Source organism: Symphalangus syndactylus, chromosome 10 (genome assembly GCF_028878055.3).
Source record: "Symphalangus syndactylus isolate Jambi chromosome 10, NHGRI_mSymSyn1-v2.1_pri, whole genome shotgun sequence".
NCBI classification, from domain to species: domain Eukaryota; kingdom Metazoa; phylum Chordata; class Mammalia; order Primates; family Hylobatidae; genus Symphalangus; species Symphalangus syndactylus.
The window spans coordinates 122,993,842-123,062,613 of NC_072432.2; the positions used below are offsets into that span (position 1 = coordinate 122,993,842).

The 68,772-nt window shown below is 42.3% G+C and overlaps 1 protein-coding gene, 1 long non-coding RNA gene and 1 other non-coding gene across 3 annotated transcripts; 1 reads left to right on the plus strand and 2 right to left on the minus strand.

The window, feature by feature from the left end:
- Positions 1-12,467: 12,467 nt before the first annotated feature.
- Positions 12,468-21,781, plus strand: LOC129492296 (uncharacterized). Its single transcript, XR_008660778.2, has 3 exons — positions 12,468-12,570; positions 16,028-16,101; positions 21,516-21,781. It is a non-coding gene; the product is annotated as an uncharacterized lncRNA (long non-coding RNA).
- Positions 19,477-19,580, minus strand: LOC129492371 (U6 spliceosomal RNA). The gene has a single exon (XR_008660832.2). It is a non-coding gene; the product is annotated as a U6 spliceosomal RNA (small nuclear RNA).
- Positions 21,782-37,927: 16,146 nt separating the features above from the next.
- On the minus strand, positions 37,928-58,979 carry SARAF (store-operated calcium entry associated regulatory factor). Its single transcript, XM_055295871.2, has 6 exons — positions 58,610-58,979; positions 48,614-48,792; positions 44,424-44,841; positions 41,586-41,727; positions 40,805-40,956; positions 37,928-38,743 (listed from the first exon to the last, which is right to left on the minus strand). Exons 1-6 carry the CDS (start codon positions 58,710-58,712, stop codon positions 38,718-38,720), a joined length of 1,020 nt encoding a protein of 339 aa, XP_055151846.2. The 5' UTR covers positions 58,713-58,979; the 3' UTR covers positions 37,928-38,717.
- Positions 58,980-68,772: the final 9,793 nt, after the last annotated feature.

The following is a 68,772-nucleotide window of genomic DNA, read 5'->3' on the forward strand; positions in this document are numbered from 1 at the left end:
TTACCCAGTCTCGGATATGTCTTTATCAGCAGCATGAAAACAAACTAATACAGATAAATCATTCTTTTTGTTTGCTGATTTGTGCCCTTCTGTTGCCGCTCTCTCTCTCCAGCATCTGGTTATGAGGCTTTGAGGCTGAGTAAGAAGTCAAAGAACAGACCTCAAATTGTGCTCACAATTCCTTTTTCTTTGCCCCTTTGACTCCCTGGCTTTGAAATAAACATGAACACATGGCTTTTTCTTCCCTAAGCATGAATTATTTGCCAAGAGGTAGGTCTGCCCTCACAGTATGAACTCCCAAAGGCCTCACTCAAGTGTCCTCCAACATTTCCCCATCTGTTTGACATTGAGAGTGGACAGAAGTTGAATTTCCAGGCTGAGGCTTTTATCAGATGAGAAAAATCCAGCTAGCCACCAGTGAGCCAACCATTCACTTCTAACTGTACCTTCTTCTGGAAGTCTCCTCTTTCAGCCAAAGTTGTTTGTTCTTTGGGTGAAATTCCCTGGAAGGTAATGATTAGTGAGTCTTTCCTCAAATCAAGGGAATAAATCACAGAAAAAGAAAATGCTCAATCAAAATGCTATCTTATATGTTCTCCTCTTTCCTGTCACAGTAGAGGAAATATTTTTATACTTTCAGGCCCTACTAGAAAGATAATCAGTACACAGACTTTAAAACAGTCAGAAAATATCATATTCTGAAAATTAAGCTAACAAACATTAACACAAAATGGGTGACATTCATTATCAACTAAAGTACCCCAATCTTATCATTGAAAATATTTCTTGCTAGCCCCATGGAAGGACACCACCTAAAGAAAACTGAAGTATTCATCACATACTAATGATGTGCCTATGTCACTGGTTGAGCTGTAGTCTGCTAACCATCTAGAAAAGGGATGAAACGTTTCAAAAGTGTGCATCTTATTTTCAAAGAATAGACATTCCTTTCTAGATTGTGATCTGCCTAATAAGGAAAAGCTATCATGGATCACTGACAGATCCCCCAAATCATTCAAATCCACACTCTGACTTTGCAGACTAAGCAAACATCTGGCATTAATTTAGTTTCATTAGAGAGACAATATACCATAGAATTCAATTACCGAATGACGTCAGTGAAAATGGCACTGTAGAGACATTGAAAAGTCCCTCTCTCCACAAAAGCAACGAATAAACTGGCAAAATTTGTGGTAATCAACTTCCTCAGAATTCTGGAATCTAATCAGCTTATACTAACCAAAGGACTGCTTAGTCAACCAAAAAATAAATAAATAAATAAATAAATAAATAAATAAATAAGCTAAATCTTGGGAAGAGAGCTTTGTAACGTTTTAACTTACCCCGGACCCATTTTCTACTCCCCAGCTTGGTGATGGCCTTGAAAACAACAGCCCACATGCCCAGTACAGGTACCTTGTAGTGGAGGGAACGGAATGGATCTCATTCACAACCACAATGGGTTGTGGTTGGTTGTTTTGACCTCTCTGGTGGTTCCCTGAGGGACTGCCTCAAAGAGCTTGCCTTCATTTCACATAATTCAGCTGCCTGAGTGATGGGGATGGAGGGTGATTGTTAAAAACACTTAAAAGCATATGTATTGTCTGATGCCACCTGGGGCAAGAAATAAAAGCTGGAATAAACAACAGATAAACTGAAAATCTTAGATGGAAAGATTGAAGAATGAAATGTTTTGGAGAATAAGGGCTTTGTAAAGCTCCCACATACTTCTAGGAATCTAGAAGACCACACACAGGCCCAGAGTGGGACACACACTCAGCAAAGACCTGAGAAAACTCTAGTGAAGTGGGAGAGTTCCCTGATCCCCCTCACAGGATGTGCAACAGGTAGATGGCTCACAAGGGGTTTGAGCCCCACTGCTCAAACCCCTAGCAGGATGGGGAGCATGCAGACAGGCAGGTGCAGAGGCCACAGCAAGTGCTTTAGGCTCTGGCCCCACGGTAGTGTCTAGGGGTAGGTTCCTGCAACCCCAGTGTTACAAAGCTCTTTCAGCTTTGCTGTCCACAGACAGCTTTAGTGTTAACCAGCTCAATGGACCCTCTGCCTTTTTGCAAGGTCAGAGGGCCAGTGTGACACTTTTCTGTATCCCAGGCTCTTGCTCAGTGTCCTAGAAAAGTCTGGTCATACATGGGCTTGAAGGATGAAAGTGAGGTGTCATTGAGTGGTGGAGGTGGCTTTCAGTGGGATGGATGGGGAGCTAGAAAGGGGAATGGAGTGGGAAGGTGATCTTCCCCTGGAGTCAGGCCACCCAGCGTTCAGATGTTCCTCCACTTCTCCCTTTCTCTGCTGCATCATTCCACCATCCATCTCTCTGTTGATCTGCTGGCTTGCTGGTTGGCTTCTGGAACCTGGGGTTCAGGGTTTATATGGGTGCAGGATAGGGGGCATGGCAGGCCAAAAGGAAACTTTTTGGGCATGAAAACAGGAATGCCTGTCCTCTTTTAGGACCACAGGTCTTCAGGCTTGAAGGTGGGGCCTTTGCTGGGGAACCGCCCTCTTCTACCCAGTATTTCCCTATCTCCTGTCCATATCACTAAGCTTTGAGAAAGCTCTTTGCTGATCATCAGGCTCTGCATAGGAGGAAATGAAAGCTAAAACAGAGTTGTAAATCATCTGACTAGAAGTTGAAGGCATGCCCCAATACACACACAGAGCCCATCTCCAAAGACTGGGAGATTTTTGTTCTGGTTCCAGGCATTTAAGGAAATCTCTGTAAAATCACTGGCTGACCACTAAGCTAGCAATAAAGAGATTTCAGTAGCCACACATGACAAAGAAAACAGACTTTATATATTTAATTCTGAAAAGTCACTAAGCAAACCATAGCTGCTACAATAACAGCAACAAAATGCCCTAGGTAATTAGCAGAGTTGCCACATTACAGTATTTAAAATGTCCTGTTTTCAACAAAACATTACAAGCCATGAAAAGAATAACAAAGTATATGGCCCAAATTATAGGAAATAATTCTATTTAACTTATTCCTTCTGTACTGATTCTTAAAGTACAGAAGTACAGTTTTTTAAATTATTATTTCAATAGGTTTTTGTGAAACAGGTGGTGTTTGGTTACATGGATTAGTTCTTTACTGGTAATTTCTGAGATTTTGGTGCACCCATCACCCAAGCAGGGGTGATGTATGTGTATATATATTATATATACATACATATATACATAATATATATGTATATTTAGGTTATATATATGCACATACACAAATTGTGTACATATATAAACTGTGTATATATACTATATATATACACACACACATATATATACACACACCCATATATATATACACACAAACACACACATATATTCAAGAACCTCAAAAAATTTCAAACAGGTTAAACCCAAAGGGATTCATACAAGGCATACTACAATCAACTGTCAAAAGCCTAAGACAAAGAGAGAATCATGAGGGCAGCAAAAGAAGCAACTTGTGAGGTAGAAGAGATTCCTCAATAAAACTAAGAGCTAGTATCTCATCAGAAATCATGGAGGTTAGGAGACAGTGGGATGACATATTAAAAGTGCTGAAATATAAATTAAAAGTGCTATTAACCAAAACTTCTATATCTGACAAAACTATCTTTCAAAACTAAAGAAGAAATTAAGACAGTCCCAGATAAAAAAAAACTGAGAGAATCCGTTGCTAGTAGACCTAACCTACAAGAAATGCTGAAAGGAGTCCTTCAGCAGAAATGAGAAGGAACACAAGTAATGCAAATCCACCCAAAGAAATAATGAACATCTGTAAATATTTACCTAACAACATAGGTAAATATGTCAGTATATTATAAAAGAAATGAGAAGGAATAAAAAATGTACACTAGAAGATATCTATTAAATACAAAAGAAGGCAATAATGGAGGAATTGAGGGAAAAAACAATGTGACATATAGAAAACAATAGCAAAGTGCAGAAGCCTTTCCTTATCAGTAATTAATTAGCATAAATTAACTCAGAGATTAAATAATCTAACCATATGCTGTCTACAAAATACTCACTTTAAATCCAAAGACAAATAGGTTGAGGCCAGGCATGATGGCTCATGCTTATAATCCCAGCACTTTAGGAGGCCAAGGTGGGTGAATCACTTGAGGCCAGGAGTTGGGCAACATGGCAAAACCCTGTCTCTACTAAAAAGTACAAAGACCCCATCTCGAAACACACATACACACACATACACACACATACACACACACACACACAAATAGGTTGAAAGTAAAAGAATAGGAAGAGACTTTCCAAGCAAATATTAGCCAAAAAAGAACTTGAGTGGTTATATTAATACCAAACAAAATAGACAGTAAGATAAAAATGTTTACAAAAGACAATAATGGATATTATACAATCATAATTCTATAATGATATACAATATTGATTATATACAATCAAGAAGATAAAACAATTATAAACATATGTACCTAAAAACAGAGACCCAAAATATATAAGGCAAAAATTGACAGAATGGAAGGGAGAGATTATTCGATAATAATCATTACAAACTTCACTACTCCACTTTCAGTAGTGGGTAGAACAACTAGAAAAAAGATCAACAAGGAAATAAAAGAGTTGAACAACACTATAAGCAAACTAGACCTAACAAACTCTGTAGAGCTCTATTATAGAACACTCTACCCAACAGTAGACACTCTTCTCATACCCAGCATTCTTCTCAAGTGTATATGGACCAACTCCAGAATAGATTATATTTAAACCACAAAACAAATCTCAAAGACTTTTCGAAAACTGAAATCACACAAAGTTTCTTCTCCAACCACACAGAATGAAATTAGAAATCAATAGCAGGAGGAAATCTGGAAAATTGACAAATAACGTGAAAATTAAACAACACACTCTTAAACAACCAACAGGTGAAAGAGAAAGTAACAAAAGGAATTAGAAAATACTTTGAGATGAATAAGAATAAAAACACAACATACAAAAGTTTTTGGATGCAGTGAAAGCAGTGCTCAAAGAAAATGTATAACTCTAAACACTTACATTTAAAAATAAAAAAAAGATGTCAAATCAATTACCTAACCTCCTATTTTAAGAAACTAGGAAGAGAAAAGCAAACTAAACTCAGGAATCAGAAGAAAGGAAACAATAAAGATTAGACAGAGATAAATGAAATATAGAAAAACAACAGAAAAAATCAACAAAACAAAAAGTTAGGTTTTTTAAAAAGACAAGCAAAATTAACAAACATTTAGCCAGCACTTTGGGAGGCCGAGGTGCATGGATCACCTGAGGTCGGGAGTTCGAGACCAGCCTGACCCCATCTCTCCTAAAAATACAAAAAAAAAAATTAGCCAGGCATGGTGGCGCATGCCTGTAATCCCAGCTACTCGGGAGGTTGAGGCAGGAGAATCGCTTGAACCCAGGAGGTGGAAGTTGCAGTGAGCCAAGATAGCACCATTGCACTCCAGCCTGAGCAACAAGAGCGAAACTCCATCTCAAACAAAAAAGAAAAAAAGAAAGAGACAAATTCCTACACAAAGTACAAAAGCTGACTCAAGAAGAAGCAGAAAATTTTAATAGACCCATAGCAAGTAATGACATTGAATCAGTAATCAAAACATTTTCAGCAAAGAAAATTCCAAGACCCAATGACTTCACTGGGGAATACTCCCAAATGCCTAAAGAAGAATTAACAATCTTCTCAAACTCTTCCAAAAAATAGAAGAGAACACTTATTAACTCTTTATATGAAGCCAGTATCACCCTGATGCCAAAGCCAGGTAAAGACACTAGAAGAAAACAAAACTACACATCAATATATCTCATGAATATTGACGAGAAAATTCTCAACAAAATACTACCAAATTGAATCTAGTAGCATAGTAAAAGGATTATATACCATGACCAAGTTGGATTTATTCCAGGAATGCAAGGATGATTCAACATATGGAAATAAATCCATGTAATACACCACATTAATAGAACAAAGGAGAGAAAAACATGAAAACCTCTTCATGCATAAAAAGTATTTGACAAAAGCCAACATTCTTTCATTGAAAAAAAATTTTAACAAACTAGGACTATAAGGGAACTTCCTCAACCTGATCAAGGGCAGCTATTAAAAACCCACAGCTAATATCACACTTACTGATGAAATAGTGAAGGTTTTTTTCCCTGAGATCTGGAAAATGACACAGATGTCCACTCTCACCACTTCTGTTTAACATTGTGCTGGAAGTTCCAGCCCAGGCAATTAAGCAAGTAAAACAATTAAAGGCATCCAAATCTGAAAAGAAGAAGTAAACCTTTTTCGGATGACCTGATCTTATACATATATATAGAGAGAGAAAACCCTAAGGAATACACAATAAAATTTTTAGAGATGATAAATGAATTCAGCAAAGTAACAGAATATAAGAACAATACACAAAAATCAGTTGTGCTTCAAGACAACAGCAATGAACACTCTGAAAAGGAAATTAAGAAAATGACTCCACTTACAATATCATCCAAAATAATAAAATATCCAGGAATAAATGTAACCAAGGAGGGCAAAGACTTATACACTGAAAACCACAAAACATTGCTGAAAAAAATTTAAAGAAGACCTAAATAAATAGAAAAGCATTTCACTATCATAGATTGGAAGACAATATTATTAAGATGGCAATTGTATTAGGCCATTCTTAGATTGCTATAAAGAAATAGCTAAGACTGCGTAATTTGTAAAGAAAAGAGGTTTAATTGGCTCATGGTTCTGCAGGCTGTACAGGAAGCACAGTGCTGCACATCTGCTCAGCTTCTGGGGAGGCTCAGGGAGCTTTTACTCATGGCAGAAGGTGAAGCAAGAGCAGGCACATCACATGGCAAGAGCAAGAGCAACAGTGTGTGGGGGAAGATGTCACACAGTTTTAAACAGTCAGATCTTTCAAGTACTCACTCACTACTACAAGGACAACACCAAGGGGGTAGCACTAAGCCAGTCATGAAGAGTCCACTCCCATGATCCAGTCACCTTCCACCCGGCCCCACCTCCAACACTGGGGATTACAATTCAACATGAGATTCTGGGGGAACAACATCCAAACTATATCAGCAACGTTCCCCAAATTGATCTACATATTGATCCAATCTCTGTCAAATTCTGTCATTTTGGCAGAAATAAGCTAATTCTAAAATTCATAGGGAATTGATAAAGATGGAGAATAGCCTAAAACAAAGATGGAAAAGGAAGAACAAAGTAGGAAAACACACAGTTCCCAATTTCAAAACTTACAACAAAGCTACAGTAATCACAACAGTGTGGTATTGGCATAAGGATAGACAGATAAATCAATAGACTAGAAATGAGAGTCCAGAAATAAATTCTTACATCTATGGCTAATTGGTTTTCAACAAGTTTGTCAAGGCCATTAAATGAGGAATCATCTCTTCAACAAATGGTGTTGAGACAACTGGAAATTCACATGCAAAAGAATGAAATCAAACCCCTTATGTAAAATTTTATGTAAAAATTTGAAATTGTAAATTTCATATGTAATGAAAACAATTTGTAAAAATTTGAAATATGTAAAAATTTGTAAAATTTTTGAAATTTTACAATATGTAAAAATTTGAAATTGATCAAAGACCTAAACGTAAGAATAAAAATGATAAAACTTTTAGAATAAAACATAAGTATATGTCTTCTTGACCTTGAACTAGTTTTCTTAAATGTGACATCCAAAGCACAAGCAACAAAAGAAAAAACAGACAAATTGAACTTCAAAATAACAGGCTTTTGCACATCAAGGAAACTATCAAGAAAGTGGAAATGATAACCTACAGAACGGAAGAAAATATTTGCAAACATATATCTGGTAAAGGCCTAGTATGCAGAACAGATAAAGAATTTTTCCCCTTCCTCGCCCCTCCCCCAGCCTCCATTCCCTCCCTGGGTCGCTTCGCGGAACGACTAGGAGCACGGCGGCGGCAGCACTTTCCGCGGCAGGAGCTGGAACTGGGCTCTGGTGCGCGCCCAGTTGGGCCGCCCAAGCCGCAGGGACTGGTTGGTTGAGAGAGAGAGGGACGGAATCCCGGGCTGCCCAACTGCATGTTCAGCCCGCTCGCTCCTGCAGGGCAGACCTTCCGCTCTCTGCGTGCGGAGCCGAGTCCCGGGCCGGTGAGGCGGGGTTCCACTAAGACCGCTACCGGCCCCTCGGCGCTGACGGGACCGCGAGAGGCTCACCCTCAGAAGGCAGCCCCGCCGAAGGCAGACGCGGCCCGGACTTGGTCCTGCGCAGCGGGCGCGGAGCAGCGCAGCAGGAGGAAGCGAGAGGTGCTGCCCTCCCCGCGGAGTTGGAAGCGCCTTAGCTGGGTCCAAAATGCCCAAGAAGACGCCGACGCCCATCCAGCTGACCCCGGCCCCCTATGGCTCCAGCAGTCGTTAACGGGACCAGCTCTGCGGAAACCAACGTGGAGGTCTTGCAGAAGAAGCTGGAAGAGCTAGAACTTAATGAGCAGCAGCGAAAGCGCCTTGAGGCCTTTCTTACCCAGAAACAGAAGGTAATGAGAGGTGACAGCGTGCTGGCAGTCCTCACAGCCCTCCCTCGCTCGGCGCCTCCTCTGCCTGGGCTCCCACTTTGGCGGCACTTGAGGAGCCCTTCAGCCCACCGCTGCACTGTGGGAGCCCCTTTCTGGGCTGGCCAAGGCCAGAGCCGGCTCCCTCAGCTTGCAGGGAGGTGTGGAGGGAGAGGCGCGAGCGGGAACCGGGGCTGCGCGCGGCGCTTGCGGGCCAGGTGGAGTTCCGGGTGGGCGTGGTCTTGGCGGGCCCCGCACTCGGAGAAGCCGGCCGGCCCTGCAGGCCCCGGGCAATGAGGGGCTTAGCACCCGGGCCAGCGGCTGCGGAGGGTGTACTGGGTCCCCCCAGCAGTGCCAGCCCACCGGCGCTGTGCTCGATTTCTCAGCGGGCCTTAGCTGCCTTCCCGCGGGGCAGGGCTCGGAACCTGCAGCCTGCCTTGCCTACGCCTCCCACCCCCTCCATGGGCTCCTGTGCGGCCCGAGCCTCCCCAACGAGCGCCACCCCCTGCTCCATGGCGCCCAGTCCCATCGACCACCCAAGGGCTGAGGAGTGCGAGCGCACGGCCCGGGACTGGCAGGGAGCTCCACCTGCAGCCCCAGTGGGGGATCCACTGGGTGAAGCCAGCTGGGCTCCTGAGTCTGGTGGGGACGTGGAGAACCTTTATGTCTAGCTCAGGGATTGTAAATACACCAATGGGCACTCTGTATCTAGCTCATATGGAATGAACAGCCGACCTCCCATGGCAGTTTTTGAGTTGTTGGATTACATAGTCAACGAGCCTCCTCCAAAACTGCCCAGTGGAGTGTTCAGTCTGGAATTTCAAGATTTTGTGAATAAATGCCTAATTTAAAAACCCGTAGAGAGAGCAGATTTGAAGCAACTCATGGTTCATGCTTTTATCAAGAGATCTGATGCTGAGGAAGTGGATTTTGCAATTTGGCTCTGCTTTACCATCGGGCTTAACCAGCGCAGCACACCAACCCATGCTGCTGTCATCTAAGTGTTTGGGAAGCAGCAAAGAGTGAGTCCCCTGCCCAGTGGTTTGCCATGTCACTTTTGGGCCTCCTTCCCATGCCTGTCTCTGTTCAGATGTGCATTTCACCTGTGACAAAGGATGAAGAACACAGCATGTGCCAAGATTCTACTCTTGTCATTTTTAATATTACTGTCTTTATTCTTGTTACTATTATTGTTCCCCTAAGTGGATTGGCCTTGTGCTTGGGGCTATTTGTGTGTATGTTGATGATCAAAACCCGTGCCAGGCTGAATTACAGTGAAATTTTGGTGACTGTGGGTAGTCATTCTTACAATTGCACTGCTGTTCTTGCTCCATGACTGGCTGTCTGCCTGTGTTTTCGGGATTCTTTCACATTTGGTGGTACTTTATTCTTGCAGGGCATACTTTCTCTCTGAGTAGGAGGGAGCTTTGTGAAATCCTTCACAGGCAGTGCATGTGAAGCATGCTTTGCTGCTATGAAAATGAGCATCAGAAAGTGTACATCATGTTATTTTATTATTATTATTTGCTTTTCATGTAGAATTCAGCAGTTTACATCCAAATCTAGCCAGAGCCCTTCACTGCCGTGATAGCTGGGGCTTCACCAGTCTGTCTACTGTGATGATCTGTAGACTTCTGGTTGTATTTCTACATTTATTTTCAGTATACTGTGTGGGATACTTAGTGGTATGTCTCTTTAAGTTTTGATTAATGTTTCTTAAATGTTGAAATTATTTTCAATGTCACAAATTGATCAAGGCATTAAAATGTCAGATTTATCTTTCCCCATATCCAAGTACCGGGCCTGTTGTAAACAACACGTATAGTGCCTAATACTGTGTGAAAATCCTTTTAACCATTTTAACCTAGATGTTTAACAAATCTGATCTCTTATTCTAATAAATATACTATGAAGTTTAAAAAAAAGGATGAAAGCTAAAAAAAAAGAAAAGAAAAAGAATTCTTACAATTCAAAAAGGTGAGGACTTGCGTAGATATGTTGTTGCTGAAAGTGTGAATGGTGCAGCCACTGTAGGAAACAGTTTGGTTGTTCCTCGAAAAGCTAAACATGGAACTACCACACAACCGAGCAGTTCCACCCCTAGGCATGTATCTCAGAGAACTGAACACAAATGTTCGAATAAAAACCACACACAAATGTTCACAGCAGCATTATTCACCATAGCCAAAAGGTAGAAACAACCCAAATATTCATCAACTGATGAATGGATAAACAAAATGTGGTATATCCATACCACAGATTACTATTCAGCCATTAAAGTGTACAGAGTGTGTTACCTGCTACAACAAGACAAAGCTTGAAAACAAAGAAAAGAAGCCAGACACGAAAGGCTTGTCATATTACATGATTCTATTTATATGAAATGTCCAAAGTATGGAAGTCCACAGACACAGAAAACCGATTAGTGATCACCAGGGGCTGGTAGGAAGGGTAAAAAGGAAGTGACTGCTTAATAAATATGGGGTTTCTTTTTGGAGTATTGAAAATGTTCTATTTTTTTTTTGGTAGAGATGGAGTCTCCCTATGTTACCCAAAATTAGCCATCCATAGTGGTGCATGCCTGTGGTCCCAGCTAGTCAGGAGGCTAAGGCTTGAGCCTGGGAGGTCAAGGCGGAAGTGAGCCTTCACACCACTGCATTGCAGCCTGGGTGACAGATCCTGTCTTAAAAAAGAAAGAAGAGAGATAAAAGAAAGAAAAAGAAACAGAGAAAAAAGAAAGAGAGAGAAAGACAGAGAAAGAAAGAAAGAAAGAAAGAAAGAAAGAAAGAAAGAAAGAAAGAAAGAAAGAAAAAGAAAGAAAGAAAGGGAAAGAAAGAAAGAGAAACGAAGGAAGGAAGGAGGGACGGAGGGAGGGAATGGAGAGGGAAAGAAAAAAAAGGAAGGAAGGAAAGAAAAGAAAAAGGAAGGAAGATAAAAAAGAAAAAGGAAAGAAAGAAAAAGAAAGAAAGAAAAAAGAAAAAGAAGAGAGAGGGAGGGAGGGAAGGAAAGAGAGAAGTGGGGGGAAGTGAGGGGAGGGGAGAGAGGAAGGAAAGAGAGGGAAGGAAGGAAGCAAGGAAAGAAATGTTCTAGAATTAGATAATAGTTGCAGTAGCACCAACCTGTGTATGTACTAGAAGCCATAAATCAGCATACTTTAAAATGGTTAAAATGGGGAATTTATGTTATGTGAATTTTACTTCAATTTAAGGTGTGTCTGTGTACCATCGGATTATGTTATTCAACATAAGAATAACAGTCCATAGACCAGATTTAACACCCAGCTCCAACCAAATCCAAATCCAACCATTTGAATGAGGGCAAAAATTTTAGCCTCTGAGTCTCAGTTTTGTATATAAAAATGGGGATGATAATAATGCCTGCCTTATAGAGTCCTTAGGATTAAATGAGCTAACGAAAGTGAATATATCATGAGCCCTAGAATATAATAAATTCTCAACAAATACATAAACAGATGCACAGAAAATAGATAGCTATGGCTGGGTGCAGTGGCTCATGCCTAGAATCCCAGCACTTTGGGAGGCCGAGGTGGGAGGATCACTTGAGTCCAGGTGTTTGAGATCAGCTTGGGCAACATAGTGAGACCCTGTCTCTATAAAATAATAATAATAATAATAATAATAATAATAATAATAATAAAATGGCATCAGCAGTGCCTGGGCAAGTTATTTGTTGCAAGGAAAGACAAGTGTCGTGAGTTTCCACTTTGCATAATGTGTTCACCAAAATTACAGCTTCACGTACGTAACTTCCAGTCTCTTTGCCCATACAGATATTTCCAAAACCAACTTAAATCTCATCTCAATTAAGCCTTTCCAGTCATCCAAGCTGAAGATACCTCCTCTTCCACTGAGCTTCTCAGAAAAAGAAAAAAGAAATGAAGCAAAAAAAAAAAAGGTACCGCCAGGTGCAATGGCTCATGCCTGTAATCCGAGCATTTTGGGAAGCCAAGGCAGGAGGATCACTTGAGCCCAGCAGTTCAAGACCAACCTGGGCAACAAGGTAAGACGTTGTCCATGTAAAAAATAAACAAATATTTAAAAACTAAAAGGCACTAATTTAAAAACCTCTGTCTCCTACCATAACCTCTTTCCTTTGACATCACTTTCTCCATTTCCTCCCATATTTCTTTGACCTCATCAACATCCCAAAAACAGTGACATTTCTACTTTTTTTTACCCAGCACGTTCCTTCTCATCAAGCTGCAATTCCATAGTCTAGCAATGCATTTGCTGTCTTACAAATACCTTCAGCTCCTTGACCTTCTCCTTCCAAAGCAGAACCTGAACTCTGCACAGATCCAATATCCACCTTACCTCCTCTATGCCTTGAACTTGAAACATTAGTTATTACTGGAGAAAAACACCCATTTAGGCAGAATGGTAACAGGTCAAATTAATAGTGACCAACCTCAAATTTGCACTCAACCATGCCCAGAAATTTTCTTAAATTTCCTCTACTAAACCCTTCTCCCATTCTCCATTAGGATTTCGTAACTCTCCACTCCACTAAAACTCTGACTTCCTGTTCCATGTAGCCTCAATTGATCATTCTTCACACTTCGTGAAGAATACAGAACCCATCAAGTACCAAATCATCCCTCGTATTTTAACCACCAGTTCTCCATTTGCAACCACAGTCTTCTTTTTCTTTCTATTACATAGAAATGCCTTTCCCATAATGAAAGTCATACTTCTCCATCTCTGCTCTTTTCACTCAGGGCCTTGCCGCACACCAAGGTGTGAATATGGTGATCTGGGGGTTTTCTTTTAACTTTTACATAAGTGATTATGGGCCAGGCGTGGTGGCTCATGCCTGTAATCCCAGCACTTTGGGAGGCTGAGGTGGGAGGATCACTTGAGTCCAGGAGTTTGAGACCAGCCTGGGCAACAAAGTGAGACCCCCATCTCTAAAAATAAATAAATACAATAATAATAAAGAAAAGAAGCTACCATGGATTACTTACATAATTTTTAAGGAAGAAATTAAGAGGGAAGTGTAATCCATTGTCATCAGAAGGTTCTGGCATCCTTGGAGAGGCTCTAACACTACATTGTCATTTCGGGTCAACATTCAGCCACCCATTTGGTTTTGGGGTAGGAATAGAAACTAAATTCTGCAGCTGGGCGCAGTGGCTCACACCTGTAATCCCAGCACCTTGGGAGGCCAAGGCAGGCAGATCATGAGGTCAGAAGATCGAGACCATCCTGGCCAACATGGTGAAACCCCGTCTCTACTAAAAATACAAAAATGAGCCAGGTGTGGTGGCACACGCCTATAGTCCCAGCTACTCAGGAGGCTGGGGCAGGGGGATTTCTTGAACCCGGGAGGCGGAGGTTGCGGTGAGCCAAGATCACGCCATTGCACTCCAGCCTGGCAACGGAGCAAGACTCTGTCTCAAAAAAAAAAAAAAAAATTCTGCCCACCAGAGAAACTGAGTAAACAAGTCTCATAGAGATCATAGGAAGTGCTACAGAATGTGGTAACTATCTCTTGTAAAATAACAGGCCATATATCTCAAGCCTCTCCCATAGCCGACTTAATTGTTGCTAATTTTCTAATGTACCTAAATCACGAAAGTGAAATCAGAGGGATTACCTAATGAGTGATCTGTTCAGAGAGGAGTGAATTCAAAAGGCATCAGCAGCGTTGGAGAGCCTCCGGTGTGGGGAAGGCTCACCTCCGCAGGGCCACTTTTTCTTGTCAGTAAATCACACAGTCAAATTACAGGAGAAAGTGACAGGAATTCGGCTAAATTCCAACTCCTGGCCTCAGAAGGTTATTCATCAACCCTGCAGCAGCAGCTCTCTGTCTGGCAGGGGAGGTTTCCTCTAATTATGTATCGCTCCCTGCGGGCCACCCGGCAGGACCTTTATTTTCTTCACAGTTATTAATCAGCTATCCAGTGTTAACAAGAAGATCAGATCCAGAAGTATGCAAATCCACCCTCAATTCTTTCTCCTAATCACTCAGCAGGCCACCTTAGGAACTCGCTAATGAGCTGACCATCTAAAAGCCTCCTGCTAACTACCAAGTCTCCTATTCTTAATGATCACTTCCAAAATGGGATATTTTTGTTTCAAATACATAGGCCTATTCAATACCCGGAAATATATAACTTTTCAGCAATTTTCTGGCAAAACATGTAAATTAGGCAATGCTAAAACTGACTAAATTATAATAAAACCCAAGAAATGTCCAATGGGAAATTCAAATTCAACACCTGGGGACCTTCCTAACCCCAGAGACCCAGAGTCCCAATCTTTGTTACTTTTTTTTTTTGAGCAGTGTCGCACTCTGTCGCCCAGGCTGGAGTGCAGTGGGGTGATCTTGGCTCACTGCAACCTTGCTGATACCACTCCAATGACTGGAGGAACACCAGGGTCCTCGGTCTCGTGCTGGTTTAGATAAAACAAAACAGACACACGTGGAGTGGTTCTAAGGATCGAAAAGTTTCATAGGCAAGAAACAAGGAAGAAGAAAACAGCTCCCCTGTATAGAGACAGAGGGAGGGGTATTCAAACAAAGAAAACTCCGTGTGCGGCGGAAAAGTGGCTGCTTATATGAGGCCGGAGGAGGTGGTGTCTGATTTCCATAGGGCCCGCTAGGTGTGTCCTTTACGTAACCCAAGAAAAACCTGGCCCTCCCACCTTAGCCCCGTAACATGATGTTCTGAACACATGGTGTTATCTGGAGATGGCCATGACAATTGCTACACCTGGTGACAAGGAAAAGACGGCAGGAATCGCCATACTGAGTGAACCCAGTTTCTAATGGCCGGCATTTGCATATTGAAGCTTGCTGGCCCAACCCTTCAAGCCACCATTTCTGTTAGAAAAGAGATAGTTCAGGGATTGTTTCTTATTACAGGAAAATTTCCACCGAAAACCTTTGCCCTTACTGTCTGCCTAAAAATTATTTCTTAATAACTCCTCTATCTTCACCTCCTGGGTTCAAGTGATTCATTCTCCTGCCTCAGCCTCCTGAGTAGCTGAGATTACAGGTGGCCACCACCATGCCTGGCTAATTTTTGTATTTTTAGTAGAGATGGGGTTTCAACCATGTTGGCCAAGCTGGTCTCGAACTCCTGACCTCAGGTGATCCTCCTGCCTCAGCCTGCCACAGTGCTGACAGGTGTGAGCCACTGCACCCAGCCCCAATCTGTGTTTCTATTATCAAAGTCTCATCCTTTGAATGTGTCTTCCTCTAACAACTTCAAAACAGCATCCCTGTTCTGAAGTATTACATTGAGCCTTACAAAACTACCAATCTAATAATTTTTTATCTACAAACATGGCGATTTTGTGGTTCAACTTAATATACTGGCCCACAGAGGCTTTTGGAAAGAGATTGAGTTTTTTAAAGCATACAAATAAAGAATTATAATAATAACTGTAATAACTAACATTATTGAATCATTCATTTAATCCTCACAACATTTAACACTCTCATTTCACAGATGTGAAAAATGAGCATAAAGAAGTTGAGTAAGGCCAGGCACAGTGGCTCATGCCTGTAATCCCAGAGGCCAAGGTGAGAGGATCGCTTGAGGCCAGGAGTTCAAGACCAGCCTGGGCAACATAGTGAGATGTCTCTATAAAAACTTTTTTTTTTTTAACTTTTTAATAATTAGTGCACTCCTGTAGTACCACCTACTTGGGAAGCTGAGTAGGGGATCACTTGAGCCTGGGAGACTGAGGCTGCAATGAGCCAAGAATGCACTCCTGCACTTCAGCCTCAGTGACAGAGCAAGACCCTGTCTCCAAAAAAAAAAAAAGTTGAGTACTCTTCTCAAGGTCACAGACTGGCAAAGGCTAGATTCAACACAGGCTTCTCTGTGATACACAGGCATTAACCACTGTGCTATATTTCCTGAAAAGTTTCTGTTGATAATGAAGGGACTCCCTCTGACCCCATATACTTTTCTAGGCATTGAAACTTTTACTTCTTCCACTGAGATCCCATAAGAGATAAAGTTACACATAGGCACTAAGGGTGAGTCTACTGTGAGCAAAACAAGTATTGTGTGGGTGCACACATAGGCACATGCAGCATGCTCCTGTGGAAGTGTGTGCCATGTATGGAAATTAGGCTATGACCGTATGGTATGGACAACGACCTTTGATAGATTAGAATACTGAAGATTTCTAATTTTATGAACAGGACAGACTCAATATTTTGAAAACTCTCCCATTAACAAAGAGGAATGCCAGATATAACATCCATTTGAATGCATAGCAACCAGCTGTGGTGGCTCATGCCTATAATCTCGGCATTTAGGGGGGCTTAGGCAGGTGAATCACTTGAGGTCAGTAGTTCGAGACCAGCTTGGCCAACATGGTGAAACCCCATCTCTACTAAAACTACAAAAATTAGCCAGGCATGGTGGTGCATGCCTGTAATCCCAGCTAATCGGGAAGCTGAGGCAAGAGAATCGCTTGAACCTGGGAGGCAGACGTTGCAGTGAGCCAAGATTGTACCACTGCACTCCAGCCTGGGTGACAGAGTGAGACTCTGTGGAAAAAAAAAGTAAAAACATATAAATGCATAGTTAAGCTTACAAGAAAGTAAGAGAAATCCCCAGAGCTCAGCAATGAAGATTTGGTTTCTGAAAACCAGAGCATTATGCGAGTGAGCTGATGCGGCAACTAACCTGGATTGGTCGGGTTTATCTCCATCTTGACGAATGTTAGGAATTTGGTTTTAACATGCACCCAGTGATAAAGTAAAAGTAAAAGAGACTTGAGACTGCCAAGTAGGAAGCTGAAGTAAGACCCACCCATCCTCCCTCCCCTGACTCCACTACAGCACAGGAAGAGTGGACTAGAAAAATATCTCTCTACCAGCATAACGAAATGACGTAGAAGTTTGTCTCTTCTGGCCTACCTAGATTCTGAATAGAAAAAAAAAAAAAAATTGAGTTTCCTCATTGGAAAGTCAATTATGGGTCAATGCCATGTGAGGGCCCAGGAACCCCCAAGCCAAAAAATTAACACATAAATAGATCCTAGGATAGCTACCTCACTGGAGCACCTGGCAGAAGAAAACCACACAGGAGGGACACACTCACCACTATTCCTACAAATAGAGCCCTGCTGAAGATGAACTCATAACATACAATCACACAACTCAGTACTTAATAATCCATCATGAGCAAGAGCCAGCAGAAGTAACAAGCATGTGACAAAGTTCATTAGACTCTCAGAGCTTCAGGTGGCTGAATAATCAAATGAAGATGATAAAACAATTAAAGACATAAAGGAGAAAAGTAGACATAGAAGACTGTGTAGAAAGGAAAAAAAAAGTCTGAAATGAAAAATGGAATCACTGAAACAGAAAACCCATTAGTCAAATTTGGCATCAGCTTAGACACAGCTGAAAAGAGAAGAGTAGACTATGATAGGGCTCAGGAAATTGCCCAGAAGGCAAAAGAAATAAAACACGGAAAGGGTTCAAGAGAGTTTAAGAGACACAGAAGAGAGAATGAGAAGATAAATATATATCTAATTGGAATTCCTGCAGAAACAAAGAGATGTGAGAGAGGTAATATTCAAAGAACAAATGGCTGAGAATTTTCTAGAATTAATGAAAAACATGAATCCTCAGATTCAGGAAGTATATACAAAAAGTACCAAGCAGGAAATACAGAAATAAATCTATACCTTGTCACATTATAATAAACAGCAAAACACCAAGACAACAAGAAAATTTTAAACACCAAAAAAAAAGTAGATTACCTACAAAGGAATGACAAACAGCAGACTTAACAACAACAGAAACCAAAAACACAATATCTTCAAAGTGAAAAATTATAATTATCATCTAGGATTCTCTGCAGATAAAGAAGATAAACTATCACTAAAGAATGAGGGCAAACTAAAGACATTTTAAAGCAAACAAAGAATAAGAGAGTTGACGTCTGTCAAACTTTGGCTGAGAGGAATCCTAAAAGACATAATTTAGGAAGAAGGAGAAGAGGGCTGAGTGCAATGTCTCATGCCTATAATCCCAGCACCTTGAGAAGCCAGGGCAGGAGGATTGCTTGAGGCCAGGAGTTCCAGACCAGCCTGGGCAACACAGCAAGACCCTGTCTCTACAAAAATATTTAAAAATTACCCTGGCATGGCAGCATGCACCTGTAGTCCCAGCTACTCAGGAGGCTGAGATGGGAGGATGGCTTCAGCCCAGGAATTCCGGGCTATAGTGAGCCATGATCACACCACTGAACTCCAATTTGGGCACCAGAGAGAGATCCTGTCTCTAAAATGCAAGGGAACAGAGAGAGAGGGAGGGAGGGAGGGAGGCCAGAGGAAAGGAATAAGATGCAAATGTGTCAAATATGGGTAAATCTAAGTAAGCATTGGTCATATAAAACAATAAAAAGTAACAAATTTGTGGAAGAAACAAAACATTGTGAAACTAGAATATTAGCTATGAATAACCTATTATGGGGACTGTTTCAAGAATAAAGATTATTTTCTAGTTCTAGAGGAGGCTGGTGATGCTGATCAATTTCAGACTTTCTTAAATCAAGATGCAAGTTAAATGTAAGAAATAGAAATTGAATGCATGATGTCGTTAGTTAAAAAGAAAAATGTGAATTTAAAAAAACACACTTAAATCAAGACAAAAAAAGGAGCAAAGAAAAAGCATAGTAAATAGAAAGCACAAAAGAGGACAGGAAGAAATCTAAACATGTAAGTAATTGCAATAAATGCAAATGGATAAAATTCATTATTAATAGAGCATCAGCCTTTCAAAATGCATGTATGGCTGGGTATGGTGGCTCACGCCTGTAATCCCAGCACTTTGGGAGGCCAAGACGGGTCAATCACTTGAGGTCAGGAATTCGAGACCAGCCTAGACAACATGGTGAAACTCCATGTCTACTACTACCACTATGTGTATATACATATATATATCTTCAAAAATTTGCATGCCATCCTTCCACAGACACCATGCTAATCTTCTCTGTATCATTCCAATTTTTAGTATATGTGCTGCCAAAGCAATCGCAACAATAGAAATTTATTTCTCAGAGTTCTAGAGGCTGGGAAGTCCAAGATCACAGTGCCAGCCAAATTGATTCCTGGTGAGGGTGCTCCTGCTGGTTTGCAGACAGCTGTAAAGCTCTGGTGTCTCTTCCTCTTCTTATAAGGACATCAGCCCTATTGGATTGGGGCCCCATTCTTATGACCTCATCTAATCTTATTACCTCCTCATAGGCACTGTCTCCAAGCATAGCCACACTGAAGGACAGAGCTTTAACATATGAATTTGCAGGGAGAAATAATTCAAGCCATGCCAGACCCCCTATTCTGGAGGCAGAGAATGTTCCTAGTTTAGGGCCTAGTTTTACATCCTGGGAATGGTTTCCTAATCCATTATTCCTCACAGTTCTGGGCTTCTTCTGGCTCTGTTCTCCAAGAGTTCCTATCTACGCAACTGCTTGGTAGAGTGCAATATCTAGTAAGGTGGAAGGTGCCTATAGCCTGTGATCCATAAATTTCAATTCTAGGAAGTAGGCCCACAAGTTACTAATATTGTGACCTTGAGCAAATAACCTCTCTCTGTGACTTAACTTCCTTCTGTGCCTCAGTTTCCCATCTGTAAAATGGAGAAATAATATTGAGTTCCTCATAGTCCTATTATGAGAATTAAATCAATCGGTACTTGTCAAGTGTTTAGAACAGTGCCTGGCAGTTAATATGCACTATTTTTGAAATAATCTCAACATAGATCTATTTATTTTTTAAAATACTATCCAACAGTAAGAGAATAAATACAATAATTGGGTTAAAGCCATAGAGAAATATTATGAAGCAGTTGAAAGGAATGACCCAGAGGAATGAACATAACTTTATAAACTTATGTAAAGTTGTAATATATTCAAACTATTCTTCACTTAATTGTGCATTTGTCTGTAATTAAAGTTTTTTAATATTCATAGGAATGATGAACTCCAAAATTAGAATAGTGGTTACCTCTGGGAAAAGAAAAAAACTAATGAGATTGGGGAGTGATACACAGTGCCTACAACTATACCTAGTGACTTAGATTCTTCAAAAATAGGGATCTGATATGGCTGGGCATGGTGGCTCACATCTGTAATCCCAGCACTTTGGGAGGCCAAGGCGAGCGGGTCACTTGAGGTCAGGAGTTCGAGACCAGCCTGGCCAACATTATGAAACCCGTCTCTACTAAAAATGCAAAACTTAGCCGGGCATGGTGGCACACGCCTGTAATCCCAGCTACTTGGGAGTCTCAGGCAGGAGAATCACTGGAACCCAGGAGGCAGAGGTAGCAGTGAACCAAGATCACACCACTGCACTCCAGCCTGGGTGATAAGAGCGAGACTCCGTCTCAAAAAATAAAATAAATAAAACAAGAATAGGGATCTGATATGGCTGGGCACAGTGGCTCATACCTGTGCTTCCTCCAAATTATGACCCTGTAAGGCTCTGTTTTAGGATAAGCACAGGAGGAAGAGCAGAACACAGAAAGGAAGTTATTAAAGATGCCTTCCTGTGGTATACTAAGTGTCCATGTGAAGGATATCAAAATCCCAGCACTTTGGGAGGCCAAGGCGGGTCAATCACTTGAGGTCAGGAATTCGAGACCAGCCTAGACAACATGATGAAACTCCATCTCTACTAAAAATACAAAAGTTAGCTGGAGTGGTGGCTTGCCTGCAATCCCAGCTATTCTAGAGGCTGAGGCACGAGAATTGCTTGAGCTCGGGAGGCGGAGGTTGCAAAAACTCTGTCTCAAAAAAAAAAAAAATAGGAATCTGAAATAGCTATAAGATAGCAGGATATTTGAAATACTGTTCTCCATGATCTTCTCATATTTGATGTATTTTGTAACAAATTTTAAAATTAATAAGTATTCACAAGAAAATATATAATTGAGCACTGAGGCTGAATTTCCTGTTTTGGTCTCTGCAGATGCCTGACACACAGAAGAGAGCACTTGGAGTCCAGATGACCCACCCTTGTTCTACTCTTTCCAAAATTTCCATCGTAACTGATGTCACTAGGTCAAGAAAACATCCCAGCAACTGAGCTGGGGAGGAAATTGAAAAGAATGTACTTAAGGGAGGTGGATATAGTGTAAAGTAGGACAGAGATTCTCAACCCTGTTTCCTCTACAGCATACCCGAGAAATGAAAGTCACATCTGCAACTTACTCCCAAGAGTAAGCAGGTATGTTTTTAAAGAGCTAAGATTAGCTAGGCCAGGCACGGTGGCTCACGCCTGTAATCCCAGCACTTTGGGAAGTGAAGGCGGGTGGATCACGGGGTCAGGAGATTAAGACCATCCTGGCTAACACGGTGAAACCCTGTCTCTACTAAAAATATAAAGAATTAGCCAGTCGTGGTGGCGGGCGCCTGTAGCCCCAGCTACTCAGGAGGCTGAGGCAGGAGAATGGCGTCAATCCGGGAGGCGGAGCTTGCAGTGAGCCGAGGTTGCGCCACTGCACTCCAGTGTGGGCGACAGAGCGAGACTACGTCTCATAAAAAAAAAAAAAAAAAAAAAAAAAAAAAAGCTAAGATTAGCTATGGGTTATGCACCGCGTCATCATCTGCTGTCTACCAGCTATAAGTCCACCTCTTTCTCTTCCTCATATCAGGAGGGAACAAAACCCCTGACCTAAGGTTTGAAAACAGTAAGTCATTGATGTTGGACATCTGACCTCCTGACCAAACTAGACCAGGGAACCAGGCTTGCCTAGCCTAGGGCCTGGTTGTGGATACTGGTGATACCGTCGGTCTGGATACCCTCTGCTGTTTCCTTATTATTTCTTCTCATTCTCTCCCACAAAAGCAGTTTTTAGAGTAAATCATGAACCCAGAGGAGGAAAGCATGGGAATAGGGCAAGTTAGGACCCATGAGAATAGACTGAGGGATTGAAAGAGGATACCACATTCACTGCTGGAACCAGTCACTAACAGCGGTTGTTAGTGGGGAAGAGAGGGGCGTGGCCAGGAGAGTTTACTATTCCATCTTCCCTCTCCCTTTCTCTCTCTCAATCTCTCTCTCTGTTTTCTTTTTTTTTTTTTCCGAGGTGGAGTCTCTCTCTGTCACCCAGGCTGGAGTGCAGTGGCACCATCTCGGCTCACTGCAACCTCCGCCTCCGGGGTTCCAGCGATTCTGCTGTCTCAGCCTCCCTAGTAGCTGGGACTACAGCCTCCCGCCACCATGCCTGGCTAATTTTTGTATTTTTAGTAGAGATGGGGATTCACCATGTTGGCCAGGCTGGTCTCCAACTCCTGACCTCAGGTGATCCACCCGCCTCAGCCTCCCAAAGTGCTGGGATTGCAGGCATGAGTCGCCCACCCCGCCTCCTCTCCCTTTCTCCATCTCCTGTGCTATGCTATCAGTCCTAGCCATCTAAATTGCCTGAGAGCCTGACCTACCATAGTATGAGAGAAGAAGAAAAAATGTGACTCAAGGCAGGAAGAAGAGAGAAGGAAACAGGAATAGAAGGTGGTAGAGACAGAAGAGAAGGTCCCCTGGCTGTGGACCTTGCCCCTGAGGCCACAAATATATGTAAGGGACATAGTAACCTGGGGAAATGGAGAAAGGGGACTATCAGATGGGCCAAAGCTAGTTTAGCGTAGGAAATTTACATAATTTTTTTCAAAACACTAACGAAAGCTACTTATACAAACGAAGATTGAAATTCATACTTTTCATGATGCTCATACAGTCTTTTAAGTAAAGGCAAAAGAGATGTTCTATTTTTAAATAGCTTCTTCTCTTGGGATTCAAAATTTTAGTCAATGGGCGTTTCTGATGCAACCTGCACTTGCTGAAGGTAAGTAGTTAGTAAAGGAAGGTGTTCATTAATTTGAAGAAATCTGGCCATTTAATATCTTAGCACTTACTCCAATGGACCCTGGTCTTAATTTGAAAACACACACACCCCTCACATTCTTTTTCCCTAAGAAAAAGAGGTTTCCGTCCAGGCGTGGAGGCTCATGCCTGTGTAATCCCAGAACTTTGGGAGGCTGAGGTAGGTGGATCATGAGGTCAGGAGTTCAAGACCAGCCTGGCCAACATGGTGAAACCCCATCTGTACTAAAAATACAAAAATTAGCCAAGCACGGTGGCAGGTGCCTGTAATCCCAGCTACTCGGGAGGCTGAGGCAGGAGAATTGCCTGAACCTGGGAGGCCAAGGTTGCAGTGAGCCAAGATTGCACCCCTGCACTCCAGCCTGGGGGCCAGAGCAAAACTCCGTCTCAAAAAAAAAAAAAAAAAGAAAAGAAAAAGAGGTTTCCATAACTTTGAAATCAAAATAACCATCAAACCTCTCCATCCTTTGACTATTTTTCTTGTTTTCTTCGTTTGTTTGTTTTTGTTTTTGAAACAGAGCCCCACTCTGTCATCCAGGTTGGAGTACAGTGTTGTGATCTCAGCTCACTGCAACCTTCGCCTCCCAGATTCAAGTGATTCTCCTTGCCTCAAACTCCTGAGTAGCTGGCATTACAGGTGTGTGCCAGCATGCCCGGCTAACTTTTGTATTTTTAGTAAAGACAGGTTTCATCATGTTGGCCAGGCTGGTCTCGAACTCCTGACCTTAAATGATCTGCCTGCCTTGGCTTCCCAAAGTGCTGAGATTACAGGCGTGAGCCACCGTGCCCGGCCTATTCTTCTTTCTTATGACCAGGTTTACAGGGTAAGGCAAGAAAGGGAAGCAATGAGATAAAACCATTTATCACCTTTCACTTGATGATTTCTGGAAGCTGTTGTTGGAACGGCAATGTCCCAGAATCACAGACACTTAATGATGGAAGTCATCTGAAAAGCATCCTTGCCTGTTGCTCCGCCACACGGGCATTTTCCCTATAGAAAATGACATCAGATCCTTTCATTTCCATGAAGTCCAATAACTAACTAATAATTGTGAGTTATTTAAAATATCAAGTTAGGCAGTACTGAACTAATAATAAGAACACATATGCAATGAGGAATCTGACTCCACTTTTTGATGCTTGACTGCTGACAGCTTTTAAGCCTCCATCTGCCTCTACAGGGATGATAACAGCATATATTTAAAATAATTGGTCAGGCACAGTGGTTCATGCCTCTAATCCCAGCACTTTAGGAGGTCGAGGCAAGAGGATCACTTGAGGCCAGAAGTTTGAGACCAGCCTGGGCAACATAGTGGGACCCATCTCTACCAAAAATAAAAAAAAATATTAGCTGGGTGTGGTAGCACACACCTGTAATCCCAGCTACTCTGGAGGCTGAGGTGGGAGGATCGCTTGAGCCCAAAAGTTCAGGGCTGCAGCAAGCTATGAACTCACCACTGCACTCCAGCCTGGGTGACAGAGCAAGACCAATTAATAAATTACTTATTAATGTAATTACTTATTAATTAATAATTGGGAGGTTGAGGTGGGTGGATCACTTGAGGTCAGGAGCTTGAGACCAGCCTGGCCAACATGGTGAAACCCTGTCTCTACTAAAAATACAAAAGTTAGCCGGACATGGTGGCCATGGACGTGGTGGACGACACTGCCATTCCAACACCAGCTTCCAGAAATCATCAAATGAAAGGTGATAATAAGTAATAAGTAATTAAATAAGAAAAGAAAATAATTGACTTACCATTATGTTTACCATCATGCTTATGCATCCAACCGTAAAGACAGTACAGTAAACAATATTCCCAATCTACTTATTGTCATGATGCTTTATGAGGTCCTGGATTCAAAAGACTTCATTCTCCCAGTAAGACATCCTACTTGCAAAGACTTTCCTAAATATCGTGCTTTGGGGTTTTTTGTTTTTGTTTTTGTTTTTTATTGAAATAGAGTCTCACTCTGTTGCCCAAGCTGGAGTGCAGTGGCGTGATCTCGGTTCATTGCAACCTCTGCCTTCCAGGTTCAAGGAATTCTCCTTCCTCAGCCTCCTGAGTAGCTGGGATTACAGGCGCCTACCACCACGTCTGGCTAATTTTTGTATTTTTAGTAGAGACAGGGTTTCACCATGTTGGCCAGGCTGGTCTCGAACTCCTGACCTCAAATGATCCGCCCACCTCAACCTCCCAAAGTGCTGGGATTACAGGTGTGAGTCACCATGCCCAGCCTAAATATCATGGTTTTGAATAAGCACAGTGTCAATTTCTCTAATTTGTGTCATCATTCCACATATAGGGTGGGCTATTGTATAAGGTGAAGAAAATTGATGTGTGATCAATTGCTTATTCATTAAATATGTGTTGAATATTTAGTATGAGACAGGCACTGTTCTGAACAATATGGACATAGTATAGAATAAGATAGACAAAAATCCCTGTCCTTGTGGAATTTATATTCTAGAAAGAGGGGGTAGCAAAAGTAATATAAAGTAAATTATATAGTAAGTCAGAAGATACGGGTTATAGGAGAAAATAGAACAGAATAAGGGAAATCCAAAGTCCTAGGGCAGAAATGGAGAAGTGAAATTATCATTAGAGTGGTTTGGTTTCCTTACTGCTGTTCACCAAATACATATGGTTTTTGATCTCCAGGCTTATACTAGGATTGTACTTCCCTATCATATTAAAGTTAAGTACAGCCACAGGACTTGTTTTGGCCATGGAATGTGAGCAGAAATGATGTGTGTGATTTCTGGACAGAAGCTTTAAGTACAGTGTGTGATTCTCCACATGAGTCTCCCACTGCTGCATGCCATAGGAAGCTTCACTTGGCCAGAATTCCTGAATAACATCATGAGCCAAAGCCCCTGCCAACCTGTGTTGAACACTTGGTGTGACCTACATATGATTAAGCTAATGAGATTTTGGTCTTGTTTGTTACTGCAGCCTAACCCAACCTATCCCAACTGATGCAAGTTGCCAGGGTAGACCCCACTAAGACAACAAATGATAGTGGCTTGAACCTGAGTGACAATAGCAGAAGAGATGAGAAGTCATCAGAATCTGAAAATATTTTGCTGTATGGAAAAGAGTTAAGTCCTATATGATTGAAAATGTGAGACCAGTTACAGCAGACTACATTGATTCTAATAGTATGTCACAGACATCTTGTGTAAAAAGGGGAAATATACTTGTGTAAAAAGGGGAAGTGTTCTAGGGGCAATCTTTTATGGTCTGGTGACAATCGGAGGAAATAAATAATCTATCTAGCAGGTTTACAACAGCATAAGCAACCTACTAAATATTAGGAGATTTTACTGTCCGCGATGAGATTTCCAATTGTGTAGTGGAGCATTATTGCCCTCTAGTGATAAAAGAGAAAATGTACTTAGAGAAAAGGAAAGTGACAACCAATGCTTCTGGGAAATATGCAGTTTGAAATTTGGGGTTCTCTTTGGGCCATGACTGGTTGCTTTCCAGCAACTTTTGACTGGTAGACACCATGAGCAATTGTATATCTGAGAAGATAAAATCTGGCATTGCTCTTCAAAGTTCTCCATAATTTTCAAACAAGTGAGAATCCTGAATCCCTGTTGCTTAAGGTGCCATGATTATTGTAAGTATAAGAATTAGTAGTGTGCCGGGCGCGGTGGCTCACGCCTGTAATCCCAGCACTTTGGGAGGCCGAGGCGGGCGGATCACGAGGTCAGGAGATCGAGACCATCCTGGCTAACACGGTGAAACCCCGTCTCTACTAAAAATACAAAAAATTAGCCGGGCGAGGTGGCAGGCGCCTGTAGTCCCAGCTACGTGGGAGGCTGAGGCAGGAGAATGGCGGAACCCCGGGGGGCGGAGCCTGCAGTGAGCCGAGATCGCGCCACTGCACTCCAGCCTGGGTGAAAGAGCGAGACTCCGTCTCAAAAAAATAAAATAAAATAAAAATACAAAAAAAAAAAAAAAGAATTAGTAGTGATATCTACTACACAAATATTTTATTGTCTTCCATAAAAGATAGGGACAAGTAAGGAGATGGAGATTAATGCGTGTAACTGATAATTCCTGAACTTGGTGTTTTTTGTTTTGCTTTGTTTTTTTAACCAGTTGCACAAATGAGGAATGGTGAGAGACTTCCTGTTAGTAATTCAGTGAAACAGTAGTTAATGAAATAGAGTGGCATTTTTTGGTCACTTTCATAAGCTCAATATGAAGTAGTAGAGAGATGTAGCTTCCCAAAAGGCTGCAATCATGAAATGTTTATCCAAAAGGAAGTAATATATCCATTAAACTTCATATAATTATGCTGGCACAACGAGTATAATTTATTTAATCAAGATACAAATATTGTTGCATCTCTTATTTTACTTAACTAAACCAAGCAGAATCCCAATACTTTGGATAAGTTGGAGGTATAATTTCTTTCAAGGGACTTCTTTTCTCCTGCCCACTTATTCAAGAATCCCAGGATGTTGTCCAGAGTGGATGAACATATTTCTGAAATGCCTTCTGGAGAGCAATCCAGAGGATCCAATCCATCACTAGGAGACTTAACTTTCCGCTACCATTGTTGTTGCCACATTATGATTACTGGTCTTCCCCAGTCTGGTATATTCTTTTCCACTGTTCTTTTCTGTCCATATTCCTATGCAGGCCACAGTGGTGTCCTCCTCCTTCACTTCCCAGGTAATAGCTCTCCAGGTTAAACCCACATATGCAGTCATTCTTCCCAACACACGCATTGTGCCCTTGTGGATCCAGGACAATTCCAGTTCCAGACATAGCCACAAGCTAACCCGGAACCCACTTTTCCCCAAGACTATGTAGAATCGGGTAATAAGCCAGAATCCCCGGTCTTCACTCATCCTTCTCTCCCCTAAGAGCTGCCTCTAACCATCCAAAAGGTACTGTTTATGAGGAAGTCCAAAAGAGATGTGTGAGAGATATTGCATACTCTTCCAGTAGCCACCTGGGTTTCCATGAAAATTTACTTCCGCTTAAGCAACCTTTCATCTCTGCATAGTTAAAACAGCAGCCTTCATCAAGCCCTTTTTAAAAGGCTTTGTTGTACATTTCCCCAAGAGCAATAGATGCCTGCTTACCCTATCTTTACTTATGAACCACAAAGAACAAAGAAGATCCGCTTCGGAATGACTCACTTTATCCTCCCATGCAGGACGATCAAAGGCCAAGTTTAAATGGCAGCTTCTCTGACATCCATATCTTAATTACAGTCTGGGTGCCACATTTAAGCATAAATCTTATTCTAGAAATATATCTTATAAATCTAAACACATGTACATTAAAGATCTAAACTATAATAAAGACTCTGACTCCAGTGTTTGGAGCAGCTACAACATAAACTCATGTACAAAAGATACGTTCGGATGTTCATTATTGCATTGTTGAAAATAGGGAAAAAAATTGAAAATGTGGTAAATGTATATTGATATGGATAAAGGAATGGTCAGATTAAATTATAATATATCCATATGATGGAATACTATGCAGCTGTGAAAAGAATAGATTTATTCTTTGTGAAAAAATTCTGGACATTGTGTATAATTTCTATAATAACAACCAAAAAATGTTAACAGAGATTCTTTCTAGGTAGAGAGACCACACTGAGAGGATGAAAGGAAGGGGGCTCTGGGGAGTTGGGCAGATATAGACTTTTTTCTTTTTGGAGACAGGGTCTTGCTCTGTCTTGACTGACACGGTCATAGCTCATTGCAGCCTCAGACTCCTGGGCTCAAGTGATCCTCCTACCTCAGCCCCCGGAGTAGCTGAGATTACAGGCATGTGCCACCATGCCTAGCCAGATACAGACTCTTTCTTTTCTCTTTATATCCTTCTAAACTGTTTGAATGTTTTACAAATAACTTGCATTGCTCTTCTTTTTTCAATTATGAAATATGCATATTATTTTAACTTATATATAGTTGTGAATGATTTATCTATATAACTTAATTAAATATAATTAACTTGATAAATACTCATAATTTTGAATATTTTAATGTAAGGAAGAAATGTGTCTTTTCTCCTTTAATAAGGGAAGATTGTACTGGGGATTTAAAAAACAAAAAACAACAACAACAAAAACATGATCAAACCTAGATAGATGACCAGATGGTGGAGGATCCAAAAGCTGGGTAAAGTAAGAAATGATTGAGAGTGTTTTGGATTTTTAACTTGAATAAAAAATAGAGCTGTCTTCAAATATCTACAGTAAGAGAATTCCACTTTTAGGTTTGTGAGGGCAAGATGATTTGAACCAATCCTACCACACACGGAAACTAACAAAACTGAGCAAAATATGAAAAGACATCTTCCTGAAGGTGTCACAGAGCTAGCAAAATCATGAAGATTTACTATTCCTGGATCCAGGAAAGACAGGAACTCCTATAAATTATGTGGGCATTATTCCCATTCTGCCCTTCATCCACTATAAAATGATTTACTTGAAAACAATATGAAACATTGTGATGCACAATAAGGCATTCTGTAAATCTACATATGGTTTCAACAACAGCTTTTCGCGTGGGAAGGGCCAATCCAAACCCAGAGTAAATGTCTACTCCAGTGACAACAAATCATTGCCCCTTTCATGATAGAAGTGGTCTCATGTAATCAACATGCCACCAGATGGCGGGCTGATTTCCCCAGGGAATTGAACCATATTCAGGGTTCAGTGTTGGCCTCTGCTGTTGGGAGATAGGGCACTCAGCGGCGGTTGTAACCTGATCGGTTTTGGTGAATGGAAGACCTTTTTGCTGAATCGATGGATAACCTTCATCCCTACCACCTTAGCCACTTTGTTTAAGAGCCAATGAAACAGGAATAGGGCTTGCTAAAAAAAAAAAAAAAGAGGCTGAATAATAGCCACAGAAAATGTCATCTTGTGAACTGACTTAAGATTCAGTGTTCTGTTGGGAACATGAACTACTGATCCTAATACTCTGAGTGGATGGTTTCCTGAGGGATGATGGCTTCCTGCTTGGATGTGATGATGCCTATAGTAAGCGAGGTGGAGATGCCAGAATTTCTGTGATATTCTACTACTCAGGTAGTTGTAAGCATGTATATTAGCTGTATGGTACCATGATTTTTTTAGTATGTGACCTATTTCCTCCCAAGGCAAGTGCTATAATTCCAAGAGGGTTATCATTCTTTTGCTGTGTGGATTATTTCCTCCCAAAGCAGGGACTGTCTTTCCCTGTCAAGGTTGAGATCTGACTCTAGTTATTGGCCTGGAGGCAGAGATGTGGCAGGACTCAGTCTTAAGAAAAAATGCTATCTTCCAAGGCATCTGCTTCAGGTGAGGCTGTTACATGGTCTCTAGACAAGGAAGGCTAATCCCCTTCAGCAAGAAGGAAGTAGCTGCTATGCCAGAAAGAAAGACTTAGGAAGATGTCGATGTTCAAGGTCTTCTGATTCCTGTGAACAGTCCAATTCCAAAATTCCATCCTGTACAACTTTCACAACGAATTGTCTTAACACAAGTCCTCTAGAAAGCAGAACTCAAGCAAATAAAAAGAAAAACATTTCTGGCACTTGGACAGAAGCATGTCCAAAGACACAAGGGTGAGGGAAAAAAGTGAGACAAATAAAGATGTGATGCAATGGCATGCAACGGATTGTGGCACTGCTTCACAATGAGCTACAGACACACAGTAGGTCGCTTTGCAGGCAGGTTCACCCTGCACAAAGGACTTCTCCAGAAGAGTTGCAAAAAGAAAACACACCTTGCAGTAATCCCTGAAAAGATAGGAATTTATTTTCCATTCGTCATTGTTCATTCCATTGAGCTAATTCCCTAAAGTTCTGAGTTGCACCATCTGGGCTCCTGGCAGCCACACAAGAAACCATATCCCACACTTTGCAATGTGGTGTCTTATTCAAATCTCAAAGTGGAGGGGTGACCTGGTGTGGGTGTGACACCAACTACGTGAAAGAAGAAGGCAGTCAAGAGCCTCTGAGGTGTACAAGTGGTGCTGATATCGTGGATTTGGAAGTTCCAGTGTGCAAGGAAGGAATGCTTCCACTAGGAAACACTGTCATGATGAATTGGAAACCTGAGACTGTCCTTGGAGTTTGGGCTCCTCATGCTACTGAACAAATGGACAAAGTAAGGGGCCATTCTAACGGGTAATTCATCCTACTTTTCAAGGAAAAATTAGGTTGCTGGCCGGGCACGGTGGCTCATGCCTGTAATCTCAGCACTTTGGGAGGCCGAGACAGGCGGATCACTTGAGCTCAGGTGTTCGTGACCAGCCTGGCCAACATGGTGAAACCCCGTCTCTACTAAAAATACAAAAATTAGCCAGGCATGGTGATGGGCACCTGTAATCCTAGCTACCCTGGAGGCTGAGGCAGGTGAATCACTTGAACCCAGGAGGCGGAGTTTGCAGTGAGCCAAGATCACACCACTGCACTAAAGCCTGGGCAACAGAGCAAGACTATGTCTGAAAAAAGAAAAAAAATGAATATTAAAATGACACTTGAGCTTGCCCAATAACCTGGACCTATCACAGAGCCTTCTTTTGTTCTAGGCTCCTGTTAAAACTAGCAGCTTTGGGATCGGTCAGTAAATGGACTAGAGTTGCATACCGCATAAGGAATATGTTGCCCGCAAGATCCACTAGGTGTTGCATCATTTTTTTCATCTGGAGCCAGATGTAACGATTTATCCTTGGCCTTAGAAAAGATATTTCACCATGTCCCATACTACTGGACGCCTAGAAATTTCCGAGGTAGAAAGCCCCTGAATCTTTGTCAAATGTTTCCCACCCTCTAACATACAAATGCCTTACCAATACATCTACAGTAGTTGCTACTTTTTGGTAGTTGCTACTTCTTGCTCATCAGGTCCAATCAGCTTAATATAATAAATGTCATGGACCAGTGTGAAGTCTTGTGGAAGGGAAAGGTAACCAAGGTCCTTGCAGACTAAATTATGACATAGGACTGAAAAGTGAAGGTGTATTGCTGGCCCTGCCAGCTGAAAGCAAGCTGCTTCTGATGGTGTGTACTAACAGGTATGGAGGAAAAGCATTTGCCAGAGCACTTTTGTTTCAAGTACCAGATGTGTTCATGTACCCAAGCGATGAAACTACATCTGCAACAGCAGTTGCAATTGGAATCACCATCTGGGTAAGTTTATGACAATCTACTATTACTCTCTATCCATTTTCTGCACAGGCCAAACAGGCGAGTTGAATGGGAATGTGGTAGGAAGCACCAGCCCTATATCCTTCAAGTCCTTGATGGTGGCATTAATCTCTGTAATCCCTCCAGAAAGGTAGAACTTACTGTCACAGTTCTAGAGGCTGTGAGTCTGAGATCCAGGTGGTAGCAGGGCCATGCTCCCTCTGTATGTGCTGAGGAAGGATCTGTTCTAGGCCTGACTCTTAGCTTCTGGTGGTTTGCTGGCAATCTTTGGCATATATTGGCTTTTGGCAAAACTTCAGACCTTACGTGATGATTTCTGTGGGTGTGTCTGTGTCCAAATTTCCTCATTTTATAATGACATGAATCATTGATGTTGACTCTACTCCAGTATAACCTCATCGTAATTTCACCTGCAGTAACCCTGATATGGTTTGGATGTTTGTCCCCTCCAAATCCCACATTGAAATGTGATTCCCAATGTTGCAGGTGGGGCCTGGTGGGAGGTGTTTGGAGCATACAGGAGGATCCCTCATGAATGGTTTAGCACCATCCCCCTGGTGATGAATGAGTTCTTGCTCAGTTAGTTCACACAATATCTGGTTGTTTAAAAGTCTGGGACCTGGCCAGGTGTGGTGGCTCACACCTGTAATCCCAGCACTTTGGGAGGCCAAGGCAGGAGGATCACTTGAGGCCAGGAGTTCAGCCAACATGGTGAAACCCTGCCTCTACTAAAAAAAAAATACAAAAATTAGCCAGGCGTGGTGGCACACACCTGTAATCCCAGGTACTCAGGAGGCTGATGCAGGAGAATCACTTGAACCCAGGAGGTAGAGGCAAGGTGAGGCAGTGTGCCAAGATCACGCCACTGCACTCCAGCCTGGGTGACAGAGCGAGACTGTCTCAAAAAAATCAATCAATCAATCTGGGACCTCCCTCCCTCGCTCTCTCTTGTTGCCACTCTCATCATGTGATGCACCTGTTCCCTGCACCTTCCACCATGATGGGAAGCTTCCCAAGGCATCACCAGGAGCAGATGCCAGCACCATGCTTCCTGTACAGCATGCAATGTGAGTCAATTAAACCTCTTTTCTTTTTTTTTTTTTTTGAGACGGAGTCTCGCTCTGTCGCCCAGGCTGGAGTGCAGTGGCGCAATCTCGGCTCACTGCAAGCTCCGCCTCCTGGGTTCACACCATTCTCCTGCCTCAGCCTCTCCGAGTAGCTGGGACTACAGGCGCCCGCCACCACGCCCAGCTAATTTTTTGTATTTTTAGTAGAGACAGGGTTTCATCGTGGTCTCGATCTCCTGACCTCGTGATCCGCCCGCCTCGGCCTCCCAAAGTGCTGGGATTACAAGCGTGAGCCACCGCGCCCGGCCTAAACCTCTTTTCTTTATAAACTATCTGGTCTCCGGTATCTTTATAGCAACACAAATGGACTAACATAGACTCTATTTCCAAATAAGATCATATTCTGAGGCACAGAGCTCAGGCACTTTCTGTGTCCCTCCATTTCACCCCATTTCCTCACTCCAACTCTCCCTAGTCGCCTTCATCTCTAACTTGGATGTTCTTCCAATTGGGATTCCCCACAAGTCCTCTCAGCCCCTTTAATCCAGTGTCCATATCACAGCCACTATTGGTTTATCATTTTTGTAGGTAGAGGTAGTTCTAGTGACTTCCACTTGGCCTATGCCACCATAACAGCCTTCATTCCACAGGTCAGGGACCCAATGTAGAGATTCTGCTAGTTGCTGAGTATGTCTATTCTAATTCTGCATTCTAAAACGCAGGTTCCATTCCTGTGTAATAATCACAGGATCATTCGAGGGACCCATGGGACTCACTGTGAAATTGACCTGAGCTAAAACTCTATAAGTTCTTACTCTGACTGGTGGACCACAGTAATGTTTTGAGCCTCCTGGAATTAGCATCAATTCAGTGTCCAGTAATCCCTAAACTGTCTGATTATTTTCCCTTTCCCCAGTGCAGTTACCCCAGTAAATAGCCATGGGTCCATTGAGGGAAGACTGGGAAAAAAATAAACAATATAAACCTGGCAATGTGGTAGGGTTCTTCCTCAAAGGGAACCCAGCCTCTCCTTCATTGAAGAGATTCTGGACCTATAAACTAGCTCAAGTCTAGGAAATGATTCAGAGGCTATGACTCAATTGTGGTGACTTAAGATAGACTTCTGTTGGCTGAGCACGGTGGCTCACGCCTATAATCCCGGCACTTTGGGAGACCGAGACGGGGGGATCATCTGAGGTCAGGAGTTTGAGACCAGCCTGGCCAACTTGGTGAAACCCGGTCTCTACTAAAAATACAAAAATTAGCCGGGCATGGTGGCAGGCGCCTGTAATCCCAGCTACTTGGGAGGGTGAGGCAGGAGAATTGCTTGAACCCAAGAGGCAGAGGTTGCAGTGAGCCGAGATGGTGCCCCTGCGCTCCCCAGCCTGGGTGACAGAGAGAGATTTGGTCTCAAAAAAAAAAAAAAAAGACTGTTTACTCAGCCTAGAACTCTTCCACTTACATAAATCAAATAAGAATTTAGTAGACTGCCATCTATTTCTTCCATAGGTACACAATGATCAACCAGCCAATGCCATAGGTCTCTTGAGTCAGAAAATTCTTGTTAATTTTTGTTTTATAAAATTTTTGTAGAGATAGAGTCTCACTATATTGCCCAGGCTGGTCTCAAACTCCTGGCCTCAAGCAATCCTCCTGACTCTGCCTCCCAAAGTTCTGGGATTACAGGCATGTGCCAGTGTTCCTGGCCTGAGTCCAACAATTCTGATGGCTGCTTTGACTCTGCTGTCCATTACAGCATAACCATGCCATGCTATCTTTGGTGATTGTCACCATTTGGCCCCTGCTACCCTGGGATCAAATTAACCCCACTGCCTCTAGGGGTCCCAGTTTGATGCTAGCAGTTCCCACTGTACATTCTGACCTACAAAGAAGAGAAACCAAATTTGTGGGCCTCCTTCTCAAAAATCTATTTCTCACAATCATGGTCAAAGTGTGTTCTCTTGACTCCTCCAGGGTGGGTGGGTGGGGCTTATATGATAAATCCACCCTAACATTCCAATCTCCCTGAGCCTTTGAATCCCTTCCTCCACAGTACACTGAGGCAGTTCTGGCATTTTGACTTTAATGTAGGCCATCTTCGAGTCCATGTTCAGCAAACCAACTAAACTGTTAAGAGTCCTTTCTAACCCCTCAAATATTGAATCCAGAATCTCTGCTTAGTAGGCCAATATCAATAAAGTTGTCCTGACTCAACTTTATAGTCCTACCACCATATCCTACACTCTAAGATCCATTCCCACATATATTCCCCAGATTTCTGTCTGTATAGACTGGGAAAACCATGGAGTCCTTTTGGTATGCAGGGTACCTCCTCATGGATCATAATTTGTACCTCACTCTTTGGTGCCAACTGGAACTTGAGTCTAGTTATACATCTAGGAGCAAAGCAGGTAGCAAGGGCAGGCCCTGAGGAAGATGAGTGATGCCTGGTAAGGAATACCTCTGAAGAGACCATTACAGATCCTTCAGGCAAAGTAGGATTAACCTTCTCAGACAGAAGTAGAAGGGCTGCTTCTACTGGCAAGAAATAACTATGCAGAATTTAGGGGTTCCATTTCACTGGCTTCATCAGGATCCTTTCATATGTCCCCATTCCACTTTTCAGGATCCCACTGCTTCTCAATCAATGCTCTCACCTTATTTTTTAAGAGACAAGGTCTCGCCCTGTTGTCCAGGCTGGAATGCAACGGCAAAATCACAGCTCACTGTAGCCTTGATCTCCCGAGCTCAAGTGATCCTCCCACCTCAGCCTCTGGAGTAGCCAGGACTACAGGCGCATACCACCATGCCCAGCTAATTAAAATAATAATAATCTGTAGAGATGAAATCTTGCTATGTTGCCCAGGCTGGTCTCAAACTCCTGGACTTAAGCAATCCTCCTGCCTTAGACTACTATCTTATTATTCTGAGTTTGACATTTGGGGAAGTGATACATGTGAACCTTTTCCATAAACAACAAAGGGCCGGGAGTAGTGGTTCATGCCTGTAATCCCAGCACTTGGGGAGGCCATGGTGGGAGGACTGTTTGAGGCCAGGAGTTCGAAACTAGCCTGAGCAACATAGTGAAACACCATCTCTACCAAAAAAAAAAAAAAAAATTTTTTTTAATGACAAGGAAGTACAAATACACAACAGATAAAAGAGGAACACTCACTCAAGTGGGCCTTGAAACCTATACTCTGCCTCTTTTCCTCCCTTCCCTCCAGGGACCCTCTGAAAGAACCTCATAAGAACACCACTAGGGCTCCCCAGAGTAGCCTGAAAGCCACCAATTAGTCAACTCTTTTTTTTTAAAGCTATCACCTACAGGAAGAATAGTCAACTCTCTTTACATTACTCATTATTTTCTTACAATCCCAATGATCTGCAGTACTATGTTCAAAAACAATCTGAGTAAGCCAGGCGCGGTGGCTCACACCTGTAATCCCAGCACTTTGGGAGGCTGAGGCAGGCGGAACACCTGAGGTCAGGAGTTCGAGACCAGCCTGGCCAACATAGTGAAACCCCATCTCTACTAAAAATACAAAAAATTAGCTGGGCTTGGTGACAGGAGCCTGTAATCCCAGCTACTCAGGAGGCTGAGGCAGGAGAATTGCTTGAACCCGGGAGGCGGAGGTTGCAGTGAGCTGAGATCATGCCACTGTACTCCAGCCTGGTGACAGAGCAAGACTCTGTCTCAAAAAAAAAAAAAAAAAAAAAAGCAACAAACTACATTGTCTTTTACTCCGTATCCTTCTACTAAGGAGAAATGGGGTAAGGATTTAGTGGAATATACATAAAGTAAAGCTGTGTTTCTTCTATCAGTTAAAATTTCTACTGTTTTACTGATGAAAAGAGGATAGTTCTATTACGCAATAGTCTTAATAAGGGTTTGTTTTAAATTGGTTCCTATTGGTTGGTGAAAAGTAACTGCAGTTTTAAATGGCAAAAATCATTAAACACATAGGATATAAAACGGGGCTTTGAGGTTATGAAGCTTAACTAAGTGTAACCATGCAATCTCTGATGGGTTGGGAGCCTTGGAGATTTAATTATTTTCTTCAAAAGCTATTTTTTGGCAGAGGCTTCCACACCATTTCTAAATTACTTTTTGAAAACATTTACCAAAAGACTAAGGTATGACTACCACATAAAATTATTGTTTAGGGAGACAGAACTTCTGCATGAACTTTCCCCTTTGGGAAAAAGGGTTTAAAAAAACAGAAAGTAACATTTATTTGTGCCTAGGCTAATAGAATGAGACTAAACCCCTTGTTTGTTTTTATTGATTCTTTTTAAGATTGAAACAGACTATTACAACAATATTTGAGATTCCACAGAGAACTGCATGCTTTTGTTATTAAAAGTCTTTTGTTGAAAAATTTGACCTTTACCTCTTATGAACTGAATACAGAGGTTTAAAGCATTTTTGCCAGCACAGTTATTCACAACAACCTTCCAGATGCTTATTTTCTACCTTTTCCTATAGAAGGTAATATTCACTTACCAGAAGGCCATCACCACCACTGAATGATTCAAAGCTTCAGAGCCCAAAAGTGATCAAAACTCACAAATTAGCATAATTAGTCCAAAGTTTGATTTAAATGTCTGAAGAACAGCAAACATCAAATAATATACCAAATAGAATATCATAGTCTCTATGAGGTAATAACTCATCAGCTACAACCACTTAAGACTGAAATTTTCTGTACTTAGTTTCTATTAGTACGACACCTTCATTCTTAATGCTTCTTAGGGCATCACAGGTTTTAGAAATTAATGTATTTTTAGCATTCCACAGTAATGATCACTTTCAAAAACTGCAATATGTATCTGCATGTTACACTGACATACAACACGTAAGTATTTTGTCACACATCAACTTTTAGCCTCAAATAATAGAATACAAAAAGCTATACGGGACAAAACACCACAGAACTTTTGAATATCCCCTTTTCCCAATTGTTAACAGGTAGCGCTTTTTCTAAAGAGAAAGTGACGAAAAATCCAACATTTCTGCATCCAATGTTTGACTCCAACTTTCTACTTTATCGTCTCCTGGTACCACCATATCCTAGAATGAGAGGGGTAAAATTTACATTAGTTTTTAAAAATGCATTAGAATTGCTTATAAAATTACAAGTCATAGATGTTTATTGTTAGCAAATGAATGAGATAGGAGGAAAGGAGAGTGAGCCACTAGGTGGAACTGGGCTGAGCAGGACAGTGCATCGCCTCCTACAGCAACTTTCCCAATCATTGAGCTTACTACACTCACACATGGTTGCTGGGAATGACAGGACCCCAAAAAAGAGGATACATTCTATAGTGGAGCCACCATGGTACAGGTAATACTCAAAGTCTAAGCCAAAAAGACAGAGGCCAGTGGCGCATAAGCCATGCCCTGCTACCTCTCACAACTCCAGTGGTAAGAGACGTAATGTGGGGAGGGTTATGGACTTTAGATGGTTAAGCATTACTTAAGACACTGTGTACACACACACAGGCTACCGGATGACAAGTCTTCCTATCTAGAAAGTCTCTCAGTTATTTTCAGGTTTACATTATTTGGTTTTTATGATTTTCTTTCATATAATTCCCATACATTTCTAGTTCATAGTCATGATTTTTTGCAAGTCTTCTTTCCATCGAGAATGAATTTTTTTCTGTCTTGATGTCTTACCTAGCCGTATATATATTTATTTATTTTTTTTTTTTTTTTATTTTGAAACAGAGTTTTGCTCTTGTTGCCCAGGCTGGAGTCTAATGGCGCAATCTTGGCTCACTGCAACCTCTGCCTCCCGGATTCAAGCGATTCTCCTGCCTCAGCCTCCCAAATAGCTGGGATTACCAGCATGTGCCACTACACCCAGCTAATTTTTGTATTTTTAGCAGAGACGGGGTTTCACCATGTTGGGCAGGCCGGTCTCGAACTCCTGACCTCAGGTGATCCACCTATCTCGGCTTCCCAAAGTGCTGGGATTACAGGTGTGAGCCACCGTGCCTGGCCTTACCTAGTCATATTTTTATATATTCTCCCAACTTCTTTTTTTCTCCCCAGAAGTACCCGCTATCTCATACTGTAACACCATAGATTAGTTTTGCCTGTTTTTGCATGTGTATTTTATAAAATGTAACTGCTATCATCATAGTGTATATATTCTTTTGTGTCTGGCTTCTTTATATTTGGTAGATCTATCTATGTTATTGCACACAACTGCTTATTTTCTTAGTTGCACAGTAACCCACTGCAATACAGCAAACATAACTCAATTTATTCATCCATTTTACTGCTGATGGATACGTGGACTGTTTCCAGTTTTGGGCAATTATGAATAGGGATGCTATGAACAGTCTTGTGCTTATCTGCCAGCATACAAGTGTATGCATTTCTGTGGCGATGTATCTTGACAGCAAAACTGCTCTGTCCTAGGTATGCATAGGTTCAATTTTAGGAGGTAGTACCAGTTTTTTTAATTGAATGTATCAATGTATATCCAAACCAGCATTATGAGAATTCTACTCACATTTTAAAACATATTTAAATATATTTTTCTATCAATTTCAAGAATTAATCATTGTTCTGTAACTTCCTTCTCCTGAAAGACAAATCTACTCCAGAGCAATCTCTCATGGCCTCCTTACCCAGCAGCTCCCATTTTCTGCCATTTAGGCTTGATGTTTAATCCAGTTATTCCTTTGTTTTTTTATATCTTTGCTTTTTACAAAATATCCTCTGAGCATTCCAATAAACATTATAATCATATTTTTGAAAATTAAAGTATACCTCAATATCTTTTTTGAATGCTACTGAATTTTAATTTTAAGCTTCTACTTAGAAAAGTCTAGTTTAGAACTTAAAGGATCTCTAGAGATCACAGAATTAAATATATGTGGAAGCTAGCATCCAGTAAGGTTCAAGTTAAAACCTTGGTCTATGGTAGAGCTAAGCCTACCCTGTTTGTTTTTTAAAGAATGTTTAGAAGTGGGATCTCAGTTAATTGTGCTATTAATATTTTTGGTAGGTACACCAAATAAAACCATGGCTGCTAAATAGATAATCATCTTCTAAAGTTCCCAAACTATTTCTGTACTTTACTCCTAGGTAAAGGGAACTTGTATTTTTTGCTCTTACCTGATGCAGTTCTGGTTTTCGTATCTGAGTTTGAACATGCCGAATAGCTGGCCAAGCCTCCACGAAGGGGTGAGTAAGCCCTATTCCATGTGCCAGGGTAGGAGGGAGGATAGGACGGGTAGTACCACGAGTCTGAGAAGGGTGTTGCAGCTCTTTAAAGGGATAAAAGTAGGTTAGGCATTTTTTCTTGTGGCTGTAATTTTTAAATACCTTCCTGTTCCTAAACTGTCAGAAAAAAGTATCTTTATCAAGTATTTTTTCCTGAATGTTCTGGTATATCAGAGTTAACATGAAATAAAAACCGTTTCATATTTCTGCCGTTATTATCATCATTGCTATAGGGGAAAAGTGACAGGGAGTCAATGCTCTTTCTGCATTTGCACTCAAATAAAATCTAAACTTAAACTACCATTAATACTTCATATTCCAAAATCTGGCCCCAAGCTCTTTCCAGCCTTACTTTTATCATTCTCCTACCAAACCAGACTAAGTGTTCCCCAAATGCTGTATTCTTTCCTGCCTTATTTTCTCAGATGTCAACTAAACAGTCTTTTTCTTATCTCATAATATCTATGAGGGTGAAATAGGAAGAAACACAATGAAAGAAAATTACACAATAGTAATCAAAACACATATAGTGTACCTTCCCCCTTCCCAGAGATCTTATTTAATAGGCTAATGTCACAATTTATTTTCCTTAGCAAAACTAAATGCAGTTAAACTGTAAGCAAAACAAGCCTCTTGAATTAAAGAGGAAGTGCAATCAATGCAAAAAGCTTACCTATTGCTGCCAAACAAATATCCTAGTATTCCACCAGTTCCCAAGCCAGTCCAGAACCCTGGTCCTGAATTTTCATATCCTTGTTGTCCTGTAAAAGCACTGCCAAAACCAGAAGTTGCACCATGGCCAGTATTCTGCGGTCCTTAAAATAAAAATGATTTATTATGTATCGTCACTTAAACATGACAGTCGACAAAAGCAAAGATAATATAACATTTCAATTATTTCATCTGTACTGAATTATTAATAATACTCAGGCATCAAGTTATTAACAAGTTGTATTCAAAAAAGTATTTGTAAAATACTGGTTTATAATGAAGGAGAGCATTTCCCACAGATATGGGAGGAGATAGATTTTGGGACTGGGGAGGGTCTTGCTATAAAATGACATCTGCCCTGCTCAATCGGCTACTAGAAAATCACCCCACTTTTCAGGGTTACTTTCTCTCTGCAGTACAAACTCTAAGTGGAGTCCCTAAGAGCTCCATATGAGAGCTGTGCCTCAGTCTCTAACCGAGGAATCCAAGGAGAGGCAGCCAGATATTTATTTCTGTCAGTTGGGAAGTCAGATCTCAAAGGGACCCAAAAAGTATCTTCTGCTCAGAGGAAGTTTTAACTGATGTATACATATATATAAGAAAGTGTGCTAATCTTACACGTATGGCACAACAAATTTGTACATATGTACCTATCCATGTAACCACCACCCACACCAATAACCATTTCTGGCACCCCAGAAGGCTCCCTCATGACAACTCCTAATAGATTCCCATCTATGTCAGAGATCAGCACTACTTTGACTTCTCTTACCATACTTTAATTCTGTCCATTCATGAACTTTTTCTAAACAGGATCACAAAGTATGTATTCTGTGTCTGGCACATCATTATGTCTATGGGAGTCAATCCTACCATTGCATTATCAGTTTTTTTCTTAACTCATGTGTCTTCCACCGTGTGAAAAATTTACACAGTCCCATTCTAATGTTTATGGATATTCCACCTCCATTTTTTGGCAGTTATAAATAAAACTGCTATGAACATTCCTGTGCATCTTTCTTGGTGCACCATGCATTCACTTCTCCCAGGTATTTATGTAGGAATAGAATTGGGTATGCATATGTTTGGGTTGTTTTACCATTTTAACTCCTACCAGCAAAGTATGAAAGTTCCAGTCACTCTACATCCTTGCCCATACTTGGTACTCTGTCTTTTTAATGTTAGCCATTATGGTGGTTATGGAGATTAAAAATAATCTCCCTGTGGTTTTCATCAGCATTTCTCTGAAGACTAATGATGCTAAGCACCTTTTCTTATTTCTATTGACCATGTAAATCATGGGTTGGGACCCCAGTACTGGTCCATAGCCTGTTAGGAACTGAGCCACACAGCAGGAGGTGAGCAGCAGGCAAGCGACTGAAGCTTCATCTCTATTTAAAGCCACTCCCCCATCACTTGCATTACTACCTGAGCTCGGCCTCCTGTCAGATCAGCAGCAGCATTAGATTCTCATAGGAGCACAAACCCTACTGTGAACTGCACATGCGAGGGATCTAGGTTGCATGCTCCTTATGAGAATCTAATGCCTGATGATCTGTCACTGTGTCCCATCACCCCCAGATGGGACCATCCAGTTGCAGGAAAACAAGCTCAGGGTTCCCTCTGATTCTACATTACATGAGTTGTTATTTCATTATATATTACAATGTAATAACAACATAAATAAAGTACACAATAAATGTAATATGCTTGAATCATCCCAAAACCTTCTCTCCCCACCCCACCCCACCCCAACCCCCCTAGTCCGTGGAAAAATTGTCTTCCACAAAACTGGTCCCTGGTGCCAAAAAGGCTGGGGACTGGTGAAGTAGATGTCTTCTCTTATTATAAAATGGCCATTCAAGTCCTCTTTGGAGGGCTTGTCTGCCTGTTGCTCAGATTTACAGGAGTTCATTTTATGTTCTAGACACATATATATGCCGGAAATATGTTTTATAAATTTTTCCCAGTCTGTAGCTTGCCTTTTCACTCTCCTAATAATGCCTTTTGATGATTAGATGTTCTTAATTTAAATAAAGTCTAATTTATCCATGTTTTCTTTCATGGCTAGTACTTTTTATGTTCTGTTTAAGAAATCTTTACCTATCCTAAGGTCATAACAAATATTCTCCTATGTTTTATTCTGGAAACTTAATTGTTTCACCTTTTACGTTCAGATTTATAATACTTAAAGAATTAATTTTTATGTATAGTGTGAGACGGGTAAGAGCAAATGATTATTAGCAAAGTTGATCAAGTTTCTCTGATTAAGAGCACCTATAATTTAATCAGGCATTTTTTTTTTTTTTTTTTTTTGAGACAGGGTCTCACTCTGTCACTCAGCCTGGAGTGCAGTGGCGCGATCTCTGCTCACTGCAACGTCCACCTCCTGGGTTCAAGTGATTCTCATGCCTCAGTCTCCCAAGCAGCTGGAATTACAGGTGCCCGCCACAACACCCGGCTAATTTTTGTATTTTTAGTAAGAGACGGCGTTTTACCATCTTGGCCAGGCTGGTCTCAAACTCCCGACCTCAAGTGATCTGCCCACTCCGGTCTCCCAAAGTGCTGGGATTACAGGCGTGAGCCACCGCGCCCGGCCAATCAGGCATTAACATAGCAACACAATATACCTTGGGAGAGAGCTGAACAGAAGAGGTAAAAGAAGTTGAAAGTGAAAAACAAAATGAGAAGACAAACCTCCTTTGGTCTCCCAATGCAACGATTTTCTATTTCAGAACCAAGCACAGGATGCACTAACCTCACACCCGCCCTATTTATGGCCACTGCGAGGGAAATATACCTGTGAACTCAGACTTAAAGCCTGGGGGAGGAGGTCCTGCTGAGTTGGTGAATCTCTGGTAACGGTGGGAAAATGGAGGATACTCAGAGTACGGTGGAGGAGAATACTGCCCGTCACTCAGGAACAGCTTATAGACTACAAAGGCGATCCCAAGGAGCACCACGATGGTAATCAATCCACTCATGTTACAGGAATCCGACGAGTACCACTTATTATAATAATCAGAAAAAGAGGCAAAGCCGTGCTGCTTTCCAGACTCCTTCAGTTTCTGCAGGCCAAGTTCCGTATAATCTAAATTGTACTCCAAGCCACAAGAACCTCTTAGTACATACTGGTCTTCAGAGGACTCATAGCCTTCACAGCTCACCACAGTTTTTCCAAATTTGTATGCAATATCTAAGTCCGTCTTACATTCCCACTGTGAAGAAAAATAAAAACAGACTATTAGAAACAAACATTTTTTTCATTTAATATATGTTACTTGGAGGCCGGGCGCGGTGGCTCACACCTGTAATCTCAGCACTTTGGGAGGCCGAGGAGGGTGGATCACGCGGTCAAGAGTTCGAGACCCGCCTGGCCAAGATGGTGAAACCCCATCTCTACTAAAAATACAAAAATTAGCCAGGCGCAGTGGCAGGCGCCTATAATCCCAGCTACTAAGGAGGCTGAGGCAGGAGAATCACTTGAACCCGGGAGGCGGAGGTTGCAGTGAGCTGAGATCGTGCCACTGCACTCTAGCCTGGGCAACAGAGCAAGACACCGTCTCAAAAAAAAAGAAAAATGTTACTTGGGCTATATATCTGTCATAAAATTGCAAAATGATCTGCAAAATTCACAACGGTAAGTATTCATGTCTAAGGGAGGGAAAATGAGGGGCTTCAAAGATAATGGTGGGCTCGATAGTGGGTATATGAGTATTCGTTTTATTACTATGCTTTATTCTTTACATATACATGTTATATATCCATCTGAACATATTAAGTATTCTACAATTTATAAAATTTAAGCAAACTGCCAAAATGTCAACTTTTTGCCACTGTTAAGATGCTTTCTTTAAAAATACAGATTTCTTAAAAGATATTAAGGCTCAAAACAGCATCATATATGAATGTCTGGTAGCTACACAAAGCAACAGAGATATTACATAACCTTCAGAGAAAAAAACTTTTCTACATAAATTTTATAAAACCATGGACTAACTTTCCAGGGTCCAATTCTATGTAATTCTCTTGTATTTTTTAAATATATTTAGAAAAATGCAAAAAGAACCCAGGCTAGCCCCAAAAATGTCCACCTTAAAAAAATATATGCCGAAGTTTGGTCTACATTCTATATTTTGTGGTGAAAAGGCAATATGCTTCTTTAACTCTTAAGATACAAGCTAAAGGCTGGGCGTGGTGGTTCATGCTTGTAATCCCAGCACTTTGGGAGGCCAAGGTGGGTGGATCACCTGAGGTCAGGAGTTCAAGAACAGCTTGGCCAAAATGGCAAAACCCCATCTCTACTAAAAATGCAAAAATGAGGGGCATGGTGGTGGGCGCATGGTGGTGGGCGCCTGTAATCCCAGCTACTTCAAAAATAGAGGCTGAGGCAGGAGAATGACTTGAACCCGGAGGCAGATGTTGCAGTGAGCCAAGATCATGTCACTGTACTCCAGACTGGGCGACAGAGGGAGACTCCGTCTCAAAAAAATAAGAAAAAGATACAAGCTAAAGTAGATTTAATTGGTTCTGTTGCCCTTCTGCAAATTTTTGTACAAATTATTTTCCTCTGTCAAGTTCAGACACACTATTTTACTTCATTTATAACAGCCTTATTGAAATATAATTCACACATACCATACAATTCACTCATTTCAATGGTTTTAGTATATTCACAGTTGTGCTACTGTCACCACAATCAATTTTAGAATATTTTCATCACCCCAAAGAAATCTTGTACCTATTAGCAGTCACTCTCCATTCTCCCCCCGCACACCTCCCAACCAACTTTCTGTCTATATGGATTTCCCTAACTGGACAGTTCACAGGAATGTAATAATAAAATATGTGGTCTTCTGTGACTGGCTTCTTTCACTTAGCATAACATTTTCAAGATTCATCCACGTTGTAGCATGCATTGGTATTTCACTTTTTTATGGCTAAATAATATTTCTTTGCATGGATATACCACCTTTTATTTATCATTCATTAGTAATGGACATTTGAATTGTTTCTACTTTTTGGCTATTATGAATAATGCTGCTATGTACATTTGTATGCAAGTTTTTGTGTGGACATGTGTTTTCAATTCTCTTGGGTGTATATACCTTGGAGTGGAATGACTGAGGCATACATGGTAACTCTACATTTAAACTTTTGAGGAACTGCCAATTTTCCAAAGCAGCTGGACCATTTTACATTCCCAACAGCAGTGTATAAGGGTTCCAATTTCTCGACATCCTCACCAGCCTTGTTATCTTTTTTATTATAGCCTTCCTACTGAGTGTGAAGTGGTATCTTACTGTGGCTTTGATTTGCATTTCTCTGATGGCTAATAATAAGGAACATTTTTCATGTGCTTATTTGTTACTTATATATCTTCCTTGTAGAAATATCTATTCAGATGCTCTGCCATTTTTAACTTGGTTGTTTTCTTACTGAGTTGTAAGAGTTATTTTATATTCTAAATACAAGTCCCTCACCAATTATGATTTGCTAAGCTTCCTCCCATTCTGTAGGTTGTCTTTTCACTTTCTTGATGATGCCCTTTGATGGTCAAAAGTTTTTCATTTGGATAAGATGCAGTTTTTCTTTTGTTGCTGTTACTACACTGTTTTTAAAATAATTTTATTTGGAGGAAGATTTGTAAGTTTGTTGATTTAGGTAACTATAACAAGCTAAACTTGTATTGGTATTTCATGTTAACTACCACTTCCTTAACTGTGCGTACTACAAGTAGCTTCTAAGTGCTGTATTTAAATTTCATCTCTTGGAATAGAAGGAGTTTCTAAATGGCCTCTCTCCTGCTACTAAACATAAGCCAATGTATGATATGCTCAACACTCCTTTGCTCATGCTATTCCCTTCTCTAGCCTTTCCTCTCTAAAAATGTTATCATTCCTTCCTAACACAACACAAATTCCTCATCCTTTAAGTCCCAATGACTCCAACCAGACGTGACTTTATAATGTTGTGTTGGGACCTACATGTAATCTGAGTGCCTGTCTTATCTCTTCTACTAGTGAGAGAGTTTCTTCATTCTACCTTATTCATTTTTGTATATTGCAATTAATACATGTTTAATGAATGACATCACTGTTACTGCCTTTTTTTCCCATCAAGACTCTAAAAGTCGTAAGTAAAGTGGGAGTAAGACTTCCGCTATAACCCAGAGAATTCTATGATTCAACTTAGCAGTACTGGGGGAAAATATTGTGAAGTAAGTATCACCCAGTACACATCAACTTCCTCTCTGAATTGCAAAGACCATGCATAAAGGTTGTATCAAACAAGACATGGAGAGGGGAAATCGTTAACACAAGTTTCTTGCCTTGTGACCAGTCGTCTTAAATCCCTTTTGAAAGCAGTCAGAATACAAAGTAGAAATATGTAACTAGTGATTTAAACTGAATTCATTTAATAAAATCTATATCTAAAGCATATTCAGTTTTGGAACTTCAAGGAGATGCTCTGCTCATATACAAAACACCAGCGTCCCAAAGGCAATAAATGAAACCTGCTGAAATGCTTCCATTCAAAAGTAACCACCCTCAGTTCTAAGACAATTTTAAAATCAAGTGCTAAAAGCACAATAGAGATATATGAACCCCTACTATTTACAATCTATAATTCCTAATTATCTTAACTTTGTCTTAAGGGTAGGTTGGTATTCTTTGAGGAATGACAGGAAAATGACAACCATAAGAGATCCCCTATCCCTCACCCTCAAGTATATAAAAAGTTGTGAAAATTTACAAATATCTTAGAAGGAGGTCACGGTACAAAAACTTAAATGAGTATTTTCAGGCTTTAAAATCAGTTCATTTCTTTTGGAGTCCATTTCTTCCACAGGAAGAGTGATTTACCTACATATTTTAGGCTGATCTGAGATTTCTGTAGGTACTCCCTCAAAATACTGAATAATGTCCCAATAAACAATTTACTGAATAAAAACCCCATTTAGACAGCCATCACTGTAGTGGATATTACCTGTACATCATACCCATCCCAGCCTTTGTTCTGACACTGTATGACTTTTGGGGTATAAGAATCACAACCAGCTGTGCCTCCAACACACTTCAACTGTGGGATGGGATCCAGCCTGCGGGAGGTGGTATAGCGGTCATAGTGGAGGGTAAGAGCCTTTACATCCCGCAGCAACATTCTGTCTGAAACAGCAAGAAAACAGAGGAACAGAAAGTAAGTATCGTGCCAGAGAAAGAAAGGTTCATCCTAATGAAACTCTCGTCGTAGGAAATGCCTTTCTTGCCTTCTGAGGATGGCTAAGAGAGGATGAATCTATTTCTCAAAGCTATCCCAACAACATTCAGGCCTTCTGAGCAAAATTCAGAAGGTCACACTTTTAAGATCTCCCTGCATTTCAGGCCAGATGCTTCTACAGCACAAGTTGTACATCATTTTTGCTAAATCAAAAGAACAAGAAGTTCATTAACCTGAAACACTGTACTACTGTGTAATAATAATAGTGGTTAATTAAAATGGCAAAAATACAAGCATGTTCCTGAAGCACATTTAATGCTTTAAATGTCCATCAACAGATGAAGAGATTAACATATTCTATTACACTGGAATATTACATAGCAGTTAAAATCAGTGAACTAGAATTTATGTATCAAACTAGATAGAAGGCAAAAACATTTTAAACAAAATACAAGTTGCAGAATGTTTTGTATGATAGCTTTACATAAACCTTTAAAAAAGGCAAAACAGTACTACATAGTTAATGTCTATATACGTATATAATAACAACATGAAAACATGTATGGGAAGGATTTAACACCAAATTCAAATAAGTAGCTAGTCTAGGGAGAGAGAAAGGAAAGAGATTTTAGCTCTATTCCTAATGTTTTATTACTGGGAGCGGGGGATTTGTAGCAAATATTGCAAAATGTAAAGATTCAATAAAACTGGGTGATGACTACATGTAGGTTCATTGTACACTTCTGTATGTTTAAATACTTTAGGTATTTCACAATTTTAAAAATCAAAACTATTTAAACTATTTCACAAACTAAAAAATTTAAAACATACTGACAAGAGACTTTGAAAGGAGGAGTCAAAACAATAAAATTATGTCTGGCATTCATGTGCAAAAATGAATTTCTAGGTTGGGTGTGGTGGCTCACATCTGTAATCTCACTCACTTTGGGAGGCTGAGGCAGGTGGATCACCTGAGGTGAGGAGTTCGAGACCAGCCTGGCCAACACGGCGAAACCCCATCTCTACTAAATATACAAAATTAGCCAGGAGTGGTGGCACATGCCTGTAATCCCAGCTACTTGGGAGGCTGAGGCGGGAGAATCGCTTGAACCTGGGAGGAGGAGGTTGCAGTGAACCAAGATCACATCATTGCACTCCAGCCTAGGCAACAAGAATGAAACTCCATCTCAAAAAAAAAAATGAATTTCTATGCATTATTGGAAAATAAGGACAAAGTCTTCCTATTTATCATGTTGTGGATTATTGATGGAAGATGGTGTGGATTGGCTCAGTCAACATCCACTTCACCCTCAGACAGGTGTGCCTTCCTGCAAAGCAAAAGGAATCCCAAAACCTCTTGCAGCTATAGTTGCCAAAAGCAATTTCAGTTCTGCTAACCAGAGGGACTCGAGCAAAATCTGGAAAGCAGACCCTAGACTTATACAGTGCTCTGTCCTTCAGCTAGTAAACACAGGCATGGAGACCATGAGTTTTCAAACTCATAGTATCCTCTAATCAGCTTCCTGGCTGTCGTGAAGCTTGACATGAGCAATCTATTTTTCAATGTGGCAGATGTAATAGGCATCGCTTTCTACCATTTTGTGAGTACCCAATTCCCTATATTCACCCTGTCAAATTAGCAGAATTTGCAGCCTCCGAAAATTCTACTAAAACTATAATAAATACATTGTTTTGATGATGTGAATGACTGTGGTCAGGTAAAACCAAAGAGATGACAGCAGAATTTTGGAAGGAGAAAGCAAATGGACTAGTGGTAGATGACTAGACCTAAGTGAAAGACAAATGCCAGAACAGCAAAGGGGGGAAACTGAGAATCAACCTGATGTACGTAACAGAATCCCTAAAAAAAAGCGGGAAATGGCAGCTCTGGAATGGGAGATGCCTGGAATACACACTACAGGGTGAAAGCTACTTGAGAGGAAGCCATATCCCCAGATCCTCTCCCCAACTCCACACTGTTCTAACTCCCTCTTCCCCACTAAGGAAACTGTCTGGAGATGTATTCTCTGGAGAGGATAAAACTGAAGGGATTTGCATTGGGGACCATCTGGCATAGTAAAGGGCATGGGTACAAAAACAACCAAACAGGGAACTCAAGTGACTGTGTGCACTCTGACTGCTAAAAGCACGGTTCTCCTTCCCCACATGGTGCACAAAATGCTAAAAGCCATCCCCTTGTCCTCTGTGGGAGACTAGATGACTATTCCCTTGGTAATCTAACCAAGAAGAAGTACCTAAATACACTGACATCAGGAACTTCCTCCAAAAAAGAGCAACCTAGGTCACCCTGTTGTGAAGTTCAAAATCAAAAGTGCAACTGCACACTGATAGCTTCCAATGAGCTTTTTGGTTTCCCAGAGTTAACCATGAGCAGGGAGCCAAGGATTACTAAAAATATGAGGAAAGTCCCTGCTATGGTTTGAATGTGTCCCCCAAAGTTCACATGTTGGAAACTTAATCCCCAATGCAACAGTGTTGAAAGATGGAATCTTTAAGAGGGCTCTGACCTCATGAATAGATTAATGCTGTTCTTGCAGGACTGCATTAGTTATCGCAGGAGTGGACTCCTGATAAAAGGATGAGTTAGGCCCCTTTCCCCTCTCTCACTCTCTCCCCTTTCTGCCTTCCACCATGGGATGACGCAGCAAGAAGGCCCTCACCAGATGCCAGCACCTTAATATTGAACTTCTCAGCCTCCAGAACTGTGAGAAATGAATTTAGTTTTTTAATAAATTTCCTAGTCTGTGGTATTGTGTTATAGTAACATTAAACAGACAAAACAGCCCCTAACATGAAATATAGCAACCAGGACAAAACAACAACAAAAGGAAGCAGGAGGAAAAAAGAGACGATGCAGAAGAAGAAAACTTTTTTAAAAACACTCTAATCTCCTCAGAGAGATAAAAGAAAAAGACTGCATTAATAAAACAATCTTTTTAAAAGGAATACTCAGAGAAAAAACAAGAGCTTTTGGAAATTAAAAACAGGACAGCCAAGATTAAAAACAATAGAACTGCCAGGTGCAATGGCTCATGCCTGTAATCCCAGCACTTTGGGAGGCCAAGGCAGGCAGATCACTTGAGCCCAAGAGTTTAAGACCAGCCTAAGCAACACGGCAAAACCCTGTATCTACAAAAAAATTATAACATTAGCCAGGTGTGGTGGCACACACCTGCAGTCCCAGCTACTTAGAAGGCTGAGGTGGGAGAATCACCTGAGCCTGGGGAGGTCGAGGCTGCAGTGAGCCATGCACTCCAGCCTGGGTGATAGAGTGAGACCCTGTCACAAAACATAAATACATACATACATACATATATACATACAACAGAACTGTTAGAAGAAAATCCTCCAGAAAGTAGAGCAAAAAGAGGCTGGGCGTGGTGGCTCATGCCTGTAATCCTTGCACTTTGGGAGGCCGAGACAGGCGGATCACGAGGTCAAGAGATCAAGACCATCCTGGCGAACATGGTGAAACCCCGGCTCTACTAAAAATACAAAAATTAGCTGGGCGTGGTGGCGCGTGCCTGTAGTCCCAGCTACTCGGGGGGCTGAGGCAGGAGAATTGCTTAAACCCAGGAGACAGAGGTTGCAGTGAGCCGAGATTATGCCACTGCACTCCAGCCTGGCGACAGAGCAACGCTCCATCTGAAAAAAAAAAAAAAAAAAAAGGAAAAAGAAAAAAGACAGTAGAGCAAAAAGACATAAAGGAGAGAAAGGCCGGGCACGGTGGCTCACGCGTGTAATCCCAGCACTTTGGGTGGCCGAGGCGGGTGGATCACAAGGTCAGGAGTTTGAGACCAGTCTGGCCAATATGGTGAAACCCCGTCTCTACTAAAAATACAAAAATTAGCCAGGCGTGGTGGCAGGCACTTGTAATCCCAGCTACTCAGGAAGTTGAGGCAGGAGAATCGCTTGAACCCGGGAAGCAGAGGTTGCAGTGAGCCAAGATGGTGCCACTGCACTCCAGCCTGGGAGACAGAGCTAGACTCCGTTTCAAAAAAAAAAAAAAGAAAGAAAAGAAAAAAGATAGTAAGAGGGGGAAAAAAAAAGAGAATTACCAGTTCAGGACCAGTTCAGAAAGTCTAAAAATCCAACAAGGGTTTCAGAAAGAATGAAGAAGGAAATCTGATTAGACAAACTCCAGGCTGTAATTCAAGAAAAGTTCCCACACTGAAGGACTTGAGTTGTCATACTGAAAGGGCCCAACAAATACCCAGGCCTGAGAAACAGACCACACAAAGGCACACAAAAAGTAAATTTTAGAACACTGAAGACAAAAAAAGATTCTACAAAATGCCAGAAGAATAGGGAGAAAACAAGCCATATAGAAAAGACTTAGAAAAGCTTCAGATATCTCAACAGGATAGAAAAAGAAAACGGAGCAATGTATTCAAAAACTCTAAAGGAAAAAGTCTGGCTGGGTTTGCCAACCATCGCTTTGCTAATGGTGGAACAAACTGATGTTACAACATCTCCTATGATGTATTTCCCACAAGTACTTAATATGAATCTAATCAATCTAATAAACTTAAGGTCAATACCCTATCTATATAAAAAAAAAAAAAATATATATATATATATAAAGAGACCTAAATATACTTCCAACCAGGAACCCAATAGGGTTTTTTGGGGAAAGAAATTATGTTAAAGGTCCTGTGGACAATTTTTTTTTTTTTTTTAAAAAGAACACATAGCTTACCAGATAGTAAAGGTTACTACAAAATTATTATCATCGGCCAGGCACGGTGGCACACACCTGTAACCCCAGCACTTTGGGAGGGCAGATCACCTGAGGTCAGGAGTTCGAGATCAGCCTGGCCAACACAGTGAAACCCCATCTCTACTAATAATACAAAAATTAGCTGGACGTGGTGGCACATGCCTGTAGTCCCAGCTACTTGGGAGGCTGAGGCAGGAGAATCACTTGAATCCAGGAGGCGGAGGTTGCAGTGAGCCGATATTGCTGCCACTGCACTCCAGCCTGGGCAACAAGAGTGAAACTCCATCTCAAAAAAAAAAAAAAGCCGGGCACAGTGGCTCACGCCTATAATCCCAGCACTTTGGGAGGCCAAGGCAGACAGATCACGAGGTCAGGAGATCGAGACCATCCTGGCTAACATGGTGAAACCCCGTCTCTACTAAAAATACAAAAAAATTAGCTGGGCGTGGTGGCGGACGCCTGCAGTCCCAGCTGCTTGGGAGGCTGAGGCAGGAGAATGGCGTGAACCCGGGAGGTGGAGCTTGCAGTGAGCTAAGATCGTGCCACTGCACTCCAGCCTGGGAGACAGAGCGAGACTCCACTTCAAAAAAAAAAAAAAGATTATAATTAAAATAGTAGGGAATTGGAACAGAGACAAGGAAATTGTGAAACAAAAGAAAGATCAGAAATAAATCGAGACACATGTGGGAATTCAGTAAGATGAAGTGGTCTTTTTAATTTAGTGGATAAAAGATGTCTTCTTTAATAAATAGCACTGGCATAATTGACTATGCAGCCACAAGAAAATCCACCTAAAGCTATATAAAAATTTAATTCCACACGGGCTACAGATCTAAAATTTCCAAGAACTATATTAAAATAAACTATGTTACATTAAACACAAACTACTACCTCCTCATACATAAAAAATAAGACAATGAAAATGTTCAATGGTTTAGAAAAATCAGACTGTCATCTGGGAAGTGAGGAGTGCCTCTGCCCGGCCACCCATCGTCTGGGAGGTGAGGAGCGCCTCTGCCCGGCCACCCATCGTCTGGGAAGTGAGGAGCGCCTCTGCCCGGCCACCCATCGTCTGGGAAGTGAGGAGCGCCTCTGCCCGGCCACCTATCGTCTGGGAAGAAGTGAGGAGCGTCTCTGCCTGGCCGCTCCGTCTGGGAAGTGAGGAGCTCCTCTGCCCGGCCGCCCCGTGTCTGGGTAGAAGTGAGGAGCTCCTCTGCCTGGCCGCTCCGTCTGGGAGGTCTACCACGGAGGCCAGAAGCAATGTGGGGGCTGGACGTGGTGGCTCACGCCTGTGGTCCCGGCACTCTGGGGGGCGAGGCGGGTTGATCACTTCGGGCTAGGAGTTCGAGACCAGTCTGGCCAACTTGGCGAAACATGAAGAATACAACAGACAAACCAACCAACCAACTCAGTGACAACAAAACAGGTCTACCCTGGAGTCATACTCTAATTTTTTCTATTTTCTTCCCTTTCTGATCCTTTATCCCACTTTCTTTTTCTTCCTCTTCCTTCTCCCTCTTCTTTGTCAAATAGAGGATTGAGTTATTATCACTGATCCATATAAAGTCCCTCTCTCATTTATTTTAACTCCCACCCCCCATTTCTATTCCTCGACTTCCCATGTGCAACCTTCCTAATATGTTTGATACGCATCTTTTTGTTTGTATGTATTTTTAGAAAATGTTTATTGTTTTTGTATGCAAAAATTAATAAAAAAAAAAGAAAAATCAGACTGTATTAATAAACTAAATAACAGAAATAATAAATTGAATTTATTGTAACAGAGTTTCAATAATGCAAAGAACACTGAACTAAGTTGGTGTCACTAACTGGCTGTGACTTTGGCCAAGGCACTTAATTTACCTGTGTAGAAGTTTCCTCACCTACGAAATTAAAATAATATCAACCTGGAAATTTGTTGTGAAGCTTAGATATAATTTATTATCTGGCAGAGTACTTGAAGCATAACAGGTGATCAGGTATGATAAATATTACTGAAAGTTTTAAGATGGAACAGCATTACCATAATCCTATAGCATCTTTCTTCCCTAGAGATTCTTAAGGTCCAAGAACAAAATTCTAATACCCACACCCCACTAGTTACATCAGTCAAGGGACACAGGAGCTCCCTGAACTCCAGACTCATAAATCGAAATCCACGGCAGGTCTCAAACAAGATAAACAAAACCAAACTCCCCTAAACCTGATCATCCCACATTCTTCCACATCTCAGGAAATGGTTAACTCCATGTTTCTAGTTGCTCAAGACAAAAACCTTGGATTTCTCCTCATCTTCTCTCCTCTCACTCCTACATCTAATCCTTCAGAAGATCATGTTAGCTCCACCTTCAAAACAGGTGACAAGAGAATCCAGCTACTCTAACCAACTCTCCACTGCTCCTCCCCTGGGCCAAGCGGTCACCACTCTAAGAACTTACTGTACAATATTAAAATAGATAGCAATATATATTAATTCACTGGTTTCCCTGCTTCCCTCCTACCCTCTTCGGTCTGTTTTCCACAGAGCAGCCCAAATGAGCCTTTAAAGATGTAAGTAATTTCAGGTTATTTACTCCTCCTCCCCACTTCAGGTTTCCAGTCAAATGTCACCCTAACAGTGACTTCCCTGACCAATGTATGTTTTTTAAGTCTCCACTTCTGCCCGCACACTATGTCCTCCTTACCCTGTTTATCATACACGGTGCATACCAATTTTCACAATATAGCATGCTATTTACATGTTTATCTGTTTATTTCTCCCCAATAGAGGTAAAGTCCTTGGAGGCAAGACACTGTTTTGTTCACTGCTATATTCCCAACACCCGGAAGAGTAACTTAATATAAGATTACATTCAATAAGGAATTTTGAAAATTCATTGGTAATCTCTTTAGAATGGTGCTATTTTTTTTTCCAGACAAATTACTGCTCAATGTGAGCTAAAGTAACGCATCCAAGTCAAACAAAAGATAAATTAGGGAGCTGATTAATGCTTTAGCAAAGGACTTAATAAAGAGTATGTCAATAAAGTATCTTCATAAAAAAGTTCCTCAAAGTGCTGGGTGCGGTGGCTCATGCCTGTAATCCCAGCACTTTGCGAGTTCAAGGCGGGCGGATCACCTGAGGTTGGGAGTTCAAGACCAGCCTGACCAACATGGAGAAATCCTGTCTCTACTAAAAATACAAAATGTGCCGGGCATGCTGGTGCATGCCTGTAATCCCAGCTACTCGGGAGGCTGAGGCAGGAAAATCACTTGAACCCAGGAGGCAGAGGTTGCGGTGAGCGGAGATCGCGCCATTGCACTCTAGCCTGGGCGACAAGAGCGAAACTGTCTCAAAAACAAAACAAAACAAAAAAGTTCCTCAAAGTAAACTTTGAAGTAGAATTTACATAAAACAGTTGAGTTTACTCTGCAAAATATTGTGGTACTTTGTGTTCCAGAACAATAGTTTTACAGCGTAGATAAACCAGGAAGTGGTTCATCTTTAATTTAAATTTCGTTCTTCTTTTATAGTTTTTATAGTTCTTCTCACTCTTCAACTGTAAACTTGTTTTATTAAATTTATTTACGAACTGATTCAAAGTTCAACAAATTAAAGTTTCATTCTAGGTTTTCAATTGTAATTCTGATCAAGTCTCCCACTCATACACAACTTTCTAGAAATACAAAAGAAAATTGTACAGACATTTAAATACAACTTGGCTTTTTATTTTTTGGTAATAAAACGTCCACACCAAATGACTACTCAACGTGATGTGCTTGCAAATAGCACCTTCTCTCTCATTTCAGCATGTAAGAATAAAATAGGCTATTACAGAAATAAACCGGTTGCTTAAATTCGACAGTGTAGGCATTTCCAATCACCAAATCACAAAGGCAATATGCTTTCCATGCCATCTTTACTCCGCAAACCAAAAATGATGGTTTTTTTTTTTTTTTTTTTTTAACAGAATTCCAATGTAACAGCATGCGTCATTTATTACACGGAAAAAGTCAATATCTGTATCTAAGTATATAGACATATACGTATTAATTGCACGGAATATTACTGATCCCATGAAAATTCTTTAGACAATTTTAATACCGTACTGATGACATAAAAGAACCTCTTTCCTAGAACCCAATTATCATGTACCATCACCAAAAAAAAAAAAAGAGAAAATTATTTTTTAAATTCTTCTCTACGGTGAAAGCCAATGGGAAGAGCTGGTGCCGCGCGATGTATTTCACTGCAATCGTCAGGTAAGAGGCAGCGGTTCTCATAAAAACGCGGTGGCTCACGCCTGTAATCCCAGCACTTTGGGAGGACGAGGAGGGTGGATCACGAGGTCAGGAGGTCGAGACCAGCCTGGCCAACATAGTGAAACCCCGTCTCTACTAAAAATACAAAAAATACAGGCGGGCACCTGTAATTCCAGCTACTGGTGAGACCGAGGCAGGAGAATCTCTTGAACCCGGGAGACGGAGGTTGCAGTGAGCCGAGATCACGTCATTGCAGTCCAGCCGGGGCGACACTGTGAGACTCCGACTCAAAAAAAAAAAAAAAAAAAGAGTGCAACCTGCGAGGTCTACAGCCCTGTCCGCTAAGGGTGACTCAGAGACTGCCAGTGGCAGGCAATGGCCGGCGATAGCAACAGGCAGCCATGACAACAGCCGGCCACGATGACATCAGGCAGCCATGACAACAAAGCAGATGCGCAGGTGAGTGTCCAGCTCTCCAGTCATACTCAGAGATGAGAAAGACGACAGTGGGCAAATTTCGGGAGTCCGGGGCAGGGAGAAAGGAGACGTTAGGGATCCCCAGCCGTCCCGCCGCGCCCACTCGAGCCGTCCCTACCCGCCTCCCAAGACGCCTGGGAAGAGCAGTGGAACCAGGGAGGGCACGAACAGCGAAGAGGGCAGACATGGGGAATCCGCGCACCCAGGCTCCGGGGAGACGGCGCACGGAAATGCAGGGCAGCCTGCACCGGCTGACGGCGGCGGAAAAGGGCGAGCGAAGCGCCTGAGACCCCGGCAGCACTCACCAGGGTCGTTCCAGCCCAAGGCAGGGCCCGCGGTCAGCAGAAACAAAAGCAGGCCGAGAAGCAAGCAGTGCCCAGCCGCTCCCGGCCCGCAGGCTGCGGCCATGGCGCTCGACGAAGATGGCGCTGGGCTGCCAGATGCCTGCGGGCCGAACCTGGGTGCGGTAGCGCGCCCGACGCTACGCAGCTACACCTCCACCTCTGGCGGCGGCGAAGGGACGGCACGACTGCAGAGCCGCAGCCGCAGCCGCAACGGATCAGTGCGCCAACCCTACGTCACTGACGCTGCGGCCGTGGAGCGCCGTGAGTGGCCGCCGTGGGCCCCCGCCCCTGGAGCACAGCGCGGCTTGGGGCGGGGCAAGGCGGTGTGGGCGGGACCAAGGGCCAAGCGAGGCACGGCTGGAGGCGGGTTCAAGGCGGGGCGCCGCGGTGTGGGCGGGGCCGAGGGCGGCGCGCAGCTTTGTTGTGCCTGGTCTGAGATTCGGGAAGCTTCTGTGCGTAGGCGCTGCAGTTTGAGAGACTGAAAACGTCACGACGCGAAATCTAAGAAATGTAGTCAAATTATGTATTATTAAAACCTCAATAACTGTACCAAGGGAAGTTCTGTGCTTTATTCAGCTCTGTGTGTTCAGCACTTAGCATAGCGCCTGGCACATGGTCAGTGTTCTATGACTGGTTGCTAAATACAGAAAAAATTCAAGCAAAAGGTAGCATGGAAATATATTGTCTGGTTTCAAGGCTCAGAACCTTTACATGGTTCCTTGCGCATGGAGGCCGGAAGACCGTATAAAATGTCAGGAGGAGAAAATACCGTCTGAATTAAGAACCACCCAAACAGTTCTCTGAACTTCCGAGGTCTGGCAGGCCTGGGTTTCTTTCATTCATTCACTCATTCATTCAGTGAATATATGTTGAATACCTAATGCGCACCAGGCACTGTTTTAGGCATGGAGGGTACAGACAAGATCCCTGTACTCACTGAAATAGAATAGGACAAGCAAAATACCAATTAAACAACAAAAATAATAGGTAATGATAGGTAATAACGTTGATTTAAAAATAGGGTGATATAATGGAGTCTGGGGACACAACTTCAGGGAGGGCCTTGCTGAGGAAGTGGTTTTTGAAGCTTGGGACCTGAATGATGAGAAAGAACTAGCCGTACAAAGATCAGGGGACTCATCTTCCCATCCGGGGAACAGTGGATGCAAAAGCCCTAACTTTGTGTTTTGAGGAAGAGTCATTCCGTCAGATCCTACAAAGAGTTCAGTCCCACAAGACGGCCCCAACTTCAGACGTCAATCACAAGTCTCAGGTTGTGACCTATGCTTCTGACTAACCAGCTATAAAATAGGGTTTCCAGGCCGGGCGTGGTGGCTCATGCCTGTAATCCCAGCATTTGGGGAGGCCAAGGCAGGTGAATCGCCTGAGGTCAGGACTTCAAGACCAGCCTGGCCAGCATGGCAAAACCCCAGCTCTACTAAAAATAGGAAAAATAGCTGGACGTGGTGGTGCACACCTGTAATCCCAGCTATTTGGGAGGCTGAGGCAAGAGAATTGCTTGAACCTCAGAGGCAGAAGTTGCAGTGAGCCAAGATTGCCCCACTGCACCTGGGCCACAGAGAGAGACTCCCTCTCAACAAATAAATTGGGGTTTTCATGACCCCCCCGTCTCGAGTTCCATAATTTGCTAGAACGGCTCACAGAACTCAAAAAAACACTTTATGTTTACCAGATTATTATATTGAGCACCTATTTGTACCTAACAGTACCTACTAGGCACTGTTATCAGTATTGGGGATACAGCAGTGAATAAAACAAAATTTGGGGGACAAGAGAGGCAAACAAGGCCATAACTGAAGCAAAGTAAGTTAGGGGAAGAGTAGAATAAGAGGTGGCAGAGCAGTGGGGCCGCGGCATGGAACCAACCAATGGTGGGACCAAGGACTGAAATAGAAATAATAGAGAATCCTATTCTCAATATGTTAAGTTTGAGGTGACTATTAGGCATCCAGGTAGACGTGTCAAATAGATAGATATACTGTAAAAGTCTGAAGTTCAAAACTAAGGTAAATTTGGTAGTTATGTTGTAAATATAAAGATAGCATTTAATGTCATGATGCTATTGTTTGAATGTGTCCCCCAAAGCTCATGTGTTGGAAACTTAATCCCCAATGCAATAGTGTTGAGAGGGGGGACTCTTAAGGGGTGATTAGGTTATGAGGGCAGAGCTCTTAATGCTATTATCACAGGAGTGGGTTAGTTATTGGGGAGTGGGTTCCAGATAAAAGGGATGAGTTCAGCTCCCTTTCTCTTTTGCCTACCACCATGAAATGACACAGCAGGAAGCTCCCCAACAGATGCAGGCCCCTGGACCTAGGATTTCCCAGCCTCCAGAACCATAAGAAATCAATCTCTATTCTTTATAAATTTCCCAGTCTCAGGTTTTCTGGTATAGCAACACAAAATGAACTAAGACGTGAGAAAAGACACAGTAACATAAGAGAATTGAGATACCACAAAAGAGGAGGCCCAGGCTATGAGAACACTAACATTTGAATCTTGAGCAGAAGAAGATTCCAGAAAGAATGTGAGAAGTAACCTCTGGTGAAGGAGGAAGAACTAGGAGAATAGGATATGGTAATTGAGAGAAAGAAAGAATGGTCAACAGTGTCCATTGTTGCTGAAAGCTTGAAGCAAAATTTGGTCTCTGAATTTTGCAATGTAGAAATCACTAATTACCTTAACAAGAGAATGTTTGTTATTTTAGATTCCCGCCATGCACCATGTACAGTTCTGGATAGTTGTGAACAGAAGATGAAAGGTTGTTATAATAAACATTCTAGTGGGAGAGATAGCCAACAAATCACGTCATTTCAAATAAGTAAGTGCTTTGGGCCAGGCACGGTGGCTCACACCTGTAATCGCAGCACTCTGGGAAGCCGAGGCTCAGGATCACTTGAGAGCAGGAGTTTGAGGCCAATCTGGGCAACATAGTCAGGCCCTCATCTCCACAAAAAATTGTTTTTAAAAAATTAGCCAGATGTGGCCAGGCACGGTGGCTCATGCCTGTAATCCCAGCACTTTGGGAGGCCGAGATAGGCAGATCATGAGGTCAGGAAATCGAGACCATCTTGGCTAACACGGTGAAACCCCGTCTCCACTAAAAATACAAAAAATTAGCCGCGCGTTGTGGCGGGCGCCTAAGTCCCAGCTACTTGGGAAGCTGAGGCAGGAGAATGGCGTGAACCCGAGAGGCGGAGCTTGCAGTGAGCCAAGATCCCGCCACTGCACTCCAGCCTGGGCAACAGAGTGAGACTCCGTCTCAAAAAAAAAAAAAAAAATAGCCAGATGTGGTGGCATGTGCCTGTAGTCCCAGCCACTCAAGAGGCTGAGGTGGGAGGATCACTTGAGCCCTGGAGGTTGAGGCTGCAGCGAGCCATGATTGCATCACTGCACTCCAGCCTGGGCAACAGAGCAAGACTCTATCTCAAATAATAATAAGTACCTTGAAGAAGAAAACAGAGCAATATGACAGGTAGTGCTATAACAAGTAGGATGACCCAGAAAGATCCTCTGAGAAATTACCATTTGAGCTGAGAGCTAAATGATGAGGCTGTAAAAGGATAAAACAAACTGTTTTCTCCTTTCTACTGGCACACAACACAGAGCAATTCTGTGACCAGAAGGGGGGCTGGGGGAATATTTCCCTACACACCAACCAACTCTAAAGGACATCAATGCAATGTCCTATAACTCAAGTTAAGGGCCCAGTCTTCCACAAGACTGCCCCAATTCAGACTTCAGTCCAGGAAAATATTTTATGTTTACCAGTTTATTGTAAAGGATTTATAAAGAATACAGATGAACAGCCAGATGAAGAGATGAATAGGGCAAAGATAAGAAGGCCATGGGGCTTCCATGCCCTCGCTGGGCACTCCACCCTCCCAGCACCTCCCTGTATTCAGCAACCTAGAAGCTCATGAAATCTTGTTGTCTAAGAGTTTGTATACAGCTTAATCTCCAGCAACCCCCCTCCCACCTCTCCTGTCGGTTGGTGGGCGGGCTGAAAGTTCCAACCCTCTAACACTCTAATCACATGGTCTTTCTGGTGACTGACTTTCTGGTGTCTGTAAACAATACAATATAACAACTATTTACATAGTATTTACATTGTATTAGGTATTATAAATAATTTAGAGATTATTTAAAGTATACAGGAGGGGCTGGGTGCGGTGGCTAACACCTGTAATCCCAGCACTTTTGGAGGCCCGAGGTGGGTGTATTGCTTGAGCTCAGGAGTTCAAGACCAGCCTGGGCAACGTAGGAAGACCTTGTCACTACAAAAAAAAAAAAAAATTAGCCAAGCATAGTGGTGCATGCCTGTGGTCCCAGCTACTCGGGAGGCTGAGGCAGGAGGATAGCTTGAACCTGGGAGGCAGAGGTTGCAGTGAGCCGAAATCACACCACTGCATTCCAGCCTGGGTGGCAGAGTGAGACCCTGACCCCAAAATTTGTATTTTTCTCTGAGCTTTCTCTGAATCAACCTGTAAGAGTTAGTAATTCTCAGTTTACAAAATTGTGAAGAGGATTAAATGAGATGAATGCTAAAGCACCAGGCACATAGCACTTGCTCAAAAAGTAAGAATTCCCTTCCTCTCATCCACATTCTCATCTTCACCATCTAACTTTGGAGAATGGGAAACCAACTGTATAAGAAGTATTGAAACTGAAAGGTAACACTGATTAGCTATTACATAACAATAGAGAACATTTAAAGGATATGACATTAACTAGCATTTAGGGTTCCCTTGGAAAACTGGTGGAGAAAACTGACATTCTACCTTTCTTCAGACAATGACTTTCAAGCTTTGCTTTAGTTTGCATAGGAATTGTTTGAGATTCTTGTTAAATTTTCAGATTCCGGGCTTTACCCACAAGAGTTCTAAATTCAGAAGGTCGGGAGTAGCAGTCAAGAATCTGGAAAGCATCCCAAAGTATTCTGCTTCAGGTGGTCCTTGAAATACAACATTTAGAAACACTGTTTTTAAGGTCTGAAGTGACTGTGAGAGGTGACAACGTGCTAGCAGCCCTCGCTCACTCTCGGCCCCTCCTCGGCCTGGGCGTCCGCTCTGGCCGCACTGAAAGAGACCTTCAGCCGGCAGCTGCGCTGTGGGGGCCCCTCTCTGGGCTGGCCGAGGCCAGAGCCGGCGCCCTCTGCTCCCGGGGAAGTGTGGAGGGAAAGGCGCGGGCGGAACCCGGGGATCTGTGCGGCGCTCACCGCTCGCTGGCAGGCGCGGGTTCCGGGTGGGTGCGGGCTCCGCGGGCCCAGCACTCAGCGCAGCCAGCGCCTGCTGGGCTTGATCAGAGGCTGGGTCCTGTGCGTGCACCGCCATTCCCTCTTCGCAGCGTCGTTGGCCAGGATGGTGGGTCTCCGTCTCTTTCTCGCTTCCCCTCTTTTCCTCTTGGTTGTCTGGGACCAGCTCCTCTGGGCTGCTGGAGCGCCCAGGGTAGGTGCGGCAAAATCCCGCTAAGAGTGCCAGTGAGAGGTGAAGCCGGCTGGGCTTCTGGGATGAGTGGGGACTTAGAGAGCTTTCTGTCTAATTAAAGGATTGTAAATGCACCAATCAGCACTCTGTGTCTAGCTAAAGTTTTATAAACGCACCAATCAGCGCTCTGTGTCTAGCTAATCAGGTGGGGACTTGGAGAACTTTTGTGTCTGGCTAAAGGATTGTAAACACACCAATCAGCACTCTGTGTCTAGCTAAAGGTTTGTAAATGCACCAATCAGCACTCTGTCAAAATGGACCAATCAGCTCTCTGTAAAATGGACCAATCAGCAGGATGTGCGTGGGGCCAGATAAGGGAATAAAGGCAGGCCACCCCAGCCAGCAGTGGCAACCTGATGGGGTCCCCTTCTATACTGTGGAAGCTTTCTTCTTTTGCTTTCTGCAATGAATTCTGCTGCTGCTCACTCTTTGGATTTGTGCTGCCTGTATGAGCTGTAACACAGCGAAGGTCTGCAGCTTCACTCCTGAAGCCAGCGACACCACGAACCCACTGGGAGGAATGAACAACTCCAGACCGGAGGAACAACAACTCTGGACGCGCCACCTTTAAGAGCTGTAACATTCACTGTGAAGGTCTGCGGTTTCACTCCTGAAGTCAGCGAGACCACGAACCCACCAGAAGGAAGAAACTCTGGATATGTCCGAACATCAGAAGGAACAAACTCCGGACACACCATCTTTAAGAACTGTAACACTCACCACGAGGGTCCACAGCTTCATTCTTGAAGTCAGTGAGACCAAGAACCCACGAATTCCAGACACAACTGGTCCCTAGACCAATAAACCAAAAATAGTCCTTAGAGTGATGAGTGTTTTTGTGCAGGAAACACTGAATCTCATGGGAAAGATAAACAGCGCAATCTCTTAGGATTCTGTGATCATGGAAGAAAAGAACATAGATTACTGTAACCTGATGAGTAATCCCAGTTGCCCATGAATGTTGTCAAGGACATCTGTAATGCCAACACATTTGTACTGAAAAGAGCAAATCAGGCTGGGCGTAGTGGCTCACACCTGTGATCCCAGCCCTTTGGGAGGCCAAAGTGGGGGGATCTCTTGAGCACCAGAGTTCAAAACTAGCCTGGACAATTGTTTGTTTGGAGACAGAGTCTTGCTTTGTTGCCCAGGCAGTGGCACAATCGGAGCTCAATCCAGCCTCGACCTCCTAGGCTCAAGCAATCCTCCTACTTCAGCCTCCCAAGTAGCTGGAACTACAGGCACAAAACTCCGCCTCTACAAAAACTAAAAAATTAGCGGGGCATGGTGGTGCATATCTGTGGTCCCAGCTACTTGGGAGTCTGAGGCAGGAGGATAGCTTGAGCCCTGGAAGTGGAGGCTGCTATGACAGGAAGCTGCCATGACTGTGATTGCACCACTGCACTGCAGCCTGGGCAACAGGATAAAACCCTGTCTCAAAAAAAAAAAGGAAATTTATCTTTGTAGCTATCTTATCCTACATAAGATAGCTACAAAGATAAAAATAATAATAAAAATAAATGAAAAAAATAAAGCTGCATACCTACCTCACAATTTGCCCACAAGGATATTCCTTGTGGACAAAGGACAGAGAGAACTCAAAGTCATCCTTTGCTCACTGTGAGACAAATGCTTATCTGATTGCTTCCTTTGCCCTGTTTTTTCACTAACCCAGACTAAAGCATAAGTGACTATACCTGTAAATTGTGTATTCAGTGAAAGGCTAATTAGAAACTCAGAAGAGGCCGGACATGGTGGCTCATGCCTATAATCCCAGCACTTTGGGAGGCCGAGGCAAGTGGATCACTTGAGCTTAGGAGTTCGAGACCAGCCTGGCCAACATGGTTAAACCTGTCTCTACTAAAAATACAAAAATTAGCCAGGTGTGGTGGCACATGCCTGTAATCCCAGCTACTTGGGAGGCTGAAGCCGGAGAATCACTTGAACCCAGAAGACAGAGGGTGCCACAGCACTCCAGCCTCAAAAAAAAAAAAAAAAATTAGCCACGTGTGGTGGTGGGTACCTGTAATCTCAGCTATTCGGGAAGCTGAGGCAGGAGAATTGCTCGAGCCCAGAAATTGAAGGTTGCAGTGAGCCGAGATCGCGCCATTGTACTCCAGCCTGCAGCCTGGGTGACAGAGCAAGACTTCGTCTCAAAAAAAAAAGGAAGAAAAAAAAAACGAAACTCAAAATAAAGCAACCATTTATCTCTTATCTACCTATGACCTGGATGCCCCCTCCCCACTTTGAGTTGTCCCACCTTTGCAGACCGAACCAATGCACACCTTATATACAGTTATTGATGTCTCATGTCTCCCTAAAGTGTATAACACCAAGCTGTGCCCCAACCACTTTGGACACAGGTCATCAAGACCTGCTGAGGCATGTCAAGGGTGCGTCTTTAACCCTGGCAAAATAAACTTTCTAAATTGACTGAGACCTGTCTCAGATATTGTGGGTTCACAGAACAAAACGAGAAAAGGTGTTGTGGTGGGTGACATGTGGGATAGAATTATTCACTTCTCCAGGAATTCTACCTATCCGTTCAAGATGGCTGGGGAGAAGGACGCATATGCCTGCTTCAGTAGTTTAGGGAAAGGAGCTGGTGGCTCACAGATTCCGTGTAAACAGCGTGTATTTCCATGGCATATGTTCAAGTGTGCCTTGTGGTTTTGTTACCACATCCTGAAATGGAAACTTTTTTCATGATACAGGAAAGAGATGGTAGATCTTTCTGCACTAACTTGAACAGAAAAAAATTCTACTCTCCTACAAAACACCCATAGACTCATTTGGTGCATTAAGACTCAAGAAGTGAACTGTTTGTTGTTGATATTGTTGTTTAAATTGTAATTCAACTCTAGAAATAGTGGAGAGAAGCGAAGTGGGTAATGCCTCAAGCTTCCCAGTTGCTCTCATTTTAAAGCATATTGGAAATATCTCTTCTAAACATTCACTCAACAGTCTTACATGCCACTTTATGTTAGTCTGATGACTGAAAAAAAATTAAAAATTCAAATCATATGTAGCTCACCCCCACCTACTTCCTTTTAAAACCTTCAAAAGATTTTTATTGCTCAGAGAGAAAACCCAAAACTCCTTGTGTACAGCCCTACTATATAAGCATGCTGCCCCACCCCAACCTTGACCAACCCCATTGGCCACCTCTCTTCTCTCCAAGGGACCAAGCAAGCTCTTTGCTCCATTTGCTGCCAAAGCTCCTAACTCCCCACCACACATACATACATGTGCGCACGCAAACACACAAAAACACAACACACAAAACAAACGCGCGCACACACATGCACAAACACACACGCACACACAAACATGCACACACACGCAAACGTGCACATACACACAAACACGCACACGCATGCAGGCACACACAAACACGCACGCACACAACACAAACACACGCACATGCACGCACAAATACGCATACACAAACACGCACACAAACGCATGCACACACAAACACGCACACACACAACACCCAGAGACGCACAAACACGCACACACACACACGCACACACAAACATCCATGCACACGCAAACACGCACACAAACACGTACACATGTACACACACAAACACGCACACACAAACACGCACACACACAAACAACACTCCCTGCCACCCGTGACGGCTTTTCCCTTCTCTATTAACACATTTATTCATCACTGTGTTGTCTCTCCTTGGGGGAAATTTTCCCTGGCAGATCGCAATCAAAAGTTTTCAGAGGACTATTTACCCATCTTTCTTAGTGTAGGAAAGGATAAAAACTTCCTTTATCCTCTTAAGTTCAGAAGCTGAGAACTGTGAATTAACTAACAAAGTACAGATTACCAGGAAAAAAAAAGGGTTTATTTTGCATGCACAAGGAGGCTTCACAGAAAAGAAGTGAAAACTCAAAAAGTAATTAGGCCTGGGAGCATCATGTATCATTTTAACAAAGGGTGATGCATTGTGGAAAAGTAGACAAAGGAAAGGTTTTGGACTTCTAGGGGCAGTAGATTTTAAGAAGGTAAATATATAGGGAAAACTAATGAAAGAAAACGGCTACTTTAGTAATGTTTTCACAGACTCCAACAAATGCTGTTTACTGGGGCATAGGAGTTGCCTCCTCTCCCTGGTCTGGGAAATGTAAATATTTATAAGTAGAAAAATTTGTTTACACATTTTTTGGGGGTCAGGCACAGTGGCTCACACCTGTAATTTCAGCACTTTGGGAGGCCCAGGTGGGTAGATCACTTGAGGCCAGGAGTTCGAGACCAGCCTGGCCAACATGGTGAAACCCTGTCTCTACTGAAAAATACAAAAATTAGCCAGGCACTGTGGCTCACGACTGTAATCCCAGCTACTTGGGAGGCTGAGGCAGGAAAATCACGTGAACCAAGAGGCAGAGGTTTCAGTGGGTTGAGATCACACCACTGCACTCCAGCCTGGGCGACACAGCAAGACTGAAAATTAGCTGGGCGTAGTGGTGCGCACCTGTAGTCCCAGCTACTTGGGAGGCTGAGGCAAGAGAATCGCTTGAACCCGGGAGGCGGAGGTTGCAGTCAGCCGAGATCATGCCACTACACTCCAGCCTGGCCACAGAGCGAGACTCCGTCTCAAA

Coding starts and splice junctions, on each gene's coding strand:
- SARAF (XM_055295871.2), bottom strand. CDS start 58,712: ATGGCCGCAGCCTGCGGGCCGGGAGCGGCTGGGCACTGCTTGCTTCTC. Junction 48,793..58,609: donor CTTGGGCTGGAACGACCCTG/GTGAGTGCTGCC, acceptor TTGCTGTTTCAG/ACAGAATGTTGCTGCGGGAT. Junction 41,728..44,423: donor CTTTAAGTCTGAGTTCACAG/GTATATTTCCCT, acceptor TTTTATTTTAAG/GACCGCAGAATACTGGCCAT.